Here is a 72089-nt window from a genome sequence, read left to right as displayed (position 1 = left end):
GTGAAATACTTAGTGTCTTTCCCAGAGACCAGGTTCTCTGCAGGGAGAAGCACCATGGGAACAAGAATTAGAATGAATTTTGATCCTGGTGGAGATTTGTAAAAGATATCTTCTCCAGGCAGTCTGGCCACTGGGAAGAGTCTCTTCATGCAAGGGTGAAGGCAGTTCCAAGGGTCAGTCTCTGATCCGTGGTTGCTGATGACCCTCTTTGTCATCCTGAGCTGAAGCTGCTGATCAAAGTTTTTGTTTTTATGCTCTTTGGTTGCTACTGCACAGAGCTTTGAAGTATCACAACTTGAAACACCACAGAGCTTTTCTGGGCCAGCCCGGATTACTTATGGGAAAGGGATCAAATAAAACCAATTTAGATACTGCAGTTAGCAATGCTGACATCATCACCAGTCCTTTCCTCTGTCAGCTTTGAATCTCTTTTGCTTTACTATTTGGAAATGGTATTAAATACTGATGAGGCAGTATATATTTCAAGCTTCCAAAGTCCTGTGAGTCATTGTTAGACAATCAAACCTTTTTTGGGGTACAGGTACCTGACATTAACTGCTCATGATATGATGCCTGGTCACATCCAGGAGGCTATTTCAATACTGCTATATTCCTGCTCTGGTTAGACTAAATGCAGTATATATTTTATTTCCTGCCCATAACTGGATCATTAAGTGAGTTTTTAGAGCTGTAGGAGACTTTGTGCATCTGAACAGAATCTTAATTGTTGGTGTGTTCTTCTTCAAAGCAAAGGGTGTCATGGCTTTAAGGTTCTGAATTCAAATCTTGTGGAAGCTGAGGTAATAGAGGTTCAGTGATTTGGATCCTCTTTCAGGTTCTCACCTGTAGTTTGTTCTTAATCAAAGTTGCATTTCTTGCACAGGAGAGAAATAGCTGATGATTACAGCAAGTTTACAGAAAAACGTAGTGGAAGGAGGCAAAATATCCTTCATGACTGACCCTTTATCCACAGTAAGGGTGCAGATGTCTGTTAGTGCACTTTGGTAAATCCATTCCACTTCCTAATCCTGTGCCACCTGCACAAGTTTGCAATAGGGTTAGCGTGCAGCAACTCTTGAGAATATCTGCTGGAAACACTTATTATCCTGCCTCTCACAGGTGCTTCTGTCTTCACTTGAAATATACTTTGAGGGCACAAACCCATCTTTTTAAAGATATGAGATGAAAATGGATGAAAACACATTAGCATGGAACAGATTCTCTAGCCCTTTTGTCAATTTTTTAATGAAGTATTAGATATCAAATTAAGAAATTACGGATTTTAAATGCAAAACTATGTCTTTGGATTATTGCTGCCGGATGTTCTGATTTCTTGAAAATTAACAGTAGGATAAATGATCATTGTATTTCTTAGATCATACCACATCTGATTTGCTGCTCTGTGCATATCCCTGGAAGGCTGTAGGAGAATAAGTTCAGTCCAGGTTCATTCACATTTTACCTTCTATTTAGTTAAAGAATTCAAGATTTTGTTTAGCTTTTTCCTGCTCAGCCATACTTTAGATTGTGAAGAACATTTTTCTTTACGTCTATAAAACTGACTTTTGTTGGTGATTTCTCTAAGGACTGTTACACTACCTTCTATGGCAATCTCTTAGTAGAAAGAGAACATCAATAAAAATATGCTATTGAAACCTTTTTGTTAAGATAATAAGACAATTTTATTAAAAAAATACCTGTCCCAAGGAAGATTTTAATCAAGATAACAAACAGCATGAAAAAAAAGAGGCTTTTTTGAACTAAGTGCAAATTTTATCTGTAACTAGTTTTGAATACTTTGGGAATATGTTGCTTCAGAAATCACCTCATTCCTTCAGTTGGAGTGACTGTGTTTTTTAGGTATGCCTGAAAAGACCAAAAGCCATTTTGGATGTGGAGAGCAGGAGTGCAGAGATCATCACGCCCATCAGCACCAGGTTCTTCTTGTTTTATGTTACAGCTATGTAATGTTTAAATAAAAATAAATTAGGTGTTAAGTAGAAAGTATTCCTGCCCTAGTGTGAATAACAACATACTCCTGGCATGACAATACAGCAGTTGTTAGCTCTGTGCTGGAGATGATCTCATAGTTGGTTTAATCAAAAATCTAATCTATGCTGTTCAGAGGGCCATAGCTTTGGAAATTCAATCTTTTATCATTTTGCCAAGAATTTTCTTTGGTGTCCTTTGGGTCACATTGCAAGGCTCATTTTGTTGTGCTAGGGTTTTCTGAGTGAGAAATCACACAGAGTTTTTGTTGTGGGGCCTCAGAAGGCTTTTCTCACGGAGACTGGGATGCGTTAGGGAAATGAGTGAACTAGTGTCATATCATACATGCCTGCTTTGTCCACTGGCTGTCTATGCGTTTTGATAGATGAGATGAAAATTGTATTTATTTGATTTGAATACTATTGCTTTTCTTTAAAGAGTTAACAAGTCCTCAGTAGATCTTATTCTTTATTATTTTTTTTTAATGTTGGAAAACCACTTAGGAATCCGCAAAGTCAAAAGCTTGCTCGTAAAAATCTCTAGCTCCTTAACTCGAGTACTTGTAGGTTGTAAATGCTGTTGTTTTTAGAACAACTGCTGTTAATGAGCAGGCTTTTCCAATCAGCTTTGAATGGAATATTGAAACATGAAAGATAAACTGTAGTTACATCAGTTTTATTAATTCTTATATTTTTTTTTTATGCTGCACTTTTGGAGAAATTTTCTGTTTCCTTTGTTTTCTAAGAAGCAGATTATATTCTACTAAAAAAGGCTGTTACTGCAGTATAGAAGAAACCCCTTTTAGATGAGAATGGAAAGATGCCTGAGGTGTTTGATGTGGGAACCTCTGTCATACTGTGTTATCTGGCAATAAGAATGGAAAGTTTGTGAGATCCAGCAGCTACTACCAAAGAAATTCGAGAGGCAGGAAAGAAAGAATCCTGACCACTGCCAGATGCAGTCTTGGAATCTAACGTGTATTGCAGGAATTAAAAACATCCACAGGTGTTGTAGAAAATCCCCTCATTTGAATCCAAATCTTATTTGCATTGTGTTCAGCAGCAAAACTGCAACATAACAGGTTTTGAAGGGACCTTATCAGAGCCTTGTTACATAGCGTGTGAAGATGAATCCTCTTCCTTAAACCAGTTTTCATGCATTTCTGTGTGACCTCAAACCTTCTCATGTAACTATGAAACAGCAAAGAGATATTTATTGTGCAAATGCTAACGTAAGGCAACTGTAAAAGTAATCTGTATGAAATGTTTTATTTTGCTGGGTGATGCAGTTCAGTTTGGTGTTACAAGAGTCACAGAGCAATTCAGCAGATTCATGGCTTCCCTGAGAACTGTGATGACAAACCCTTGCACTGCTTCGCTCTCATTCCAGCGGCTGGGCCTGTGTCCAATACTTGATAACCAAGTTATCCCACAAAGTGATACAAAACTGCTTCTTATTTAGTGCAAGAGGACATTCTTCTGTAAATTAGTAGAAGTTAAAGGTCCACAGGTTCTTGATCCAACCAGACACTTACTGGTTTCTTATCTCTGAGCATGCAGCCTGGGCAAGCCACACACTCCCTTGCAGCCCCATTGACATCCCTGGGATTCAGCACTGGTGCGTATCTCCAAAGTTTATTGGTGCTTTCAGGGGGTGTAAATTAAAACCAGCCATTCAAACAAGCTGTGCTCAATTCCAGTTTCATGAGCCACATCTCGTCTTTATTCCCTGTGAGTGTTTCTTCCTGTGTGTTGCCTGTATCTCCTGATAGCGATGAACTGTAATTCACTTTGAGAGAGTTGGGAGTATAATTTCATCTCTTGGGCATACTATTTCCCTTGAATGCCATGCTAGGAATGTATTAATATCTCTTTTATATACCAGAGGAATGTGGAATATGCATACTGGCAGTATGTTTGGAGCCCAGGGGAGGGCAAGTGAGGAGAGAAGCTGGGCTGATGGAAATGCTGTTCCCTGCGGGAGGTAGGAGTGGTGGAATTTGCTGTGCCACGCTTTCGTACTGAGCCTCTTCTCTGTTTTGCTAGTAGCATCCCTACGCAATGTTACATCAGCTGTTCCCAGCCCTTCACCAACACCACCCTCTTTGGTGTGACCTTGGGTCAACCCTGGGCGAAATGCAAGGAAATGGATGATGCAGTTTCTTCCTGAGCTTACACGACATAACAACAAGCGTGAAAACAAGGAGGCAAGAAAGACAACACAGATATGTTTCATGCCTTTTTATTTCTTTAATTTTAGCTGTCATTTATGCGTTCACATTTGTGTTTCTCTGGTATTGCTTGAAGCTCCATGGGTTGTTACAAGTTCTCACTAATTAAGAAGATGATATATTTTTCTGGCAATTTTTTTAGGCTCCTTGCTTTGTGTGTCTAACTGAGGGTAGACTTTATCTAGCTGTATGTTCTCTCACGTGCTTTATATTTATGCTCAATAAAAAAAAGCATATTAATATGCCTTTTGCACTCTTTTATTCACAACCCTGGGTAGATGTTGGTTTTTTTTTTTTAAACAGGAGTATTTCTCAACATTATCAGTGCTATTATGAAAACTAATTGTTGTCTTCATTGTCCTTCTAGCCCTTTTCCACTCAGAGCATTTATTTAATTCACTGAATAAAGTTATAAATCAAGCCATTAGTAAAAATACTGGAAATACCTAACTGAGGACAGGTTCCTTGGCTACATCTATACACACACACACATATATATACACATATATATGTGTGTGCATATATCCAGTTAGTGAGCCATTAATAAGAACTCCTTGAATACAGTGTTTCCTCTAGTCTGTCTCCCCTGGTGGCTTATGAAAATCTCAAGGAAGACAGTATTAAAAGACTTGCTCTGCTCAAACTGTATGACATCTACTGCATCTCCACTAGGCATGGATGCTGTTACAGGAGAGAAGATGGGTTTATGTGACGTGTACTTATGTCTAACTTAATCTGTATCTGTAAAATACTAACATTTACATTTAGTAGAATTACACCCTTCCTTTCTCGAGCTTAAACCTTCTGCTTCAAACTTGCTGTCTCACAGTAGTTATTTTAGCTCTCAGTGCTTTCTTTTCATTCCTGTTGAAGTATTGTGATGAGGTAATGCTCTATCTTTCCTGTTTCTGTGTTGTGGTGTTTGTTTGTTTGGTAGGAATTGAATTTGTCACATAGAATTTAAATCTGTACTCGTGATACTTGATCTTGTTGGAAATTATGCCTGTTATTTTTTGAATGTTTTTATCAGTAATAATCAGTAATAATTCAGAGCCTGAAGTCCTTGCTAACATAGGCAAAATCCCACTGGGGTTTTTGGGAATTTTCCCTTCAAAAATGAACAAGCAATTACTGTCAGGATTTCTGTCTTCAGACAGTAGCTGAATGGGCATTTGGACAGAGTGCTATTCAGGTTGCCAATCCCAAGTTTCTCTCCCCACCCAAGTTAGAGAACTGTCTGCAATTACTGCTCCATAAAGGGCTGTGGGATGCTGAACACTCAAAAATCCCATTAATTTGAGAGGGAATTGTTGATCTTGCCCTTTCTCTGGATGAGGCTGTATATGTTTCTAGCTAGATTGCTCCAGAGACCTGGCAGTGAGTCTGGAGGGCATTTTCCTAGGTTGTTACTCAAACTTCTGCATGAAAATATGCAGAATATTCCCAAAGGACAAAATGTTGTTGGTAACATGACACACCCTCCCACCCACCCCAGAGAATAATGTCTATTAAACCCTTTTTAATTAGTTATGGTATTATAGATCCTGAACAGTGCATACTCACAAAACTGTTGTGAAGCCACTGTCCTGTCCCATTTCTCCCAAAGAGGCCTTTGATGCTCTTGGTCCTGTTCCGTGGCTCACCAGTGCTATTCAAGTCATTATTTAGGCTTTGCAAAACCTGCCCTCAGGCTCTCAGCTTCTTTGAACATGCCTCAGCTTTTCCAGTCTCTGAGTCCTTTCTTCATACTCTGTACCATGGAAGACTGTTGTGAAACACATTTTCTGCATTCTTACCCCTTCGAGGGCTTCCATATTGAAATGTTCTCCAAACAGCTACATTTGAGATCTGAAAGCTCTGATTTTATAGACTTGAGGGGAAAACCAAGTAGGACCTTAAAGGGGATCATCTGCAGAGTTTTTTGAACAGCAGGCTTTTGGAATGGTTTAGTAAAAAATAAGATTTTCAGTTAAATATTTGTTTTAAATGAAGACTATGCCTCTTGCAACAATTGCAATAACTCAGTGAAAAATAGTCTGTTTCCATTGTCATCTTACTGTGGGCTTTTAGAAAAATACATTGAAGATATTTTTTCTGGAAAACTGACATTCTGAACAGCTTCTAGTTACTTGATTAGCCCTAGTATTGAGGTGTTGGCAAGAGTCAGAAGAGGAGAGTGGCATTTTAGAGAAGAAAAAAGTTGGGTAGCTGAAACTTTTTTATAATTTTAGTGGGAAAGGAGGTGAGGCAATGGATGGTTAGGAAGAAGAGCTTGCAATTTGACTTGTTTCAGCCACAGAAGGCTGAAATGAGAGGGAGCTGTCTTCAGCTGGAATGCTTGTTAGAAAGGCAAGGATTTAGCTTAACTGAAACAAAGAATTGAGGACTCAGTTAGCTCTTCAGTAGTAAAATTAAAGTATGTTTCATGTTTATACTTAGTGTTTATTTTCTTCTTGACATTTCCCTCCCTTCACAAAACAAAACGAAATACAGTGGATGAAAGCAGAATTTACCTTAAAATCTGATTTGATGGATCTTCTGAATGAAAAGCATTTGGGTTGCTGGTCCCTTTCTCTCTACATTTGTAGCAGTACAGGATGCATGAGTATAAATGTCAGGCAGCTGGGAGATGTTTGTTTTTAGAGAACTGGAAGCTCTTTGAAACCTGCAGGAGTAGATATGTTTCTGAAGTTTTATTTCATTGTTTAGCTTTCTGTCATCCAGAAGTGCAGTGTTTACTTAAACGTTATACAAGCTCAGTGTTGTAAATTAACAAGTACTGTTGTAAATTAGGAGTCTTGGCTTTAAACTGCTGGACTTAATATTATAATTGAAAACATCTCTACAAACACTCAGCTGTTGAGTCCTAACTTTATAGAAATACCTTGGTTTCAGAATGTGACATTCCCAGGCAGGTCTGAAAGTATGCTGAACTAAACCTGAGGCGTACATTTGAATTTTTTTGACCAAATGAAATCTGCCACGCAAATCTGAGAAATCAATGCAATCTAGGCTTTGATGCCCTCTTCTTGTGGCTGAGCTCCTGTATAGCTCTGGTGTGTCTTGTTATTAAATGTGTGCACAGTCCCAAGAATTAGATTTTAATCTACATGGTTTAATTAAGAGTTTCTGAAGGAAAGTTTGTCACATCGGCCTTCATGTTTCAGGTCATGTTTCTCCATCATGCTGCATGTAAACACAGTCACATTAAGACATGGAAGCTCAGAGCAAGACAGAGGAAAATGTTCAAGGTAAGGTAGCTCTAACTCTAAATAAGAGTTAAGCAGTCCCAGAGAGATGTGTTTTGCAGTTGAAATGTGATGGAATAAAAGGAACACAAATGAGTCAGGACATTAACACTGTTTCAAAGAGTACAACTGTGGGAAGAATCAAATAGGTAAGAAAAGACAAAGCAAAGCTGGGAATGTCTTCATAGGTAGGAGAGACTTCAATGTGTACTCTTCATGCTGTGATCTCTGTTCTGACTTCCCTTTAAAAAAGAATGTATACATTTTATCCATATGTGATGGAACTATTTATTTAAGAGGGTAGCAGAGCATGAACAATGAGAGTGGAAATGATTGAGCAGTAACAGGATAAACATTTACCAGACGGAGATCTTACTTCCAAATAGGCCGTGTGTGTTCTGAAAAAAAAAAAAAAGATTTCACACAATCACAGAGTTGTTAGGAAGGGATCTCTGGATATCATCTAGTCTAACCCCCTGCCAAGGCAGGGTCACCTAGAGCAGGTGTATGGTGGCTTTAACAGTTTGGAGGGTGAAGGTGACACAGGAACATGTCCAGGTGGGTTTTGAATGTCTCCAGAGAGGGACTCCACGACCTCCCTTGGGTAGCCTGTTCCAGTGCTTTGCCATACTCAATGTAAAGAAGTTTGTCCTCACATTGCGGTGAGCATTTTAGTTTATGGCCACTGCTCTTCATCCTGTCACTGTGAACCACCAAAAAGAGTCTGGCACCATCCTCTTGGCACCTGCCCTTGAGATATTTATAAGCACTGATAAGATCCCCTCTCAGTCTTCTCTTCTACAGACTAAACAGGCCCAGCTCCCACAGTCTCTCCTCATAAGAGAGATGCTCCAGACCCCAGATCTCTTTGTGGACCTCCACTGGACCTGGTCCAGGAGCTCCTTGCCTCCCTTGTACTCAGGAGCCCAGAAGTGGACTCAGCACTCCAAATGTGCCTCACCAGGGCTGAGTAGAGGAGAAGGATCACCTCCGTCAACCTGCTGGCCACACTCTTCCCAATGCACCCCAGGACAGCATTGGCCCTCCTGGCCAGAAGGGCACTGCTGGCTCATTTCCAGTGAGAGATATAAGTGAGAGGTTTCTTCAAATGATGCTGCCTCAGGGATGGTTTTCCTTGTCTCAGGTATTAAACATGAGGCATCACTTGAAATGTAGAACGTTTCAGAGAGCAAAAACCAGTCTTTCTTGTTTCCCTCCCCATGATGCTAGAGTGTGGGACTTTGAGGTTGCTGCATTTTGGGAAGCAATTGTAGGAAGGGAACATGCCATGTGTTGCTTTATTTGGTTAAAGTGATGGCTCATGCCTTTTGCCTCCAGTTCCTGAAGGGATGACCTCCCACAGTTGTGTACATCCCTGCATAAGCTGGGGTAAGCTCTGGGCAAAATTGTTGGTATTGCAAGTGTTGCAATACCCCAAATCATGAGACAAATACTCAGTTTTCATTACTTTTCTGGTATTTGAAATTACAGGGGCAGCTGCTGTCCTGTTTTTCTGTTTGTATGTTAAAACCTCACCAGTTTACCTAAATGTAGGCTGAAACATGCCACGTGATGTCCCTGCTGGTATTCTTCCTCGCTGTGAGCAAAGATGGCATGTTCCCCAGCTGTCTCCTGCTTCCCTCACTACAAGAGCACTCAACTCCCATCCTATACCTTGGAGCAGGATGTGGCTGAGGCTAAAACCACCAAGGGTGATCTTGCAGCTTGGAATTTCACCATGGCTGTTGTGTCCATCTTCTAAGTACAGCAGCAGAAAAACATTCAATTCAGCAATTGCTTTTGTTAAGACCTGATTTTAAATGCTGAACACTGCTGCTGTGAACTCAGCTTCATGTCATTGCAATGATGTACCATGATTTGGTTAAGCACCAGGCCTGAGTTCACGAAGCATTTGGACAAGGCATTTAGAAACATGTTGTGATTTTTGGGGCTGTGCTGTGCACTGTTGGACTCTATGATCCTTGTGGGTCCCCTCCAACTCAGGAAATTCTGTGATTCTATAATAACTGCTCTCTTCGTTGGCTTTTGCTGAGAGGTTTTTTGTGTCACATGTGTATTCAGGAGACTAAAACACTCTGTGTGAGCTGCCATACACTATTTTTCAATTTTTCATGGCAAATAAAATGCTTGTTAAACCACAAGTGCCTTCATTAGGATGAAGTTACATGTGGCAATACAAGGCAGTATTTACATGAGTTTTTCATGTGAGTGAATATATTGGTAGCTTTATTCCAATAACAAATAAAGTCAAGACCTCTCAAGTGTTAGCCATAAACATAAAACCAGACTTTTTACATCAGGTTGCAGAGGTTTCAGAGTTAAATTCTTGCAAGTCAAAAGGGAAAAGCATTTTAAAGAATATTAGAAGAAACCTGCACCTTTTTTCAAGCCTCTGTTTAAGTATGCTTCTTACTAAAAGAGATTATGTAATTCTTGGCCTCATTAGATGTCTAGTCAAGCAATTTTAATTTAGCAGCCAATTGAAAAAAAAAATTATTGTGCTTTCTGTTGGCAAATTATAGCACTCAGGTATGGTCAGTTCCAGCAGTTCTAGTCTAACACATCTTAAGAAATGAACTTAAACCCTATTTTCTTCCACTTCTTTATTTTTTTTTCTTTTTATTTTTTTTTTGTTTGTACATGCAACTGTGCGTGGCAGCTGACATAGCAAAGCATGTAATCAGGTGTAGTCAAAATTGCTACCAGGGTGAGGAACCATCATTTCTTACAGCTAGAGATATGATTTTTCATCTTGATTTTTTCCTAAGCAGTGCTAAACATCTTCACAGCCCTCCCAGCTCTGCTTTCAGTGGTATTAATGGGACTTGATTTATCAATGGAAACAAGCATTAATCTGGCTGAGAGCCTGTGATCACAGCCAGCCTTCCCTGTACCATCCATTGCTTGGCCTTCTGACTTCAGCAATTTCTTCTACTCCCGTGCTGGCCCCCAGAACTGCAGATGCTGCTGTCATGTGGCCTAAAATAACCCTTTTTCTGCTGTCATTTGTGTAAGATTGTTTTTGTAAACATTCCTAACTGTTCGTGTAAAATTATTTTCTGCTCCTGGTTTTTCACATGGTCCTATGGAAAGCTGAACCAGCTCAGCTGAAAGATGGCATGGGAAGAAGGGAAGTATGAGGAAGGAGTTTCCTAAACGGGCTCTGATGCTATCAGTTGAAAAGCTGGAACTGGAGCTTCAGTGTATAGGTCTATAGCATGTTGGCTTAGCTGGCAAAACCAATTTCCTTGTTCCTGCTTTGCCCCACCAGCATTCAGTGGCTTGTCCTATCTCATGTGCCCCCTGAGCTAACTTCCTAGGGTTAGTAATGACCTTGCTACTGTGCTTCTAGACTTTAATAAAGAACATGTAAAACATGAAATTGGTCTGCATTCTTATGAGTTTTTATGTGTGAATTCTTTGTCTTAAATGAGACTTTTCTAAGTATAGGTATTGAAGGGTAGAAGTACCTGAGCTTGCTGGATATTGTATCTGGTGATCATCCATCCAGCTCTGTTTATTTTACATATCAATGATTTTACATAAGAAACTATGAAACAAATGCAAGCTTTGTGTGCACTAAGGACAGCAGCAGACTGGACCTCAGCTATAAGAAGTAGTCCAACCATTGCTGCATGGAGCCCTCTGGGAACTCATTTATCCTGCAATGCTGCACGAAATTTGCACTCTTTTGCCTACATCCTATGCTTTGCTTGTACTACAGGACTAAATATTGACCTTCTTAATTTCCTCTCTTTGTCAGACTTTGTTTATGGCTCAGAAGCAGCACATGGAGGGTGGAGAAGCTCACATTTTTTCCTGCTTGTATTAGCCATTGGGTCTAGATCAAGAAATATGTGATCAACATTTATTAAACATGATCAATTGCAGACATGTAAGTTCATGTCACTTCCACTAACATTTTTCCATTTAAGCTCTTAATTCTCCCTCTTGTGACCTCAAAATGGGAATTTATCCCAATCTGCTAGCATTTGAACATTTCTGACATTATAGACAGAGATTTGTGGGTGTCCAGGGTCTAGAAGATCTCAAGCCAGACCAGCAGATCCCAGATCCTTTAATGTGAACTTCAGGGACTGTTTTTACAAAAAGAAACATTAATTTCTGTGAAAGCTGACTGTATTTTCAGGGTTACAGGCTAAAATGTGTGCCTGTACTGAGCTGTGTAACAAGCAGAGCATGTGGAAACTCCCACTGAAAAAGCCAGAGCAGGGAGACCTCTGCTCCAGTACCGTGATTATTTTATAAGAACCTGAATCGTATTATGCCTGGTTATTTGTTAAATTTGCATTCAAATTTGAGTTCAAAGCTGAAACTGTGGCCAGACTAAAGTCACCTGGAGTTTTGCCTTTGACTTCAAAGGGCCACACTTTTTATCCGGTTCTACAATTGCTGAGTGATTTGAAGGAGCTCTTTTTCAGCTCCTCTGCAGAGACAGGTCTATTTGATGTACAGCTCTCTGCCATGGCAGCAAAATCCTTTTTCTATGAGGTTTCTGTGCTCCTCTCACTTATTCCTTCTCCTGAAGTTATAAATCTCTGTTTAGGGCACCAAAATCCTTCTCTGAAACAGCTGGTACTGATTTCAAGGATGCTCCAGGTAAAGAAGAAACATCAGCGGAACAATATAATTCCTGTTGGCAGGCATTTTCCCCATAATATTAAAAAAGAAGAAATGGATCTTTTCTCTCTGTCATGCTTATTTCTTAGAAAAAAAAGCATGCAAGAAATATCAAGTCCGTCCCCAAAGCAGTGACCAGAGACACTTGCCATCATGCTCCATCCTGTCCTGGGAAATGTAGGACAGGTAGAACTGCAGAAAATGGTGGTGGGAAGGGGTGCAGGATTTCCCTGTGGAGTGATATTGATGGATAGGATAGTGGGTTTTAAAAGTCACCTACAGTAACTCTTAGAACAATGCTGTCCCACTGCAGTCCTCATGGCTGAAATACCTAACTATGCTAATAGGCAGGATACTTAACAACTTTCGTTCTTCCTTCCTCCCCATCCCAAAACTGTTATGGAGGCCCTGGCTGTTCTCTTACCTCAAATAATGTTTGACAGTTCAGTAACAAGACAAAAGACAACCTTCTTTTTTTTTTTTCTTTTTTAAATCCAGATAATTTAATACAATAAAGAAGCAAAGACATCAAAGCAAAGAAACCATATACATTGTACAAAGCGTTGCAAATCTGTTCTCTTTTCAGAATTTTGACATGTGCTATGTACTGTGGTTACAGCTATTAAGAAAATACAGACATCTTTCCGTGCAGTCCTCTTGCTATTTAAAACAATAATGTGAAATCTGTTTTGATGCTGCACAGAGACACACACAGCTTTATTACTGGCTTTAGTGAAGGTGGGTACAATACGTTGGCCTTGAACTTCATTAGAGCAAGAGCGTGGCAGTTCAGTCGGAATGAGAGACATGCATTAGATTTATGACACAGTGCAAGCTTTGTGTATGCAGACTGCTTTCTTGTTCCGTCTTCAGAGCTCTGCTTAACTTCTTTTGAAGCACGTTTCATTATCCTTTATTGCCTGGGAGGGTGTTTTCAGAGACTTTCCTGCCCTACACCATAAGACTTAGGCAGGAATGCTATTGGGACATAACATGGAAATGCACAGGATCTGCTCTTATGATCTCTCATATCTAGAGATCACCACCTGTAAGTCTGTGCCAGCATCATCTCTAATCAGCACAACAGTTCCTGAAACAGTTGGTAGAGAGGACAAATGTTCTAACATTGCTCACAATTTTTCAGAAAATGTCTCTTTTATGGACCAGGTGATGTCCATAAGACCCCCAAGCTCCTATTTACCTTCAAGCAGTTAAATTATACACAGACTTGAACACAGGGAGTAACATAATTTAGTCCTCTTGGGAGGAGAGGATGAGCTGTAAGTTATGTCTTCTATTGGGATTCCAAATACAACTGCCTGGCTTGTTTATTTTAGAAGTTGAGACTGAGTTATCTTAGTTACCAAGTTGATTACGCTTAATAGGCTCAGGTTGTTTTAATTATCATCCCCATAAGTGTTTTACAACAGTGGGGAGATGGTTCTAGAAGATTACTAAACATTGAATTAATGAGAAGGGGTGGGGTTTGAGGTTTCAGATGGGGAGGGCTGAATGGTAGTTGCTGTGCTGTATTATTTAGCAGTTTATAAATTAATTGTTTTGCCATATTATGTTGCCTGTCTGCAGGTTTAGGTGAACTTTTAAGTGTGAAAATAACATTTTCAAACAAATTTAATAGGCAGGCAGTGTAAAATTCCAAAATCCCGCTTCTTGCTTAGGTAGGAAGGTGAGACAACAAGACTGATATTAAAAATAAATAGGTATTTTTGAAAATGATGTGGGCAAGCACCAGGTCAAGGCTCCCTCGAGAAGCTTTCCAAGTGCCTGGGTTATCTCAGGACCATGAGCTTTCTAGTTTAGTAGGGATATATGGTAGATAGGAAAATTTAACAGACCATTTTCAATACAGGAGAGAAGTTCTTTCCTATCAAGTATAAACGTAGTTGTACTTCCCCCTGAACACGTTCTGATCTCTACTTCTGGGTGAAAGCTTTGGAAATAAACATTCATCTCTTATGAAGGCTTCTAATGTGAACAGTAAAACTTTGTGGGTTTTTTTCCCTTTGGTTATGAACCATGATGGGCTACACAAAGAAAGGAGACCATATTTGGTGAGGATCAGACTTTGTTTCTAGCAAATTTTATTAATATAAATAATGTGTCTTATTGCTATAAAGTATTGGCTAAAACGACAGGCTAGACATTGACTAAAGAGATAGGCATCCATCAACAACAAAACTGTGAACCAGACCAAGGAAATATAAGCAAAGGAATGGGGTTGTTTTCGTCTTGAATCTTTAGATGGATTCCTGAGATTATTTAGTGCTCTTTTAGTTGCTTAAGTTCCCATTGAACTTGGATTTGTCTTGATCTAGTCCATTCCAGACATTGTTACTTAATCTTTTACATATTCCAAGATGTTGCTTGGATTACTAACCAGACTTTTTTTATGCTGTCAGCCATAATTTCCCCTGGAATAGCTGCCTTGCTGCATCCAGATAAACATCTTCATATGAATAATATTTATTGTTGCCCAACATGGAGAAATTCCAGCTCCTACTCCAGTTGGAATGACAAGATTTTCAGACAGCAGTAGTAACTTCTAAGTAAACTCTTACATAGAGGATATAGACTCATATGAAAATCATATTTATAATCTGCAGATATTCCCGGTGGAAGGGGGATTTTAGGACTGATGAATCTCTTTAGTTTGGTGAGCCCATAATGTCAGGCTGAAATACATTCAAGTCACCTGCTAAGTGCACTGCTGAACCTAACACAGCTGAAGGAGGACTTCTTGGAAATGTATGGCTAACAAGTTAATAGCTGGAAAATATGCCATAGTCTAACAATTAGAAAATATATTTGCTATGCTGCTTTTTGGTATGGAACTGGTAACATGGCAAAGGAGGGAGTGACAGTTACATGTGTTGCATAACTGAATACAACAGTTTCTCATTTGTCACAAGAAAAATTCAATTAACATTTCAAAAAGGCATTTTATACTTTTCAGATGAGACTGGGATTCCAAATGTAATATATAATCTGTAAGTCAGAAGTTCATTTTCCTGATACGTTATGTCATTTTTGAGCATATCTAGAGAAATAGGATTTATACTAAACTTTCCTCCCTCTTTTTATTTGTTGCTTCTTTTGGAATAACTGTACTGCAATTTTTATTAATTATGGAGAATAATAATCATTATCATAAAACAGGAACCCCATGTTCTGTGCATCTCTAATTTGTATCATGTGAATAGGATACTTCATTATTACCATTGGCAGTAGCAACAGCAGTTCTTATTCTTTTTATATGAATCAGGCTTTATTAGCATCAGGCCAAATATTATGGATTATGACAGAGTAAGACTCTTTAAGCATGTGGGTAATGATGCATTGCAGGGGCACAAATGAGCAAAAAAGAAACTGCGGTAAACTTTGGGTAACCCCGTGTTTTAATGCAATCCTATAGAGTTTCAAGCACATGTTAAACTTTGCTCATGTGAATGGTGAAGCTGCTGGCCAAGAGTTGAATTATCTATCTAGAACAAGAGCATGGCTTTAAAGGGGAGCTGCCAGTCTGTGGCATAGGAGGCACATGTGACCTGTGAAATATCTCCATGTATCTAAGGAGAGCCCCCTGAAGGAAGTCACTGAGTATCCTCCAGTCAAGTGTTAGCATGGGACAAACCTGCTTGCTGCAAGCACAATTTCCTCAACACCAGCAGGGCTCCACTTCCAAATAGCTACTGCTTAAATGGAGAAAGACGAGCCCTCCTAAAAGGACATGATGCAGAAGATCCTTGCCCAGGTCCCCATGCTAGAAGACATTCAGAGACATGTGTTGGTCCAGTTCACTCAGTGGTGTGTAAGGAGGGAGAGGTTCTTTCCAAAACAGGGAAGAGCATGTCCAAACCGTGATGGTACTGTGTATATTACTACATTTCTTAAAGCTTCTGGGCATTTATTTATTGGGTTGGAAATCTCTTTTTTCCCCCAAAGAAATATGAAAACTCTTATGAAAATGTTCTTGATACACTGTGTCTTTGATACTTAGCTGAAGCAACAGGGCCTCAGTAACTTCCAAGTCTAGTTTTGCTTTAAATGCTGCTCACTGGACTAGGTATTTCTATTCCCTAATTCAGAACATTTCGTTTCCTGGACTCAGAAAAAAGGAACTCTCAGAAAACAGAAAACTAGAAGATTCAGAAGGCTTGAGCATGAAACACAAGGAATACCACTGAGAGGAAAATAGCACATGGTAGTGCAAAGAAGCGTCTCTTAAATGAGGTGACCACTCTCCACCTACAGAGATGCAGTTGTTATGTAGCTCACTAGAGGGCATGTGGCCGTGCTTTATAATCCTGAAGACAAAGAAATTCTTATTAAATTGGGAGGGGGAGGGTGGGGGGAGAAAAAAAATGTATGAACCAGATATAGCTGCATTGCAAACAGAATATGTTAGAATTGCACCCACTTATTTCAATTGCTCATTGGAGTACATGGTTTGGAAAAGAAGTTTATATTAGCCTTGCAGTATGCATATAAGGGCTTTTCTTTACCAGGGAATGGAAGCAGAGGTATGTTCTGCAATTTACTCTGAATTCATTTTATCCTATTCTTTTTTCCTACTGTTTTTTCCTGCTGTTTCTCTGGGAGAAAAATGTAGATACCATAATGATCCCTTCTTATGGAAGCTGCCAGAATAAGCAACTGAGATATTTGCCATAAGGATTTCAGGATATCTAGCATTTCTATTTGTAACCACTTAATCTTGTACACATGTTAAAGGAAATCAATTTTTAAAAACAATTATTTTAGATTTAAGTTTTCTTTAGGCAATAGAAACTAGAGGACCTGGTTATTTTTAATATGCCCCTACCTCGGAGCTTTAAAATATAGAGGCATTTGGGTCAGTTGTTTTCATTTGCTGTATAAACAACCCCTAAATCTCCTGAATTTCCTAAGTATTTCCAGTTGTTTTCAATTTTGGGGGTAAAAAAAGGCATAATCCAAATAAGTCTAGCAAAACCAGTTTCCCCCTCATTTTTCTGTTGTGTCTTGTATTAAGCCTGAGTGCAAAGCATTTTGTCCTTTACAAGTGTAGTGAGTTTGCATCTGCTGAAGTAAGTGGACACAGGTATAGCACCTTTCAGTTAAGTATGGATGCAGAATGAAATACAGCAGAGGACATTGCTTTGGGACTCCTGGGCCAAATTCTGGGCTTCTTCACTCAGCTTTTGTTTTAGCTCAAACTCTTACTAGTACAAACAGAACTTCATTGAGCAGTGGCCTGTGTTTTTCCAAAACATTGTTCCTCATCATATGCTGACTCTTAAGACCTATATCTAAAAAGGAGCAAACAAAGAAAAAAAGTCCAGCAATTCTTTAGGACTAGGCAGTGAAGAGCATTGCAGAGGGACTCTATTGTTTGCTGAGGTTCTTTGTTGCATCTCCCATCTATGTCTAAAGAGGCATGTGGTGAAATGTTTGTGTGGTCCATGAGTGGCTGCTGGAACCTGTCAGCTCCCCTCTGAAATTCAATTCAGTTGAAACACAGCTGCTAATTTTTTCTCCCTGACCCATGTCACTTATCATGGCACTGCTCTCTGTTTTTCATTTGTGTGCTCTGGGTACCAGTGTCTGGTCAGCATCCAGCCCCACCTAGGCTTCCAAAGCTCTTTAATTTGCCTTCTACCTCTGATGTATGCACTGTTATTTTTCTGAGCTCACTCCTCTGCTCAGCCACTGCATCACCCCGGATCTGCCTTCGCACAGCTCACATGGCTTTTGTCTCCTGCACTGTTACTGTAGCCTTTTTGAAGTGATAGCTCTGAGTTTCATGGGAAAAAACCATAGTGCATCTGAACAGAGAATGTTTAAAACAGAAGGGAGAAAAAAAGCTAAAAATTAGAATACATTACCTTCCTTTATCATTCCTTGAGGTTCTCTTTTGCAACAGTGCCTACAGAAAGAGCTTGAAAGATGCTATGGCCGAGTCAGAGGAGAGTAGATCACACTGTGGCTTTAATTATAGTGTATAAAGATGTACAGCATAAACATATGAAAACCAGATATCAGTGGCTATGTATTCCTCTCATCATATGCCATTTTGATTGGTCTCCTGTTTGGGCCACAACCTGTGGTGACCCCTGGACTGCAGGCTGGTGGCTTTGAAACAGTGAGTGTGAGGGTCACACTGGTGCTGGTAGCAACTGAGATGGAGCAGCTTTTAGGGCAAAGCACAGAGCCTCTTGGCTAGCAGGGCAGGTTCATGTGCTTTCTGCTGCAGCCAGCACCAGCCAGCCAGCTCACAAATAGCTCTTATTGCTCAATGAAGCACTGCCCTATGCTCACCTTGTCACATCTACCATCTGGAGAAGGGATGTGAAGCTGGGAGGTGGCTTGGCAACAGCAACATCAAATAAAAATCTGCTCTGGGAGATGGGGCAGTGGTGGCAGAGCCTCTGCAGAGCATATTTGTCATGTAACAAAAGTCCCTGGGTACATGAGTCTCCATCTCATCTGCATTAAGACAGAAAACAGCTGGGGTGAAGCTGAGGCACTTCAAAATTGCATGTAGAATCAGCTAGTTACACTAATGAAGGGCTGATACCAACCATCTCCCGACATTACATTCTGACTCTGAGAATACAACAAACCTGATGCTGTTCAGCCGTAACTAAGAAAAAAGGAGTAAAAAATAAGAGCAGTCTCTTTGCTGAAGAAAATAAATTTGATGTATCAAAGTAGCAACAAAATTTTTTTTTCCTACATTGTTTCCCTTACTAAAGAGCCCCATTCTGCATCTGCCATGAAGATTTGGATGGTGGGTTGAGATCACACTGAAAGTCAGGGTGGCCTAGATCACAAAAGTTGCATTTCACAGAACATTTGCTATTGATATGTTGGGAAAGTGTCAGACTTGTGGGAGGACTGGAGAGTATTTGCATGATACATTAATAAGAAACAGTTTAGTATACTAGATTACTAAAGCATGGTTAATTTTGAAGCCAAAGCCCACACATTCTTAACTTTGTTTCCCAGCTGAAGAGCCAGTGTGCTCTCATGTATTGTACAGTAACCGGAGTGTTATTCTTTGAAAGCGAAGCCAGTGTTTAGAAAATCCCAAACTGAGCTAACAGCACAGCATATAGGCATCACACAGGATGTTATTTTAAGTTGTAATGGAGAAATGTCAGTACACTAAGTATCTGTGTTTGCAGCATGTGTGTTTTGAAAAAGCAGGTTACATACATTCTTGCTTTACAAGTCTTGTGAAACTGAGATAGTTGCATTTGTCTTGGGAAGTTCAGTACCTGACAAACTGATGGGAGGTCTGCTCAACAGTTCCTAGAGTCTTTAAAAGATGTAGGGACATATGCACCAGTTTTGATGGGGATCTGCTTTTTGAGATGCATTCCTCCTCCCAGGAGCATTTTGAAACAAAATTTTTTGAACAGCAGTTTAACTGAGTTTAACCGAGTTTGCTGTACAACATCAAGTTTGCTGTACAACATCTGTACTTGTCTTCTGGAAGCATTACTCATCTTTCCCACCTTGAGAAAAGCTGCTGTGATTAGCTGGTCACCTGTAAATTCAATGTTTAGGACCTGAGAGGTAATAATGTTAAAGTCAGAGAGAGACTGCATGTGAGTAAGATTTTAATCATCTTGATTGTTTTTTTATTATTATTTTTTGGGAGGGATTTTTCTCTCTTTGATAACAAATGCATGGTTGCAGACAGTGGTTTTTGCTGATGCAGCAGAGCTCCACCACCCAGACACTTCGTGCTGAGCTCTTGCCTTACAGTTAATGTCATTGTTACTCTTGAGTTGTAAATGGTGTCCTCTCAAAAGTGCCTTAGATTCTCACTCCTTTTGTTTGGTTTTTTATACCCCTTTCTGAAAAATACCTAGCTCTGAGAGTAGCCATCTGGATGGCTTTGCTGGTTTGTTGCTGACTATGTGGGTTGTGTGTGATAGCAAATGAAAAGAACAGTCTCTTAGCCATTAATTAATAAATAGTACTATGCGATTTAGAAGGGTATTTCCATAGAGAAGCTCCCCACTCCTACCCTGGAGATACTGATTTGATGGTCATCTGTAAACTGGTGGGGACAGAGATAACCAAAAAACATAGTAAAACCATATGCATGTTAAAAAAATTAATAAAACAGATAGATATATCAGTAAACCCAAATTATTATTTCTTTGATTATTCACAGAATCCCTGTGAAGAACCTTCTCTTGCTCAGTTTTAGATAAAGTATTATGATTTTATCCCAGTAGTGTTCTTGTGATGTATGGAGGCATGGATATGAAAGAGTTTTTCAGTAAACCTATACAGAATTTAAATATTTATGTCAGAATTGATGCTTTGCTTTAATAGGACCTATAAATAGAAGTTAGCACTTTCTGTTTCTTTATTCATCATTCCCCTTATTTCAATATTGTGGGCTACTTACTGTTGTTTTGTGAAAAATTCCTCACCAAGAAAGGCTAAGATTTTGCATGTATCAGCACCATATTGTTTTTCATTTGGTATGTAAAACTGGGAAGATTGCATAACCCAGGCATAAAGTACAGGGTAGAAGTGAGATATTCTTTCTCACTAGCAATCAGAGCCAAGTCTAGGTAGATACATAGAAGTAAAAAATTGAAAATTTTGAAAATATAAGTGAAACATCCAAAATTGTTCAGACTGGTGAAGAAAACCAGAGTCAATGTATTCAGCTGCAGGTTTGAAACCCTGGGGATGCCGTCTGCAGTGCCGTGTCCATCTCTGGGGTCCCCACCACAGGAAGGATATGGTTGGAGTGAGTCCAAAGGAGGGGCCACCAAATTGATCAGAGGAATGGAGCACTCTCCTGTGAGGAAAGAATGAGAGAATTGGGATTGTTCAGCTCAAACCAGTCTGTGATTCTGTGATTCTATGTAAACTCTTCTCACCCCCCATAAGTTGTACCTAGATTATTATCCAGTTTACTTTTTCATGTTGACTGTCTTAATATTTATTCCATTTCTGTAATAGATTTTGCTCTCTTCCTAATAATTTGAATTCCATTGCTTTAATAATTTAATAATTCATTTTTCATTACTGATACATTATACAAAATTGAGATGGCTAGTAGCACCTTTTGTTACAGTCAATCTTTTTGTGGGGATTCCAAAGCTATTGTTATTGAACTGGGCAATATGAATGATTTTAGTACCTTCTGTTTTAGGACACAAGTTTATATTTTAGACTATGAACTAATGTTTCAAACCTCTAGGGAAGAATAAAGGATCAAGTCTGGGCTGAAAGAATCAGAAACATGAAATGAGAATCATTCTAAAACCTAACATTTCCATGTTTCCATTAATTTATTATGTTTTGTTCTGAAAAAAAAAAAAAAGGAAAGTCAAATTCAAAGACCAAAGTCCACATGGCTTTCTACACACAAACTAGCATTTCATCTAGATTATACATGTAAATAAAGTTGCAGCTTGCTCCTAAGACATAAAAAGCAAAGGTCAGATGATGGAAATAAAGGGAAAAACATGTAAGTCTGTTTATTCTGCATTTCTTGGCAGCTAATATATTCAGTATTCTGGTACTTGTTATGTAGAAAAATAGAGCTGCCTATTGTGGATAACAGGAAAAAAGGCAAAGGACCAGTTCTGTTCCTCTTGTAACTCCATCAGTGTCAATGTACTTAAACCAGGAGTTCATTTAGCAGGGGTCTCTGAGTCACCAGTTGAGGTTCAAGTGCTAACTTCTTCTAAGACCCAGAAAAGTTATGCTGAGTAAGGCTGGCAAAAATGTTCAATTAACTCTTTCAGCTGGAAAACTCTGGGACAAAGCAGGCCCTGGAGCACAGTGACAGAAGGAGCCAAGCCTTGGGAAGGAAGCTAAGGCTGAGGTTTACATAGTCATTGTCTTTGAATTGCCAAAGGCCGGAGTGAGGCTGGCTTACCAAATGCCAGAATGGGAGTAAATTTAGATGCTCACAGGATTATTTGTGCTTTGAGCAATGAAGCAAGGCCCCTTCTATCAAACTGAGTGGCACACCAAACAGGAGAGCCTCCCTTTTCTTCCCCTTTCTCACCTTTATTTTTCATTTTCTTACACCAAGAGAAAAATGGGGAAACAACTGCAGCCAGGGAGCTGAATATAAATATACATTGGCAAGAGTAAAACTGCCACACATTGTTCTGACCTTCACAGGTCTGAGCTTCACAGTTGCTCTCCATAACCTGTGCATTAACCCAGGAATGAAGCCTGCCTAGTTCACTAAATGGCTATCCTAATTTTACCTTCTTCAAAGGTTGTAGGGAGAAAAAAAAAAAGCTTTTTAAAAAATATTTATCTCTTAATCTTTTAGTTATTTTCTTAAATTGCTTTCTGTAAATTGAACGGTCATACAGAGCAGGAAGCCACCTCCCTTTTTTACAAAGCAGAGGCTCTGCTGTTACTCCGAGAGTGGGATATTTATTACAGCCTCTGATACACCGTCCTAGCTCCAAAACCATTTATTTAAGGTAGGTTTGAAAGCCAAAGGATATGAACAAAAATATTTTTATATTTGGTCTTTAATACAATCTTCAGCTGTGACTGCATTTATCAGAGAACATGAAATAAATGTAATTAAACAACAATCAGTTTTTTCAATCCTTATTATAGCTAAGGTTGCACAATGGTTTCCATTCTAACCCTTTTCAACCTCATAATTTTCTACTGCTTTCATGCTAGAGAAGGGAATTTTCCTTACGGTTGTTTTTCTTTGGAAAGTCTGAGTAACTTGGCTCAATATTGCCAAAAATATTGCAAAGAAAATGGGTGTATGTAGGCTTGCTAATTATAGATATTTTTCTTGTTTTAACAACTCTTCAACATATGCAGCTGGGGGAGGGAGAGAGGCTGAAATTTCATCTAGTTCCATATCAAGCCAGCCGTCTTTCTGGGCTACTGTGGATTCATGTTTTGGTTTGTGAGTTGTGATCCTCTGGAAAACCACGTGCTGAGCGTTCCCAGCGTAGCTTTCATACATCCTCCACACGGCGCTTGGTGCTGGGGAGAGCTCTGGTGGGGCCAGCAGCATTCCTGCTCACACACACGGCAGGAAGACAGGGAAATACTGCCTGGCCATTGCTGCTCCTCTTGCTCTGCACATGTGGCCGGCCCCTGTCAGCTCTTGTCAGGGAGATTGGGGGGTTTCGCTTGTAGTCTACCAGGTGTGGGACCTGCACCTTCATTGTGTTTCGCTGAAACTTTCCTTTTGGAAAGTACTTCTTTGTCTGATCAGTGCTAAGATACATACGGATTTGGGACTGTGGTCAGGTGATGTTTATTTCACTGACATGGTGAAGGTGTTTTAGAGAAAATAATGAAATGGCTTGAAATAATTTAAGATGACCTATTATTGCATTGGCTTTTGAAGCAATGTTTATCAATGGTTATTGATTCTGACGGGCTGGGAGTGCTCCCCTTTGTTTTGTCATCCTTCCAAGAAGTTGGTTATTCCCGCTCCAAAGGGTTAATTGTTGTCAGAGAGGCTGATTGAAATCCTGGACTATGAGCAACCAAGCTAGTCACAGCACAGTGTTGTGAATAAACTCTGACACCATCCTGGACTGTTTTAATCAGGAAAATGAGTTATTTATGAGGAATAACTGTAACATTCAGTACTCATCTTTTTCAAAAAGTATCAGCAGGAGAAAAAATATAAATAAGGATTTCAAAACAGTTTTATTGCATCATTTGCCTTCCTGGTCACAAGGAGCATGGCGTTAGGAATTAGACCCAAAAATACAGAAATCAAAGGATGTGCTATTTCTCCTCCTGTTTCCGTGCCCGGGGTTGCACGCTGTGAGCCTGCCTCTCTCCAGGCTGCGGTTGTGCCTCCTGCTCGGGCTGCAGCTGGAGCCACCCGTCGTGACTCAGCCGGGTCAGGCGGCAATTACACCAGTGGCTGTGCTTGCTGACAGTTTTGGGGCGAGGGGAACCTTTGGAGAGGAAGAGGTGAGCTGGGACTGCTTGATGTGGCCGGGCACGACGTCAGCGGGGGGATGCTCTGCAGCCGGCATCAAGCCCCTGCCAGGAGTGTTGCGGTGGCAGCGCAGAGAGTGCTGGCTGGCCTGCTCTGCGTGCTGGGAGTGCCACCGCTGCCAGCACCTCCCTGCGCCGCCCCTGCAGGGCACCGACAGCGTGTCCCACCACACAGAGTCGTAGGGGATGAAGGCAGAGGAGGAGGAGGAGTTTTACTTGTCTGGCAGTCTGTCCCAGCACCTGCAGCAGGGTCTCCACGGCACTCTTGGGTCGCAGGGTTATGCTGCGGCTTTCACACACCATCTGTCGAGAGGGAAAGAGAAGGAGGAGCAGGGGGACAGTTCCTGGGGCAGGAGTCCCACCTATGGACTTCAGTGCAACAAGGCATGAGCGCTAATGAGGGGATTCGCTGATGGTAATATAGAAGTATTACCTGTGAAGGAGGGATTTGTGGAGGCCATGGGCTGCATTACCGTGGATTCCTGGATACCTGTGTCAGGGCTTCAGGCTCCAGCTTGTCCTCTGAGTGCTTTGCTGGGGCCACAGTCCCAGGCATGAGACATTCAGTGTCAATGCTGGAGTGAGGGCATCCCCTTGCCCTTGGTCCCCATTCTACCACCAGTGTCTGCACACTCTTGCCCTTCTACTGCTATGCAAAGCCTTTCCTGTTGGGAGGGTTTGGTTGTGAGATAAAAATAAAAATGGCAAAGAAAGGGCATCAATGAACCCAAAAGTCGTCCCCAAGGAGAGAGGGACGACAGAGGTGAAAGGAGGAGATCCTTAAATGTACTTTTTTTTAAAAAAAAAAATATTGTTGAGCTTATTGTAGCCTTAGCAAAAACTAAGTTATTGTTTGATGGTCCTGATTGAATTTTTTATTTAGAAATTAAATAAAATGGCCCCAGGAGCAATGCTAAGAGAGATTTGGCCATATCCAAATTGTTAAAGCTTATGTGAGGGGCAATGGAAATTCAGTGCAGCTGGTAAACCCGAAAAATAATAACAAAAAACAATACACCTCTGTGTAATAGAATGCCTTTCATATGACAAGTATTCCTAAATGCTTTATATAGAATTAAAAACAGATTTAATTTGAAGAACAGGTAATTTTGTTTGTTTAAGGGAAAGAAAAACATAGGACATTAAACTGAACTAAAGCTGGTGTAAATCAAAAAATGTTCAACTAAAGTCACGTGGCTTAAAATATAGATACTGTAAAATACTCAGGATTGTAATGTGGCCCATAGTATTTTACATTTACAGTGTGTAATTTGGACCCTTTGGAGGAGGTCAGGTAAAGGATCTCCTCACTACATCCTATTTCCCTTTTGTCTTTAAATTGAATATATTCATTTCTTGTGTTCCTTCATTTCTTGCTTTTGTCTCAACTTCTGCTAAATTCTGCTCATTCCAAATATTTCCTCTTTTAAAACTTTCATAGTCAAAGGAGGGGGAAGCAAGAGGAAAAAAGTTACTTGTCTCTTCCATGTCTTTCCTGACACACTCCCCCACCCCACGCCCCGCCAAATCCTATTCTCCTCCCAAGAAAAATGAAAAAAGGCCTCCAATTAATTTAATGGAACTCCCTGGCAAAGAAAAATAAAGAGACAGTAGAAAAGGAATTAAAATATTGATATTTTTCAAAGAAAATACCCCAAATTTAAATAAATTTTATGCATTTTTTTGTCAAGAATAAATGGTAGAACTGGAAAAATTCTATAAAACCTTTGTTTGCTTAAGGCCACTCAATTTTCTCATTAAATTTATAAACAAATTTAATTAAAAGAAACACCAAAGCATTTTTGAAATAGAAGTGTGTGTTTGAACCATTTAAACCTCCAACATTTGCTCAGGGTATGAATACCTAGTTTAGAAATTAAGAGAATCTCTGTGGTGTGTCTTCTCTGCATAGGTGCAAATTAGACAAATGAAAAAAACCCTATGTTTCTTACAGAAAGCATGCTAATTTAGCTCCAAAGAGATACAAATGCACATTTTTGTATTGAAATAAATATGCCTTTTATCATGAAAGGAGAACTGACCACTTGTGGCCCATTGATGTAGTTCTCAGTGTTTGCACTGGAGGTCTCACTAGCGTTTAATGAACGTGGCTCTCTTGGCTGTCAAGCTTCTGTGCCCGGGTTGTAATCAGCACAGCCCCTCCTTCTGCCTACTGGAATTCTTCAGGAAGAAATAGCAGTTAATGTGGAACATATCCTGAGTTGAGGGTAAGTCCCACCTCTGTAGGATCCCAGGAAAATTTGTGGTTATGTATGCAATGTTGAGGAGCAGGTTCAGTCCCTGCAGGATGGTACTTGATGAGAGATTTCTCGTGACCTTCCCACATGTGATGTAGCACATTGACTGTGGTTTTTTGGAGTAGTGCTACTTCCATTATTCTCTATGGTCACCTGCAAAGTGTCCTTTTGGGCACAATGTGCTGTATTGCTCTGGGACGTTCGACTAAACACACACAAAGTATGTGGGCCTTAGCTTTTCCAGGACAGGCATCCAAACTTAGTGGAGAGCTTAGAGGTAAACTGTGTTTCTGTGTGGTCTGTAGTGTGACAACCTCTGCTTCGTGCGCTCCATGCACTTGGCCACAGTTTTTTGTGGCTGGTTCTCTGGTAGGGGAGCCCCATGGAGAAACAGGATGTGCATTTTAATATTTTAGAAGTTCTTGATGTTTCTCAAAACCTTGACTGTAATGTCACAGTCATAATGAAAAGCAGAGATGCTTCTTGATTTTTTTGCCTCCATACTGTCTATTTAAGTGGATATTGTGAAACAGACTCTGAGGTACATCAGGGTTTGCTGCAATGAGGGCCATAGGAAATGTACACCTCCATTTGTAAGTCCGTATTTGACCAGTTTGAGGTAGAAAAGGCATGGGTTGAATGCTAGTTAGAAGTTGGGGGGGGGGGGGGGGGAGGGAACAAAACAAAAAAACTCCCATCAAACTACCTAATAGTTTGTTTCTCTACAAGTATACCTATCTATCATGCTTTTGTTAAAGGGAGAAAAATAAAAGCTCCTCCCCAACACAGATTTAGTGTCCTGCCCATCTACTTCTGCTTTCTGTGGTCTTGACTATCCTGTTGGTATCGCTGCCCTGCAGTGAAGTGGGTTGTTGCTTCCTCTGGAGGGAAATGTCTCTCAGGGTAATAAAGCAAAACCTGTTTCTGTTTCCCCAGAGATGCTGTGAAATATCTTCCCTTCAGAGCAATGAGTCACAAGATAGGTCTTGCCCTGTTGGAAAGTTACCCATTTCTATTCCCACTATATTTAAATTAATGCCTGGAAACTTAGTTGAATACAACTGACTGAGGAACTTCATACTTCACTGAATCTGGTCTGATTGACAAAATGAATTTGGGGTACCTCTTCTGAGATAGCTGAAAAGTTTTGATCATTCCTCCCCAGTTTTCTTCAAATTTCTAGACGTTATGAATATACAGGATCTTTTTTATTTACATCTAAGGACTGGTAATGTGGCTTGCATTTTACATTTATTAACGTAAGTAAAAATTTTAATAAGGTATTAATAGACATACATATAATTAATTTAGAGTCTTCTTACTATCTGATCCTTTAAGTGCTGTGTGCCTCTTTTAGTACCACACATGTCCATTTATTTCAAGAAGAGCTGTATGATATTTGCATGAGGTCATCGTATTGTGTTTTTATTGTCATGAATTTTCTTTGCATGTCTCATCAAATTATTTTGTTCGCTTTGTCATCTTCCCTTATTCCAAGAAACTCTGGTGGATAATACTCTACCACTGACTTAAAAACTTGTCTTCCTTCCTGGGTAAGAGAAACACAGGTGAGATAACAACTTTCCATGACATTACGTATTAGAGCTTTTCCTGTGAGCACGGATAGCTGTTTGCTTTTGGGTTTAGCAGGGCTGAGGCACCATGAGGGCTGGGTGTCAAAAGCCAAGTCAAAAACAATCAAAGAACACTGGCTTAAATCTCTTTCCTGTGAAACTGCAAATTGCTTTCTGGTTTCTTGGAAACGTTTCCATAAAAATGTCTTCAAGCATTACCAAGGATGAAGTCAGAAAGGTAATTTTAGTTTATTTAAGGCTGCACAAAGATAGAAAAAAAAAGGAAATGCTGTGAAGAAGGCAAACTTGGGGATTTTTTTTCATTCTTCGCTCTTTGCCAAGCTGAGTACAGAAAAAAAATCAAATTTTAATTCTGAACCTTTTTGAAATTGAGTGCAATAAAATTTCTTCCAGTTTCAAACCCAGTAAACATGAACTCATTTGAAGCCTGAGTCAGAACAAGTGCCATACTCTTTAGCAAAGAGTTTAGAAGTCCGTCTTGGGGCTGACATGTCATTTCAATTGTTACTTAAGAAAAAAAATAGTAGTGATCCCCTAAAGTAAGAGATCGTTTGATAAGGAAGATAAAAAAACCAAAAGCTGCCACAGGAGATGGGTTTAAATCCTCTCAAACAATTCTAAGGTTTGAGCTGTGGAAAAAGACACAAATGACTCCACTCTTCACAAAATGCTCTGTTTGATATAATACAGCCCATAACGTTTTGACACATTGCTAGCAGTCACATGACACTAGCTAGACAACATTTGAAATACCTTATCCAAGGTGGTGTGATTCCTGGAGCATTCCTGCAGAGAGCTCCCACGTCCTCAGGAGGGCTTCTGCTCACTGTGCGGGAGCAGCAACACGGGAGGCCAAAACAGTGCCTGGCTCCTTTCTGGTTTTTCTTGCCTTGGCAGCTGCCGTTTGCACGGCAATTGATTTAGAATAAATGACATTTCAAGTGCACATTTCTTCTTCCACCCCTTCTAGTGTGCAAAAGGGGTAGAGTAACAGGAAACGATTGATAGATTAGAGGAAGGACCCTTCAGAAGAGGGGAAAAGCATGAAAATTCTCTTCACTGTTCCCAGACAAGGTAATGTTCATACAAGAACACGTGGGACAGCAAGAACGCTGCTCCCCTCACCATCTTTTGTTCCCTCCGCCCCACTTCACATGTCCAGGAGAAAGACACGGGCTTGTAGCTTCTTCACTGCAGTAACCAAGAGCCTCATGGTGATGTTCTCTGCTTTGTTCTAGATCTTTTGCGGGGAAAAGTTAAGAGCTGTACAGTTCTGTTAAATTTATGCTCTGTGTCCCTGTTTACCTTCCTTTTTCTGAAACGCACCGTTTTGGTGCTGCAGCAAGGTGATGCCTTGGCTGGTGTGGGCGTAGTTCGTAGCACTTGGGGATTTTGTGACAATCGGAGTGTGCTTATGCCAAAGAAAGAAGGAGGAGACAAAGTAAATATCTTCCGTTGACGGTGTCTCTGTGGCACTGAAAAGGGTCAGGTGCGGGAGCAGTGCAGCACAGCCTTCTAGGCTGGACATGCCCTTATTTCGGGCAGCGGACTCCGCTGGCTCCGGCACCAGGTTTGGCAGGATTCACCTGCCGGCCCCACGCCCTCCCAGCTCTGCGGGAATGACGGGTTTTGCGCGTCCTGGCGTTTCGGGGAGCTGGAGCACCCCGACACACGTCCCAGTGTGGCAGCCCGGTGCCGAGGAGGGGGCACGGCGGGCCTGAGCCTCCGAGCGGGGCTGGGCAAGGCAGGAGCCGCAGCCGGGAGCGGGGCACGCCCGGCCCGGGCTGACCCCGCCGGAGAGAGGGGGAACCCCCCAGGCGGGGGGGAAGGGGGGACGGAGGGGATGGAAGTCGCTGCGCGGCGTGTCCCGCCCGGGGAGGGAGGCTGCGGAGGGGCACCCGCTGCTGTAATAATAAGGGGGCCAGCGGGAGACTGCGAGACCACCGAGTGCGAGGGGCAGCAGCGCAGGAAGCCCGAAGGGGGCTCTGCCTCCCCTGCCGGGTCCCGGCGCTCCCGCCGCGGGTGGGGCCGGTCCCGGGGCTCTCCCGCCGCCGGATGCCCAGAACCCTTCACCCCGCACCGGCCGGGCTGCAGGAGGAGGAGGAGAGGAGGAGGAGGAGGAAGAGTAGGAGGAGACGGGGCGCTTTCACTCCTGCTGACTGCAGAGGCTGAGGCAAGAGACAGAAAAAGGAGGAGGGGAATAAAAAGTAAAGAGGGGGGAGAGAGAGTGAAAGAAAACTAAGCCCAGCTTTTGCCGGTGCTGCTTGGATTGGATCTGGTTTGAGTTTCCTCTCTGCTGGCTTGAGGAGCAAGAGAAGGAGGAGTGGGGGGAAGTAACTCGCTCACTCTTCCTCTGAAGCTTTAGCAAACGTGCTGGTGCCTGCGCTGGCGGGGAGCTGCCCGGGTGCAGTTTCCTCGCAGCTTATTGCTCTCAGTTTCTAAAGAACTGCCTGGACTTCTCGAGGACCTGGAGGAAAAAGACATCACAGACCTGACTGTTGCTCAGTGCCTATAGACTTGACACTTTTTTTTTTTCTTTTCCTAGGGGATTCTTTTTTAAAATTATTTTTCTCCCGTGTCTCTCAAAACAGCAGTTCCTTGAGTGGCTTTGAAATCCGTTGCTTCCGTAACAACTTCAGGAGATATTTTTAAAAACTTTCCCCCCACTCCTGTTTTCATTGCCAAAAAAAAAAAAAAAGGAGAAAAAAAAATAATCCTTTTGGGGGAGGGGAGATGATCGTGCTGATGTGGAATAAGTGCTCCTGCTGTCTCCTCTTACTAGCCGCGGTCCTGATTGTGGAGAGCTCCCAGCTAGACAGCTCCAGCTCCAAGGTGAACTCCATCAAGTCCACCCTGATGGGGGAGGCTCCAACTCAGGCAACCAACAGATCTACAGGCATCCACCAGGGACTGATGCTTGCTAGCAGTAAGAAGGGCAAAATGCTAGAGCAGATGGGAAAACCTCCCAAGCACTATCACCGGCAAGGAGAGGTAGGACATCACTTCATTGCTCGAGTGTCTGTCCATCTGTGTACTGTATGTAAATAATTGCTAGTCTTTCCCCCACATTGTTTCCAGAGCTTTAATGTGCTAAATTAATGAATTTACTACATTGGGCTTTCCTGGGACAATATCATCTCATAATTGGTGTTAAGAACTGTGCAAGTGGGAGTTGGGAGGTTTAAACCATTCATTTCTCTCTAATGGTTAATAACTGATGGAAGAAAGAGCAATCTAAAAAACTGTCATCTTCAGCATTTCTTTGTTTGACTCCTTCAAAAGGCTGCCAGAAGCAAAGGAAGAAATTTCTTGTTGACTCTCAAGACAATAAATGAGTTGAATTTGAATAGGTGAGGAAAATTTGAACGTGAAGTAAAACTTCACAGCAGTGAAACAAACTTGGTTTTAGAAATCACACCTGGCTAGTTCATCTTTGGTATCTTGATCCTTGGTGAGAATAAAAAAGCATGATATGCTAGTGGTATAGTTTAAGGTATAGTCATTTGTTTAGTAAGACAGAAAACAAATTCTAGGTTTCTTGTACACAATATGCTTGTCCACAATATAGTGGTTGTGGAAATTTTATTTGGTTATGAGACTTTGAATGTAAAGAAGAGAGAAAAGGTTATAGAAAAAAAAAGATTATGGGGGGGGAAAAAAAAAGACCCTGACTTGCTTGTGCAGTCTTCTTTCCTCTCTACACTGCCTGGAAACTGAAAGTCTGGTAGAAAATAATCTTCATTCAACTATCTTTGTGCTAAGGTATAAAGCAACATTTTAAGCCATCAGTCCTGTACTTCCCTCTCAAGTCTTAACTTGGATGGTATGAATGTTGCAGGTTGTGATGTGGAAGGAGGTAGACTTCTTCAGAAAATACAGATTTTATTGGGTCTTATTAGTATCTCTAAATGCAGCTGCTTTTCATAAGCAAGAGTGTAGCAGCAACAGAGCTGCCAACATTCAGCACTAAAAAGGCAAAATGCTCAATGCCTGAAGGGTCTGTACTTGCTTAAATTTTCCTTATAGCAGCAGAGAAGCTGAAAATTCAAGTAATCCACTGAATTTGCCAAAGTGTTTCACATCAGCTTCCTAATAATTGAATGTTATCATTTGGTTTTGTGTGCAGGCTTAATAACAGTAGTGGTAGTTTTATTTTTTTGTGTGTGAGAAATTTGTTTTTAAACTCCTCCAAGCTTTCTTTCCCTAGCCACTCAACTGTTTTATAATTTACCCAGAATTTGGTTGCCTCTCCTTACCTCTAAGCAAAGTTTAGCAAGAGATGCTGTGATGATGTTTCGTATTACTAAAGTACTGTGCTCTTTTCTAGTTCACGTTGTACTAATTACTCTGTTGAATCACCTTGAGGAGATACATATGTTCTCCTTGGATTTTCTTTTGTTTTCAATGTGTTCACAAAATGTCAAAATACAGGTCCTATTTTCCCACTGAGTGTTAGCAGTCTCGTGAGTTTTGTGAGTCTGTGCTGCACAGCCTTTGCCTTTTGGGGAGGTCTTGCCACCTTCCGCTGTGTACAGCATCCTCAGTGCTTCAATGTGCATTCAGTGCAATGTTGACAAGAATTGATTGTAATTCACCCAGTTCCTGAAAAACAATTTGTGCTGCCCACCGGTTGTATTTGCAAGATTTACCCCTAACTTGCCAGCCTGGACTGGGATTTTCTGGGCATTTTTAGTTACTGGCTTGAACTCACAAGGCACACTTCAAGTGAAAGACAGCACTGTAAGTATCTGTAGTGGTAGAAGAGACGTCATGCATGTTAAGATTTCATGTTTGTAGCATAAGCAAAGACCCCCAGAGAATTGGTGGCTGTGACTCCCAGGGAGCGAAACCTGACCTCCCATCAAGGGCTGTCAGCACTGAATTTACCCTCTCTCCCTGACATTCTGTCCCCAGATCCTGTGTGGCCTCACACAGATTTATGTGAAAATGACACAGATTTGCTCCCAATAATTCTAGATGCTACTTTTGGCCATCTGCCTGAAGCAACGCAGTTAACTCAGAATTGCAATAAAAAGAAGAAAAGAATGGAAAAGACAAGGAAAACAAAATGAAAGAGAGGAAAAGAGAGGAAAATAAAAGAGAAGAGAAAAAAGAGAAGAAAGGAAAAGAGAGGGAAGAGAGGAGAAGAAATGAAAAGGAAAGAAAAGAGAGGAAAGAAAGAGAAGGAAAGGAAAGGAAAGGAAAGGAAAGGAAAGGAAAGGAAAGGAAAGGAAAGGAAAGGAAAGGAAAGGAAAGGAAAGGAAAGGAAAGGAAAGGAAAGGAAAGGAAAGGAAAGGAAAGGAAAGGAAAAAGAAAAGAAAAGAAAAGAAAAGAAAAGAAAAGAAAAGAAAAGAAAAAAGAAAAGAAAAAAGAAAAGAAAAGAGAAAAGAGAAAAAGGAGTATCTTTTGTGAAAATGTTTTCTCTTTGGTGATACTTCCAGCTGTAGGGCTGGTAAGCCGCTGCATTTTTTAACAGTGGTGTCACGCATATCAACCATTTGACATGACATTTTCATAATCTTTTTTAAAGTACTCTCTTATTATGTTAGGGCTTAATTTGTTTAGATTATGGGACTTTGCACTGAGGTTTACCATGCCACTTGCAAAACAGCAGGCCTATGCTTTTCTTTCTAAAACAATCTGTTGAATTAGTGGAATTTGTAATGTCTCAAAAGTAAGTGTCTTTTGTACCTTGGCAACATTAGATGGTGAGTTGAGTGTCTTGTTTACCACTAGGAAATAGTTTTAGTAAGGACCAAGGATGTGCAAGTTAAAGAAAAATTAATAGAATTTTGCTGTTGTGATGGCTCTGAGCTGTGCTTTCAGCTCTGCACATACACGTGGTGGAAATCACCAAAACTGATGAAAGGACCATCAGCCTACAACCTATTTGCTTTCCAATTATGTTAATTCTCGGGACTAGGAACAACTTGGGAGTGTTTAATCAGCAATAAATCAACTGATACAATAGTTCATGGCTTATCTGAAGTGTTGATGTTTTTCAGCTGGTAGTTACAGTGCTTCTGCCCAGAAAGGGAAGATCCAGCGCTCTCTCATCAGGCAAAGTTCCAGTTCAAATTAATGAAAATACTCACATGAGCAAAGCAAGCTGATCCAGCTTGCAGAGAGACTGGCAGGGCAAATGTGGATTTTAGTAAGACTTAACATTTTTATGTCTTTCTGAGGAATATTATTTATTTTCTGTTCTTATTCCCTTTACTGCCTTGGATCAGCAGAGAATGAGAGGCACTGATGTGTTAAATCAGTGAGATTTCATTCTCTTCACTGTTCTTTACTGTCATTCCTCCTTTTCCTTTTCTGTAAACTGTTAATGTTTCCTCAATTTCCCAGAGAATCAGAAAGTATCTACAGCATTTGCACAAGGGAAAAATATGCTCAGAAATAGTACTGTACTGTGCATGCTAATCTAGGTTACTTTGGGGGGTCAGGATTATATACTGTCAGCTATTTATTTTCTTTCAAAACTTGATTTAGAGAAATGCTTCTAGGGACATCCAACACGTCAGTTCTCTGACCTCTTTGTGAGAGTGTTCCGGATATATTCCCTCTCTAGATAGATATGATACAGTGAATAGGGTCATAATTGACAGTGAAGATAGATTAATTTTTCTGTGTGTTAGCTATAGCTTCCACTGTGATTGGGCAAACTCTCCCATGTGAGTGCTTTAGCTCAACTACAGAGATGCAACTGGAAAGGAAAAATAGAACATATTGTACGGTGGTTGAAAAGCATAGCCATTCCGCAGATTCCCGGTTGATGACTTTGTAGCCTCTTTAATTCACTTCACCATCTTTTGGACTTTTTGCCTCTGGGCTGTAGTGCCCTCTATCCTCTGAGACTTGTCCCCTTTATCAATGTTGGGGTTTGCATGCCTTCACACTCAACCACCTTTAAAGATCTGGTGAGCTGTGACTTTATTTCCAGCTGTTTTCCTTCTTTAATCCATGGGTGCTATTATCTTCTCCCCTTCTCACCTCCTGGCTACAAGCCGTTTTTTCAGCTCATTCCCCAGCAAGATGTGTCTCTCATTCCCTTTGTCCCTTTGCTGGTCCATAGCTGTTTGGGTCTGTGCTTCCCATTGAGACAGTCCCTTCCCCATGCACATGCTCGGAGCAGTGGCAATGAGGGGAAGAACTGGGACATCCAGGAGAGGGAACTGGAACATCCATGGGGCTGACTAAGACATAATGATGTCTGGAAAAGGGAGAGAGGAGTGGAAATCCGGGACAAGTTTTGGTGCAGCAGAGACACAACAGACAGCTATCAGATAAGCCTTAGTATTCCAAACGCACTTGGTTTAATGTTAAAGACGTGTTTATTTTTTTTAAACTCTATTGCAGCTTGAGCTAAGTTTGAGACCACAGAAACCAAACCAAAGAGGCATTTATTCAAATGACTAATTTGATACTGATCTCATACCTATTAACACACGGACATACATGCGTTTCTTGGACAGGACATAGTTACCCACAAGGATTTGCTAGAAAATGTTTGGATGATGCTTTGTAGCGAGTAAAACAGCATGAGATGTAGTAATTGAATGCAGCGCCCTGACAATGTTACAATAAAATGTACCAAAGACACCAAAAATGTAACCACATATCTTAAATAGCTGGCAACCAAGACAGTAAAAAATTATTTCTTCATGGGATTAAAAATAAATTAATTAAAATAACTAGAAATTACATCCAGCAATAGCTGCCTTTTGTTCTTTTTTTTTAAATTTAAAAAAAATACAGAATTGCTAAATCTGCAGAGGTCACCAGAGAACTAATTCTTTGCTCTTGCCATTTGGTGTTAGAAATCTGGGTGACATACTGGTTTACTGGCAGCAGTCTTGCTAAATAACCTACTGGCTTCTCTCTTAATTGCAAAAAATGGAATGCAGAGTATTATCTCCTTCCTGGGTCATCCTTGGTGTCCCCTTCAAATTGTTATTATTAACTGACTTCATAATATAGAGCAAAAGCTCCTATAAAGTAGCTTTACTACAAGTATTTCCTATTAGCTTTGCAACAATGCCTAGAAAATTTCTGGAACTTCATATGCTGCTGGGTGTGCAAGTACTTGGAAAGAGTCAGTTTTTGTATGGAAAATCTGTCAGAGCTTAATGACAACATGGAAGATGATGAAGCATGATTAAATTTTCCCCTCAGAAAAGTAAGTCTGATTAACTCATTATGTTTGATTAACTGATGCTTTGCAGATGCAAATATAGCACAAGTTTAATTTTGATCTTAATTATCTCAACACCGGATGTATCTTGCAAGCACTTCGTATCTCATGGCTTGTCAGTAGAGCCTTTGGTCCTTTTACACTTGTACTTACAAATGCCTCACCCTGGAAATGTAGTTCAGGAGGAATTTAACTCTGCAAAGGAGGAGCACCATGAAGCTTCTGCTTCTGTTTGTTTTTCCAGCACTGCTTTCTTCTCCAGGTTTTGTATCTCTGCTGATTTTTTTAAGTATATCCAAACAAGTTTTGTACATATGTAAAAATGTTAATTTGGAGAACACCTTCAAAGCAGAGAACTTTCCCTCCTGCATGTGCTCACCAAAGTCCCTACCGAGTTCATGCTACTGCCCACGTGCACACACTGGTTGTGGCCAGCAGGAATCAGGGTGTGGTGGAACACACTCAGAGCCAGCAGCCCCTGCTTGGCCCATCATTGCCACGGGGCTTGTCACCATGTCCTGTCTGATGCTGTGGAGCTTTGTGTTGGTTTTGGCACCACAGTCATGAAACATTTATGATGGGTTTGAGGAGCTGAAGTTTGTATGACACCACAGACATGGTGGAGAAAGCTAGAAGCCACTGTTCTGCTTTTCCTGCATTGGTAAAACTCCAAGTGTATTAAGAATTTTATATTTACTCTTTTTTTTAGTGAACTGACGATGATTCTATTTAAACCTCTGTCTTTTACTGCTGTGTTCTAGGCTGTGTTTCTGGTACTTTTAGGTTGAAACCTATAGCAAGCTTCTATGAGCTTCATATCCATGGATATGAAAGGCAATACAAAAGCCAGGAAGATCAGAAGGTTTGTTTTCCTACTCTTTTAAAATTATGTTTTCCTGCAAAAATTTTTATTTTCATTAGAGACCATGAACCTTCATCTCTTCTCTATTCATCAAGTATAGGATGTACAATGGCAGTGTGTGTCCCCAAACCATCGCTTTTCTTTAGTGTAATTTTTTTCCTTTTTTGGTTGAAGGTCAAATTTATTCTAAAGGAAATTTTAGTGAACATCAAGCAATTTTCAAATTATAATGAAATGTGAAAATAGATGGATTTATGATACTTCCAAGCTAATTGCAGAATCCTTTGCTCTAGAATGGGCTACAGAAAGTAGTGTTAGAGTAGAGAGAGAGACACGGCTTAAAAGGATACATATGTTCATACTAAAGGACAGCATAATACTAAATCACAGCAATCTTCAAATAAAATAATGAGGTTTGTTCATCTTAGTTACAGTTTTCTTGGGATCAACCTTAAATCCATCTATGATTTATACATTTGTGTCCACACAAACAGAACTTGAGTTATGAAAATAAATGGATACAAACACACAATGGGAACATGGAGTTCACTCATTCAGCAGCTATGTTGTTCTTTCTAACGGAAAGAGCAGAGCAATGCTATGAAAAAGAAAAAAAAATGCTTAAAAGTTGTTGGGTTTTCCCCCCTCAAAGCACATAAGCACACAGTTCAGCCCCTTGGGACTTTCTTAAAGCTAAGCTTTGATATGATTGAATTTTCATATGCATAGTAATGAATCTTTGAGACATGCATGTTGCACATGTGTAGTGCAAATGGCACTGGTTTAGCATTTTTAGCAGTAAGCAAAGGCAGACTGCTCTGCACATGCTTGGGAATGAGGTGTTGCTTCACTCTGCAAGCCCTCTGCCTCATTCTCTGTGCATCATGTAAGTGTGAACCAGGCTGTGCATGCTTTTAAAAGCATATTTATCGGTCCAGTGAATGAGAGGACAGGGTTCAGTTCTACGTGTTTTGGCAGCTTGCCTTGAGAAAAGCAGTGCCTTGCTGTCAGCATGATCTCCTCTCTGCAATCTGAAATTACTATATTGGAGATCTCTTAAAGGAACTGCGAACACAATACATTTATGTTGCAGTAGGAAACTTCTATTATTGGAATCTCATTCTTAACTAGAATGACATTAGGGAAAGTAATGCATCTGATGGGGGAAGATCTCCTTTATTTTTCCTTTTGCACAGAGCAAGGTAGCTTCCAGAATTGTTCGGTTGTTGGTTTGGTTTTTGGTTTTTTTGCTATATGTTCCAACAGAAAATGGTGCACCCCTTCTTGACAGTCTGAAAAGATACTAAACTGGACGTTCTGCTGTGGCCTGACTTGTCAGGGTTAGTATATACTGCAGGGTACTTGCCATATTTCCTTGTTTATTTTCTTTTGGCTTGAAAATGAGAGTGCAGAGCCCTCCCACCCAGTTTGTTGTGGACACAGGATGCTGTTTTCTACCTTAAAAAATAAAAGTTTGTGCTTCTCTCTATCTTTTTGGCTTTTAGGTTGCCCACACAGAGACTGAGCTATGATTCTTTTACTCTCCATTTGGTAGGAATACTGGGTGGGTCCTTTCTTTCTTTTTCAAACATCATCTCCCCGTCGTTCTTCAGGAGGGCAGGAAGGAGACAGGAGATAGCAAATGGTCATGTTTTACCAGACCTGCCATTCTTAAATTTCAGTTTATCATCCACTCAGGTAGCAATAATGGTGACTCACATAACCAACAACTATGTGTGAGCTGAACACTATGGGGTTGCCTAGGGAGACTGAAAGTTGTTCCTTCAGACCTGTTCAGTTGCTGTTACTCCCAACAAAATTAAATTTCCATTTGTATATTATTCACATCCAATTCCTGTGGTGGGGGGGAGAGTGGGTGTAGGGCAGAAATGAAGAATGGAAATTTTGGGAACCAAGGAAGGACCATGAAAACAGGAGGTTGCCATCCTCTCTCCACACTTTCTCCATGTGGAGCCAAATGTTGATGCTGCTTCGTGTCATCTTACAGGTAGAGAGGAAAACTGCCTAGGCTTAAAATTCTGCTTTATAATTTGGTGGTAGTACTAAACTGCTTAGCTGCAAAAAGTGTTTTTTAATTGTTTAAATAAATACAGAGTTTTTAAAATGCTCTTTAGGAATGCTTGTAAACTTCTGTGCTTGGATTTGTCCCCATTGCTATCTTCCAGACATCCCACTCCTCGCCAGGAAAATGGCTTTTTAACAAGAAGAATCCTCTGGAAATTACTTTCTGAGGGGGTCCTGGCCACAGCAGCTGCAACAAATTGCCACTGAACTTCAGTCCCAATTGTTTTTTATTGCTAAAAGGATAAGTGACCAAGTGAATACTTGTATTATAGCTTCACGACAGTTTATTAAGTATCAAATTGTAGTGTGTGACGTTGTCTAACCAGAAGATTAAGGTTTTCTCTGCGGAGAAAATTTTCTCTCAGACTTTGTACCAATGCTTAAGCTGCAAGAGGGTGGGAAAGTCCTGCCAATCCCAAACTGTTCTGTGGTTAGGCTGGCTTAGGATTTTCCTCTGCTGGGGCTGGTCAGTGATGTCAGCACAAGCAGAGCTATAACGGCACGAGGCAGTCAAGAAGTCACAGCACCGCAATCCATTGCATATCGATCCCTGCTGAGGAAACAAGTCCACGGGGGGCATTTCCTGAGCAAGAGGATTTTGAGTAGCAGCACAGCTTCAGCATAGCTCAGATTATGCTAACTGGGAAGCATTTTTGGCACAATTTTCCAAATAAGCAACACAGAGCCCAGGAACGTCAATAAAGGATGGAGCAAAACCTTGAGATGGTATAGGAGGTGTGCTTATGTCCTTGAGCAGGATTTGCCACCTGGAAAGGTGGTGCAGGTCTGCTTGTCTTCCTCTCAGCCTCTCTGCTCTAACTTTGAGGATCCTTCCTTCCCCAGACATGCTGGCCTCACTCTCACTGCTGTAGGTTTGGGACTTGGGTTTGGTTTTGGCCATTACATTTGCAAGGATGAAGCCTTTTCTTAAGCACTATCCTCTTAAGTTATCAGTGAAGAATAGATAAGAGAATCTTTATTTCAGGCACACATGTGCACTGCAGGTGTGAAGGGAACTCTTAAACTGTTTATGAGTGCACAAAGCCCCATGAACAAAGAGGGCAGAAAAGAATGTTGTCATTTTAAGGAAAAATATGTTTTAAGGCCCTGTTAAAAAATAAAGCAAAAACAGAGCAGCAAATGGGCTGCAGATTGTCTGTAAGAGGGATTAGAACTCCGAAAATCTCTGATTTTTCTAAACAGGCTTGTGCCACAGGCTGAGTTAGCCAAGATGCCATTCAACAATAGAGGGGGTATCTGCTGTCAGGCTCTTGTCTCAGAGAGTTACCCACAAGGTCCTCTTCCAATAGGAACACACAGGCGAGTAGGATAGCACTGCCTTAACTCTGTTTTAAAGGTTTTAGATGACTACAAGTCAATGCATACATTGTAAAAACAGGTGTGATAGTGGGGTGTGTGTTCCAGATCTGCGGTGCCCTTGTCACTCTTAGGTTTGGTGGGATTGGAGTCTATTTTACAGTTAAAGGGTCAGAAGAGAAGGGCAAGGATGGCTGAAATGAGAGAAAACACTAGTTTATTTAACAGTCATGTGATGATATCTTAATTTGTTTGGAACAGCTTTCAGGTACACTGAGGGTAACATCCATAATGGTGGTGACAATACAGTACCCAAACAAAATTGGTGTAACTCACTCCCCTCCAGCACTGTTTTCCAGCAGATGCATCTAATAAACTTGGCCACAGACACAAGTTCATGCTGCCCAGAAACACTACACTTCAGCTCCTTGCTCTGCAAAACGTGCTGCTTTATTGCCCTTCTTATCTAAGAGGTGCCACACAGTTCTGCACAGAAAGCCATCTCAGAGGTTTGGCCTTTTTTATAGATAGGATGAACCTGAAAGGTATTTATGTACCTAATTCCCTGAATGTTTCCAGTGGGAATTATGTTTTTCATGCCTTTGGGCGGTGGGGGTCATGGTTTTTCCATTCACAAGAGAAATTCAGAGGAAATAGTCTGTCTGAGGCTCAGTGTGATGAATGCTCAGGGACAAGGACTACTCTTCTCTTTCATCACCTATATAAGGTAGTCCAAATTTGGTCATCAGAATAATTTGCTACAATTATTATTACAGAAAGGTTAAATCAGAATAATTTATGCTGTTCCCTCAATGATGAAATAATTATATAAAAGATCAGTGATAGATCTGATCTAATGTAGCAGACACAGTTACTCTGGACCTTCTCTCTGGATTCCAATCTTCATCCAGAGTAACTTTTTTCTTAAACCAGCATCTTTTCTTTTTTCTCTGTAAAACTGGACCAGGATGCCGAGATGTTGCAAGGAGAGCTGTAGAGCTTGTCTTTAATGAGCCCCTTCCTGACCCACCCTATGTAAAGCAGTTGACACATCATGTGTTGTGCAGCTGGGACGGCTACCCTGGCACATGTCTCTGATATATGAAGGTATTGACTTTGGCCTTTTGGAAGCCCCGGTCCCATGCTGTTCTCCAGAGTCATGTTTAAGTCATTTCCCAGATACTGTGGATATAGGGGCGGTAGGAGCAAAAGCTGAAGTGGAATTCATGAGTTCAGATTTAGCTGATTCTGTGAAAACAGATTGCACAACACAGACTGACAGTTTCTGGATTAGATTTTCTCTCTTTCCTTGGTTTGACCCCCAGTGCTCCTCTGTCAGCTGGTCAATATTTGGTTCTGAAGCTGTAGAGTTTGTGCGTTTGTGTGTGTGTGTGAGTGGTTTTTTAGTTCGAGCTTTTTCGGGGGTAGTCTTTGTGCTTGTACACTTTGACCATTGTTAGTAAGATGGTCACTGCTTTAACTTTTGATCCCCTTCTGTCCTAAATGACCCTATTGTCAGGACATTAATTTAAAGAGTAGCTACTACAGGACATTTTGTGAACATTTGCTTCTTCTGAAGTTCATTTTAACAATGTTTCACCTGAATATTTTTCAGAACAAAAAAGTCTCTAAGGCTCTTCTGTCCTGACAACATGTGTAAGGCTGAGGCTTCCTTCTTCCTCCCAGCCTACCTCACAAAACCCTCTCTCAAATACACAACCTTAATCATACCTGTAAGTGCAATCTCAAAGTTCATCTTTCAAAACAGCATTTTTTTACCAGACTAATAAGACATCAAAATCAAATTACACCATTTTTGCTCTTCAAATATTTGTGCCAATGGAGGTATAGCTCAAGTACAAAAACTTCAAAGAATCTGAATTGCCAAGGGATGACCCATTTCGTAACTGATTAGAATAACTGATAATTGATCAAAAATAAGCAGGACTAAACTGCTACATTTCACTATACAGGGAGGCTATAGGCAAAGCTTCACATAAACCTTTCAGGACTGATGCTGTTCAACTTATTGACAAACGTTCTGGAAAATGGGGAACTAATGAGGCACAGTAATTTTTACAAAATTTAGTCACAACAGTAAGAACTTAAGTGGACTGCAGAGTTGCAGTAAATGCCAGTATGCTGACCACCTAAGAGATAAATCCCATGGGTAAAATTCCATTTCTAATAGTGTAAAGCAATATATATGGCAAAAATGTGATGGCAGTTGAGCACGTACAGTGATAACTTGTAATTTAGAGTGAATTTAGCTATCTTCAATGGTGAAGCAACAGCAGAGAGACAAAAATTAAATACTAAAAAAAATATAAAAAGATGATTCCACTTGGAAGTGGAATATCAGGAAGTGAAAAAACAAAACCAGGGTATTTTTAAACTGGTTCAGATTTCATGGTGCTGGATAACTGTTAAAAGATATAAAAAGCAGTCAGGATTAAACGGAGAAGGAGGATGGCATGATCATCATAACAGCAGAACTGCTTAAACACAGGAGACACTAAATAGAATGCAAAGACCCGGTTTGGAAAAGGAATGCCCATGGGAGAACAGGACGGAGAGAGATAAAGTAATGAAGAGTCAGGAGAAGGTGACTGGGGAGCAATCGCTCAGTGTTTGCTGTAGAAGAGCCAAGAGCAGACTGTGTGAAATTATCAGACAGCCAGGAACTACTTTTTCATGTTGTGGAGCTCATTGCCACATGATGCTGTGGGAGCCATATGGAACTGCTCAAATGGAGAGGAGACAGACACAGAGATGAGAGATTGCACTGGTAGGTACTGAACTTTGAGCTTCAAATCTGTCTAAGTGACTGTTGGCTAGAGCTGGGAGAATGCATCTGGGAGAAGTCCTTCTGGACTTGCCTAGGATATTATTCCTTTGAGTATTTGCATCTAGCCTGACCACTTTGCTCTGATACATTACAGCAACTTTTATGGGTTTTTTTGTCAACATAAATATCAATAAAAATTTGTATTTTATCAGTATCATAAGTAGCCCAGCTTGTTACCTCATTTTATCAGGAAACTTAAGCATATCTGGTTCAATGTAAGCATTTGTGTTGCTTAATGTAGTTCTGTTAAGATGTGCATATACAAATATTAGGCAAAAACTTCACTACTGAGCTGAACCTGATCCTTGGGTCTATGACAGTGGGCACTGATTTTCATATCGTCTCCAATGCCCATGGACATCAGTGCTAATACTCCCATGAATCCCAGTGTGGCTGTGTTATCCATATTTTTAGTCAAAATGTTAAATAGTCCAAAGAGATTGCTGCAGCAAATGGAAAACATGACTACCATGAAAAGGAAATGGAAAAAAGAAGAGGCAAAGAGGTTTAGAACAGATTTACAAGGAATGTAGCATACACAAGTCATGGGAGACTTTTCAAAGATTTTTGCTGCAATTTAGTCAGCTACAGAAGTAAATACTTTCCAAAAAGGGTAAGATTTTCACGTCACTCATTACTCAGAATGAAGATTTTTGGGTTTGGGGAGAGCCTTTTGCTTTTCTTTCTAATTTCCGTAAGAATTTTGCTAATGGGTAAATTTTTCCCTTGCGAAATATCATTGTACACAGGGCTAAATATCTTCAAACTTTTCAAAAGTCAAGGTTTCCGAAGTTGTTACAGTTTTGATGGAAACTACTCTGAAGCCGGGGAAATACAGGGTTGGTTGGCTCTGTCGATAAATAGGTACAAAAAGCTGAGGACAAAGAGCAACTCAGGATTACAGTCAAACAACCTAGTAATCTCCTGTTTTATCTTTGAAGTCAATTTGACCAGAGATTTTAGGAGCCTAAATAGAAGTCACAGTGTTATAAGTGCTGGTATGTGTCTGTGTGTCTGTCTTTCTCTGCTTTCACCAGATCCTTCTCTGCACCAGGCAAAAGTTGGAGTTCACAAAATATTGTGTTCCCTCTGCTGTTTTCCCCTTGCAGCAGTCTCTGATTACCATCTCTGACTTAATGAGTATTGATAGAATTAAAAAAAAAATTTAAAACCCTCCTTTGATCTCCTCTTCCACCTGCAAACTCCAAAACTGTTAAAAGTCGTGGTTAACACATGTTTAAATACTTTGGCATTCAGACTCGATTCCAACCATCCAGGTCCAGTAAAAAACTTGGCAGAGCTGCTGCCTCTCCACTGTGCTTGAGAGCAAGATGTGACATCTTGTGACCAGTTGATTGATGTGAAGGCACTTGTCACATTTATGGCTAATGCAGTACATGATTCTTGGTAGAATCAACCAAGTCCAGTCTGCTCTGCTCTTTTCTCTAAAGCAGATGTGGAAAGGAGCTTGCTGTCCTGAACTTGTCTGCTTGCTAAAATCTCTGATGCCTTTTCTGCTGGTGGAAAAAATCCCAACTAATGGTGTGTATTTGTTCATTCTGCTGTTTTTGTGCATATAGTATATTAGCTATCTGAGCACAGTGTTTTTAATGGCTGTGTGAAATAGTATTTACAAGGGCCACAAATGCTTTGTTGGTTGGACTTCAAGCATAAGGTTTGGTTGGCTCAGTCATCAGTCATGCTAAATTTCTATGGCATTGATTCCAAAAACCTGTCATTTAAAATGAATTTCCCTATCATGTAAAATGTTCCTCTTTGAAACAAATATATGATATTTTAAAGAACTCAAAACATTTGGAAGATGATAACATAGATGACCAATCAAAACATTTACACAATGGGGAGTATTTTTAGAGAAGAGAAACACAGAAGAAATTAAATGTCATAAAGTTTAATAGGAAGTGCACAGGTTGAAGATGATCCTGCTTAAATCAATATGCCTTTAAACAGTATTTTCTAAACTTGCCTTGGAATATTTTTTTTTAAAGGTGCATACCTAACATATTTTCTACTTTTGGAACTACATTTTTTTGACAAAATATTCTGCTTCCAAAACACCTGGTAGGATCAGAACTTAGAGAGTGCTTTTAGTGCTTAAGAGAAAACAGACAAAATTTTAATGGAAATTTCATAACTTCCTTGAGACTGTTCCATTTTCACATAAAAATTCTTGGAATAAAAGCTGTTTTTTTCTTTTTAATTGTTCAATGTAATAAAAAGGTGTCATTTTCACAATTGGTACAGGTTCAAAGCAGAACAATATCCTAATATATTGCAGATAGGAAGAATATTTGTTTTGGGAACCTGCATTTGCTCTTGAATCAGCAGGTTACTGCTGCATTCATTTTCTGTACTTCTCAGCTTTCATGCTCTCTTATCCATCTCTTTCTGATATTATATTAAACTCTTGAGTGTATAGAAATTTAGGTTCCCAGGACTCTGAATTAGACTAGAACTCAATTAATCTGACAGACTTTTGAAACTGGGTCTGTAATTCCCAGTTCATTTAGATACGTAATGATCATTTAATCTTCTGTCTGTATTTCTATTTGCTCACTCACTTTTTTATGCAGTAGAAGTCAGTCAATCTTCAGATCAGAAGCATATGGTACCCCTCCAGCAGAAAAACTTTTTCCACCAACATTTTGAAGAGAAATCTAAATAAATAACCCCTAAGGCTGAAAGCAGCCTATTCACGAAACAGTAATTCCACAAGAAAAAGAAATGTTCAGCAAAGTGATCTTTCATTTGAAAATTGGATCCAGACTCTACAAACCGAGAAGGGTGAGCAACTGTGTCATATGCAGTGCAATGCAGTTTGTCTGCAAAGGGTGCTGCCATGAGGTACTAATGTTCTGCTTATGGGGAAGTGCAGTCTGGGCAAAAGTTAAACAGTTTGTTTGTCAGCAAACTGTTGAAATCGTGGTGCCATGAACATTATCCCTCATGAATTATAAACAATGCATATGGACCATTCACCAGCTAGTTCAGAATGATGCAATTCAGGACAGATTCATCTTTCAACACTTTGTTTTGAAAATGTAGATTTCTGTTCTTTGAAGAAAGATGGTAAAACCATTATGTCTGGAAGGAAAAAAAAATTCCATGTTTATATTTTGGTCTAATATTGTAGTTTCTTGGTAAATTAATCATTGCTGCCTTTTTTTTCACAAGGATAAGAATTCACTTCTTCCATGGAGCTAAGTTTAGTAGTAGTAGTAGTATCTTATTGAGGATGGAGGGAGGAAAAGTAGTGTAAGGACTTAATGGCCAGTTGTCCTGTCAAAATGCAGTGTTATAACTCTGCTGCCTCTTCAAGCAGCTATGTGTATTTCAAATCCAAGGGTTCCTTTCTGAAAAGAAAAATCACCGTAAGCTATTAAAACTTTGAAAATCTCTTTTTTCCTGAGTTACACTGATTTTTTTCCACTTGCACAAGTGCTCTGAATTGAAAGAAAATTTCAGCAGTAAAATAGCTGTAAGTTTGTGATATTTATGTAAGAGCTACATCCATTATCTTTGTGCTCCAGTCTCAGGTGAATTTGTGCTTAAATTGATTTAGAAAGCAATCACTCAGAAAGGGATTTTAGGTGGCAACTAAAGCATTTCTACCTTTAAAACACTTCCAGAATTTTAGCCAAAGACATAATTTTGGGGTGGTATAGTAAAGAGCATGTCTATTGTTTCCCTACTGTAATACCACATCCTAATTTGATATTTTTTATATTATATGAGACTTATATATCTGTACATATGTGTGTATATACACTAAGACCATTTATGATATGTGGATTAAGCAGGAAGTTTATAATTTATTTTCTGGGGTTTTTTTTTACCGATACTCTTGTTGTTAGAACTGCTTTTGCCGTCTCTAGTATCAGGAAAAGGGAAAACATCATAAAAGAAGTTCAAGAAATTTTCGTAAATACCCAAACCCTTCAGTTCTTTTTAGGGAAAAAAAAAAAAAAAACCCTTAAAGAAATTAGATCTCTTGAAAACTAAATTATTTATGATTTTGAATTTAATTATTCAGTTTTATTCACTGCTCAAAGAATAGCAAATTTCCTTTTCTAAATAGTTTTGAAGGTAAGGTTGGAGTTTGGAATTAAAGTAAAATTATTATAAAAGAGGTTGCTTTAAAAAATGGTATAATGTGCTTTCATGTGTATTGTTTTCCAAAGTTTAAATTTAGTCAGTTCACAAACAGAATGAGAATTACTCTATCTCTTGGAGATTAAACCTTTCCTGGGATCAGGCTGTACACTTTTTCTGGTTCACTCATTACCAATAATAATAATAATTTTGTGATTGCCTTTTGGTCAAGAACTTTGCTGTTGATGCACATGCTAGAGGAGATTAAAATTATTTATCTGGATTAAGTTTAATAGGTGTGATAAATGAGGGGAAATGTTTACTGTGTTAAGAAAATTTAGAAAACAGCTGATTTTAGATGAATCTGATGGCACCATTTAACATATTCCTTACTTCAGCAACCTGATTTTGGGTGGAAAGACTAGTTAAGTCATTTGTAGAACAAAACTAGTTTCTTTGATTAAAGAAGCATTGTTGAAGCATAAACTAATTTCAACTTGAAGGGACTGCTTTGACTCAGGTCCCCCCCAAAAATAACCACAGTAATAATAAATGTAACATTGATCTCATATAGTTGTACAAGAAATCTGAATACTGTAGTACAACCTGACTAATTGGTACTGCTTGTCATATTCCTGTGGAAATTAGTGGGAAATTACCAATTTCCACCAATAGCAAAGCTGGCCTTGCAAATAACTTTATATTTTTTAAATTCCTATCACTTCAAACTACAGTGGCACAAAACAAACCTGCATTAATTCTTTCCTCTTATAAGTGTGCATCCTGGCATATCTGACATCTAGAAGTAGTTAGGAATTCGAGCCAGCCTTCTATGTCTGTTCTTGTAAAATTGTATGTCAGTTGAAACTGCCTTACAAATGTATGTTGTCTTTGTCTTACTCCTCAGCTTCAGTCACATTTTAAAACATGGCTATACTGCTTGTTTGCTTGTATAGAAAGATCTGTTAGCTGGTGTTTCTGTCTCATGTTTATCATGAAAACTCACTGGAAAACTCAGTTGGTTACATGGAATTATTTCTAAACCACTTCCTACTTGGTAAGGTAAGGATGGGATTGATAAAACAAAGAAATGTTCATTTGATGTGTGGTTTTGTGACTCACTGGATAAAACTGTTTATGCTGTGTGACTCCAGTAAGTTTTCAAACAATATCAAGGAGATATTTATTGGCACCGCTGTTTTTGTGGCACTGAGAGAAGAATAAATAAGTGTAAAGGAACAGCTGTTTGAAGTTCTTCTAGGAGAATTTAAATCCCATATTGTCCAACAATGTGAATGAGTCTGCATTTGAATGCTAAACCAGAAAGGTTTATAGTGCATATGGTACCTATTTGAATTTTTTAAACGTCTAATTTCTGCTGTGGAAATGGAGGCCAGCTTGAGTTATTTATTGTGGGATGCAGAAGGAAATCACGACCCTTTGCAGGGACATGTTAGAATCCCTGCACCATTCAGCCAGTTTTCTCCTGTCACACCTACTTAAATTTTCAAAGAGAAGCTTTAACGTATTGAGTGTGCTCTGGATCTTACTAGTTCCGAGCACTTATGACAGCTTTCAGAGATTGCTGGTGGCTCCCAGTAGATTGTAATTCTAGAAACAGGAGCCTGATGCTAAGCATCACCACCTGTTCTCCATTATTTTCCTTCAGAAGAAAACAATGCAAGTATAAGATTACATACTAATGGAACCCATTTTCACTAAATAGGTACATTTGGTCACATGTTATTTGGTGGCCCATAAAAGAAAAAGAAGGAAAATAGTAAGCTGTTTTCAAAAGGGAGAAGCAAATAAAACTTACAAGTTTCCTAACCAGGATAGCTAAACTGAATTCTTCCACAGCAGGTATACCAATATGCAATATGTAAGTACATACAGATTGCTTGTTGGAATGGCTGTGTTTTCAATTTGATTTTTTGACATATCCTAAAAGGCTTTGGACTTCATTCATCTCTTTGTAAATCCACTATAGAACTAGATTTGAACCTTTTTGGCATTTGCACTGAATTCCTATTGCTACTTTGCTTAAAACAATACAGGTCTCATCTCTAACCAAAGTTTCTCTACTGCCCCTCAGTAGAAAAAATTGTAAGCAGATATAGCACGGTTATAATGATACTTGCAAATTATGTGGTATCTGTTATATTCTGTTATCATTTTCCATACACCAGCATGGTCCCATGTTATATCTCTGCTATATGCTCCTGAGACATATATCTAGATAAGTGAAGGAATGTTTAAAATGAACTCATCACTGCTTTTATTACAGGTGTTAGCATGTGCATGTAGGCTGCACATTTTTCAAGCATGGAAGCATGTGTATGTCTCCCTCCCTCGGAATCCTGAGCACTCCAGCATTCACATAGAACCTGTGATGGCCTGGCCTGCTCGGGGTACTCACCAGTCCTGGACTGAGGTGCAGGCCAGCCTCTAAATTGTACCTATATATCTACTTCTTAGCACTTCTTGTTGCTGTTTTTCTTTTTGCTAATACCTTATTCCCAAGACCATTCTAAAAAAAGCAGCTTTTTTTAAAAAGAAGTTTTTTCCTGCTTGTGACACTTGGTGATTCTTCTCCAAGAGTCCATGTCAGACTGTTGGTAGCCTGTAAGTAGTTCTGCTTCTTGTAAACTCTTCAGTAAAAAGTGGTGGGTTTTTTGAGATGACATGCTTTTTGAGGCATTTTAGTTCCTGATTTTTGAAAACAAGGTTCAGCAGTTAATTGAATGGCAGCAAATGAAGGGTGACTTTACCCACTTCTTGCACCTTTGGAGAGATGAGGTGTTATTAGCAGTGTTTCTTTGCTGTGATCATGCTTGGGAGACAAACCCCTCAGTCAGTAACACCATCAGAATGAATGGGGCCGTGTGTGTAGGACGCTTTATAGCTACTTTAAGTCATTTCTGGAGTAGGTTTGGTGGCTGTATGAGGCAGCCTAAATGGAAGGACTGTCTCAGCTCTAATTACCAATGGAGAAAGACTTAGGATCCAGCCTTTGATCTGGTTGATTCTCTCAGATGTGTTTACTCTGTAGTATTGGACTGGAGTCTTAACTGAAGCTGAGGTTTTGCTCAGAGGAAGCAGAAGTAGATTTATGGAGTGCTCTATGGCTGCTTTTTCTGAATGAAGTACTGGTCTAATGACTTATTTTCATGGACTTGATTTGTCTTCAAATCAGATTATTTAAGCTTTGTAGGAGTTTCATTTCAGATGTACAAAATGGATTTTGGGGGACATTGTCAGACCATGACATTACTCAGTACACAGATGAGTGGATGTGGTGTTTCAGAAAAAACGACAGACGTGGTCTTGGCTTTTCTGTGCTCAAAACAAAGCATTTCTATGCCTCTTTTCAAAAGTTTGTCCAAGTTGCTCTAAGTAACTGGAAGTGAATTCTTCCAACTAACACAAAATCTACATTTCATAATTTTTCTCCTGGTATGTATTGATGACTTGCTCTTCAAATCTTTTCTCATGAGCTAAGTCTGTAATGAGTAAATCTATTGTGAAGCTTAGTAAAACCATGGGATCACTGTGAGGACTATTCATGTTAGGGAGAGATAGCAAGATCATGGCTTTTTAGCCTTTTGATTTACCAAATAACTTTAAACCTTCATTCTTGTTTTGGCTGGGAAAGCCCCTTTGTTGGCCAGACACAAAATTTCCATTTGTTTACATCAGGTTTTTTCTCACAGAGCAGATAACAGCAGTGATGGATTCAGCATCTAAAAGGTCCCTGGCAGGATGGGAGCCTGCACCCAGCCTGCTGAGCACTGTACAAATAGCTTTGCTGTTACTCATGCAGCTTGCTGATAAAAACAGTGATCTGGGAGAGTCATGGACAGAGTTCTGCCTAATGGAGTCTCATTTAAGCTGCGGTTTGCTGCTTTTCTTTTGAACTTCTCAAAAGTCCTTCTTGAGTTACACTTGATAGGAACAATAAGGATACTACTGCAAGTTCCTCAGCAAATCTGTAACACACAGAGCGTTTTTCCATTTAGATGTGTGTGTATTTACATGAAAGTTGGGTCTAAGATGGAGTCTCGTTTCCAGACCAGATGTACTTTGACTTGAAGACCTAAGATCATAAACTTTGATTTTTGGTGTATTGTAAACAACTGTGGCTTAGCCATCAGTAAAAAACAGCTGACACTGAAACGAAATGAGGAAAGAAAGTCAGCAAATGTTTGTATAAATAGCTGAAAGTGGTGCTGGGGAGGATCCAGGCATTTGTATTTTTCTCTTAGCATGCACTCCGTACTGGCCATCACTCTACAAATGGCTGGGTCTTAGTGCTGTGACAGATTTTCACTGCTGCTAGTGCTGATATTTGTCAGTGCCTTCCATCTCCCTTCACTGAGTTTTATAATGAAGGCTTAAAACTACAGCAGAGAAATAGGTCAGTGATTGCAAGGGTGTGTGTGTAGACCTTTGTCCTCTGTTTAAAGAAAAATGGGCTAACTGCACTAAGATGTGCTTCTTCCTTTATTTTGCCAGGTCTCGTGTTCAAGCATGGTAAGTCTTGTTAATACAAGATAAGGAAAAATAAGAAAATACTTGGAAAGGGATGTTTTGGAGCAGAATGATTATGTTCTCTCAGAACGTGTTAGAAAAATATCAAAGTAGCAATGTAGTTGTATTTTATGTTCAAGAAATATTCTGACTTATACAGAGGCCTAACTGATGGACAGTATACTTAGGACATGTTTTACTGAGGGACTTCTCAGTATCTGTGCTTATGCTCTTTCACACAGTCAGTCTATAGGCTTCAGCATGATTGCATTGGTTTAACTGAGGAAAATATTTTTTTGAATTGAATAAACCTGGCTAAATATACTTACATTAGATAATAACTATGTAAGTACGCTATGTGCTATCTAAGGCTTGAGCTAAGTATTGAGTAATTCATACACCCTATTGTTGCAGCTGAAGATAGCCTGACACCCTCAAACCAAGAATTTTGACTGGTCATTTATTTATAGTGATGCAAACGTATGTTTTTCCTTTATGACATAGTTTACCTCTCTAAAATATGTTATCTCCTGGTTTTTAACCCTTTAAGATAAGCAATGTCTTGCCTTCAGGCCAGGTCCTGAAAGGGACGTGCTTAAGGGAGGTTCTGTTGGTTAAAATGATAACAGTGCACCAAAACAATCAGTTCTGGGTTTTCAGGCAGCAAGTAGCAGCAAGACTGCACCCCAGGGACTCAGTTTAGAGAGCTCCTCTTAGTAGGCAAAGTGCTGATTGCTCCTATCTCATATGAACCTTTGAATTGTTTTCAATGAAAATCCACCAGATTTAGAAAACACTCTAACTTTTAAAGACTGATACTCAGTTACTTTATGATTTTCCTACTTGGGAAAAACTTCTTAGGACAATGGGAATTGTGCCCGTTTTGAGAATGAGTGGTCTGTGGGAAAGTGGTCGTTTTCTGTTTGGATTTTCTCCCTGTGTTTTTTCACAAAACATGCAAACACTCAGGTGAATTTAGTCACTTTGGTATGCAAAGAGCTGCCCGGTGGGTTTTGCAGCTCTTTCAGCAGAGCAGGTGTGTAACCACCACTGATGTAAGAGTTGGTTCAGTGCAGGTGGAGAGAGATCCTCAAGGCCAAGTGCTCGCCAGAGCTAAAGACATGGCCCACAGGGCACCTTGCCAAGCAGATGTGTTGTCTAGTTGTTTTAATTCCAATGTATTCGGAGGAGTCCTGTCTCCTGGAGAGTTAGAGGAACAGGAAACTGAAAGGGAATTGCTTGACTTGGGAAATACCCTTCTCATGACTAAGGAAAACCACCCAGTGTTCATTACTTTTCTGTGATGAAGTACTTTTAATTCATGTCAGTCTAGTCTGCTTTTCTGCCTCCTTGACATGTAATAGGAAAATAATCTGTTGCCCAAGAGATGAATCATGTTTTGTGTACAGTAAACTATTACAAATATATTATCAGAAGCATAAACATGTAAATAATGTCAAGCATCTGAGTAACTTCACTACTGCTAGTAAACTACCCAAGACTTAGTTACAAATATTTTTATCTGTCTAATTCAAATTCTTTTTTTTTTTCTCTGGCGTGTCATGTGAAGTATAGGAAAACAATAAATCCTATCTCCATATCTTCTAGGAAACACTCTAGCAGGAAACCTTCCTTTGTGATAATCACATAGCCATGGTCAATATTTGGTTTCAACATGAAGTTTAGGGAGAACTCTGAACATAGCCATGCTCTAAAAGATTTTTGCCAGTTGTTAAATAGACTAAGTTTGTCTGTAAAATATGCTTTACAAAATCGAGATGTTTCTATAAAGTATGCTTCCATGGCTATCACTCAAAAGTAGGACACATTTTTTCCTACTTGGCTGGTAAATGTGGTCATCTTGATTTGTGTCTCTTTATAAAGGAGATAATTGTTACAGTCACTATCACTTATATTTAGCATGTCTGAAAGGAAGGGTACAAATTCAGAAAAAAAGAAATAATCATGCAGTTAAATTAATTATTTCTGTACTGTGCACTTCTTATGTGGCCTTGGCACAGCAAGCCATTTAAACCCCACTACCTTGGGCCCATCTGCTTGAAAGAAAGAAGAAAGAAAATAGAAAAGGCAGACAAAACCAATGAAGTAAAACACTTAAAATCTTCTCTGCCCTTGTTGGTTTTGCTATGTAGGCTATCTAGCAGGTAAAGAACTGATCATGTAGAATTCTAAGGAAGCACAGGACCTAGACACTGCCTCTGGGCAAGGTTACAATGCCAACAAGAGGAACTCATATATAGATTGACTCTGTGTTTGCACTCCAGGGCACTTAAATGTGAAAAATGCCTGCTAACGAAGCACGCAGTACCCTAGGAAATTCAGCTCATGCAGAATAGAAGTTGTCAAGAAGGTGGTACAATATTACCATGGTTCCTGCTTCTTTGCCTTTCCTAACACGAATCAGATATGCACTGAAGTTTTCACTATAATAAAGATGCAAGAACTAAAAAGTAGTATCAGGTTGCTGCATCTGGCTTAGCTTTAGAAGTGGAAATGTAGTAACGGTAATGGGATAAACGAAAGGGCCACCCACTATAAAGTGTGGGTGACCAGTATAAGGAAAAAGCACCCCCCCCCCCCCCCCCTTTAATGCGTATTTATTCCAAAGGCTGTTACAAAGAAATTGTTCTCAGTCTGATGTAGTGCCAAACATAGGGGATTAAACTTTTTAATGACTTTTTGTTGACCAACATCCAAGACATCTAGGAACAAAGCAGAGATTCTGTAACTCCACATAAAGAATATTATTTTCAGACAAGAAGAGAGTGCTTGAAAACATAAGTTCAGAAGATAGGGTAAAAGGTAGCAGGGAAGATGATAAATGCAAGTCTCAGTGGCAGAACCATTTATTTTGAGAGAACAGATTTATAGCTAATTCCATGTTAAATGCCAGAATTCTAGGTAATTGCATGCTGACAATGACTAGAATAGGACAGTGTCCATTTTGGCTTGATTCAGAAATTGTGTAGGATTATTCTTTCTTTCTTTCTCTCCCCTCCCTTTTTTTTCCATTTCTATCAGATTAAGTCAGGCTTTTTTCCTACAAATTAGGTGTTTTCTGAAATCCTACCATTCTGTCTCTTTTGTGTCGTGGTCCCTAGCACTGAAGGAAGTCTTGCTTGAAAATGCAAAGGGGCCCATAAGATCGAGAAGAGGGTGTAGTCAGAGTACAGTGTCTGGAATGAAAGATAGTCCCCCAGTGACTATTCCAGACTGAAACCAAGAGCAGTCTCCACTAACTCAGGGACTCCAGACATAAATGTAGTCTGAAGCCACCCTGTTCTTGCCTCTTGGACTACATGTGCTCATTCTCTCTTCTGAGAATTGGGGGTCTGGGTTTGTTTGAATTAATAGTGAAGTCATTACACTATGTAAATATGTTAGTCTTCATCTGGTTTTACTCACAAGCTATTCTTGCCTTGCTGTGCTGTTCCCGTTTTCTTGTTTGTGCAAAATTAATCAGGAGCATTTTAAAAGAAAAGGGGGGAAAAGGGTGAATAGTGTTGAAACCTTGATTGCTACGTTATTTACCACAGGCTGAAGTTTGGTAGGCAGTTCCAACTTAATCATATAATAAGAGTACAATGGCATTTTTAATGAAGCTTTTAGGGATCCTTTCTCTTTCTCATCTTTGGCCTTCTTTGAGTAAACTGTGATAATTTGCCTTAATAGCCTAGTATTGCAAGTTTTCATTTTGCTCTTACTGAGGAGTCAGCTGAGCAGCAATATGAGTGTAAGCACTTCAGGGAGGTTGCCTGTGCCCTCAGGGGGCTGTGACCAAGTGTTTTCCCAGGACAGCTGATTATTTGCAGGTAGTCCCATTGCATAAGCACTGCTGGCTCCTCATCCAAGCACAACTGCTCCTAGAATGAGTCAGAATGAGGAGCTGCACTCTCATATTGTAATTCTTCCTGTTGCTATGAAAAGGAAAGCCCCAAGCTGCATTATTGACTTGTCCTGTTTCTCAGTCTCACTCATGCAGACCAATTGTAAAAACTGAAGAAATATTAACTTTTTTTGTTTTTTTTTATTTTTCCTTAAAACTCGTGGACTTCTGTGGCAATGCCTCTGAATCACCTGTGGTACAAGAGACTGGAAAGTGGGAGGTGGTGCACGTGCCCCAAAGTTGTTTGTTTGTTCTGACATTAAAGCTGGACTGATGGATTTTTGATGTCTGATTTCATTCTCTGTAGCTGCTTTGGCATTCTCAGTTCCCCTCGCAGTGGAGCAGTCACAGCCATCACATTGCAGAGGGCTCACGTAAAACAGGAAAAGAGGGAAGGTGTTTGGAATATCAGATGACAGTGGTGGTTTCTGATGCATAGAGAAAGAATTGGGGATTGAAAGAGGCATATGAGCCAGGTGTTCTCACATAAATGACCATAAGGGAAGGAGACAATAATACTGACATTTGGTAATGATGTTAGGTTGTGGTCAGCAGTCTTCTGCTGAGGTGGAGACTGCAGTTCATCCTTCTCAGACATATGGCATCTGGCTGTCTCTCCAGCTGCCACAAAATCATGTTTGCAGGGCTGTCCTTTTAAATATGAGAACCAGAGAAAGTGCATTTTGAAAAATGGTGTCTTAAATGCTTCGTATTCTGCAATGCAAAGTGTATTCTGTAAGGAATACCAAAAAGTCATTTCCAGGGTGAGGATTGCAGATGCTAAACAAATGTTTATAACCTGAAAACACTCTCCAGGCAGTGTAGCAGACAAAGAACAGTTTCTGCACTGACTTCAGTAAGACAGGTTTTCCCCCTTGTTTTTCTAGATTTTATGAATGTTTGAAAGCAAAGGCAGTTTACTCGCTTAGCAGGAATACTAGAGAAGGTACAGCTGTCATCTCATTATTCTTGCTTTGTATATATGCTTACAGAGATGGCTCCAAATTAAAGCTCCACCTTGAAAGCGTGCCATGATTTGTGGATGTTCAGACCCAGGTGTTAAACAGTAACTTGCTGCCAGTTCCCAGCAGTGTTATTCTACACCCAACCACATCATCTGTTTATTTCCCTTTGGTTTAGTGCCTGGTACTTCAGGAGCCATAGGGTCTGCTAGCTGTTTTCATCTGGGTAGTATTCTTAGTATTCCAACTGCTCATCCATCGCAGTAAACATATTTATCAAAAAGCCAGAAGAGTCTCATGCTGAAATGGATGATAAATAGCCAATTAGAGACAAAACTAAAAGGCAAAACCATCAGAAAAGGGGTGGGGAAAAGGCAGAGATAAAAGAGCAAGAACAGTCTGTTGAAAAGACTGGACATAGAACAAAGCACATGTTAACAAACCTTCATTTTTTGAGCAGCCTTTGGTGGTGCATTTGAAAATGATGTAAAATCAAGACCTGGAGGTTTCCTGTCACACTGATTTAGTACTACACTGTTGACTTCAAAGATTACCTAACATTGTTTTGATGCTCTGTTGTGATGCTGCTGCTGGTAGTTCACCAGACAATATGAATCATACACATTGTGAGACAGAGTCTGTAACATTTGGGGTCAAACTGACTGTTCCCCAAATTTTTGTACCTTCTATAGCCATGTCTTCTGTAAGGTCCCAGTTCTACAGAGCAGGAAGCTGCCTTCAAAATCAAGTAGAGTAGGTGGCTCATTATTTAGCTGATGCACTTGTAGTCTTTCAGATTACCTTCCTCCATATGTCCTTCTGAAGCCAAGGCCAGCTTTAAACAGACACTACGCCCTCCCAGTAGGACACAAAATGTAGGTAGTTCTGTAACAGGTGTAGAATTATGAACTGTAGAATAACAGGTTGGAATGATCTAGATAGTCTAGATCTAAAATGCTTGTTGAAATCCATGATGTGGGCTGGGAGATCCATAGGGTAACAGTGTGAGTGAGATCTCATTCAGGAAAAATCTTTGGAGGTTATTTTTCTATCTGCACTGGGAGAGTCACCGCTCACACTGACGAGTGCTGTGTGAAATAGGGCAACACAGCTCCCCTGTTCATTTGGAGGTGTTTGTCTCCACCAGACGCAGCTACACACTCCCCCTAAGCACAGCTCCATGCACAACTGTCTAGGGCTTGCAGAACAGGATGTTGTTTTCCATGGCATTATTGTTTGGTCAAGGAAAACTTATGAGACTGCCCCTGTGAGTCCTGCCTGTTGGTACAGAGGGACCTCAGTGAGGTTTGTTTCCTGGTTAAGATCAGAATTTTCTTTGGCTCTAGGAAATCATGAGGGCTGAACTACTGCATGCTGTCGAAATGTTCTTCCCCTGGTGGTCTAGCAGTGGATTGAGAATTCCTTTGAAACATGAATATTTATTGTTTAATAATGCAGGCTTCTGGGACCATTATCCACACAGTTTGAAGGAAGGATCTTTGGAAGCTGCAGTACATGTATCCATGATGTAGCACTCTGTGAATCAGACCTCATGTTAGAGCAGTGTTGTTTTAAATTGAAGAGTTAAAAATAAATTATCTCTAAAAGAAAGTGCCTATGATTAGAGGCTGAAGATGGTGCTTTTCTCTTTAGGTCTGGCAGAGAAATGGGTCAGAGATATATTATTTTAATGAGAAGGAGGTTTGGTGAGAAAAATTGAATCATTAAACTTGCTATGGCAACCGAAAGAAGTAAATCTGTTTCATTGCAACTACTGTAAGTTTTTCTTTCAGGAACGGTCTGTGCCACAGCAGTCACTGAGAATTGAGTTTCTGGTTTCTCAGTCTGAGACAGGATCCATGTCTGGAGCTGTCTGAGAGCACAGCATGATTTCCTCTGTGGGATAAATTAACCATGGCTTTGTGCTTGCACACAGTGAGATCCCTCACTATCATCTATGCCTATGTTGAGCTAAGAATAGAAAAAAGCAACATCAGCAGTGCTGTGGGAAAACTACATCGCTCCAGATGACTGCTGATAAGCTCTTTTCTTGTTTGGGATTAACAATAAAATAGTAGTAAATAATGGTCATTTCTCATCCACATCTTAACCTACACATCTGCTTAGCAGCTAGGAGAAAGTTAGGCTGAAGTCTGTCAGAGGTGGATTTTTCTGGATACACCTGAGAAGCCATCAGTAAGTAGTTTAATTGCCTTGCAGGGAAAAAAAAGACAACCCACAAGGAGTAGGGAGTTTGCTTTGTTAGTTGGTTACTAAAAAGATTTGAATTCCCCTCTTACCCCCTCCATTCTGCTTTATCACATTCATGTGGTTCAGAATAAAGAGCTCTTATTTGCATTGTTACTAAGGTTTGTATCCTGTGAAATCATGTTAGGATTTCTCTCAGACTTCATAGAGAGGTTCTTCACTCTGTCTCCAAAGAGGCGAGTGGGACAAATCCCACATGTGATGTATTCATTTAGCTCTATAGGCCACATGTTGCATACAACTGTCCCACCAATGCTGGTCTGTTAAAAGCCAAAACAAATCTGAGATCCCAACTCAGAATCAGGCCCAACTGGGGAGCCAAACAATGACTTGCATTCTTTGTAGTTAGTCTTGACAGCGGGCTATTTGGTTAAAGCATATGTTTGCATTTCCTAATTTATTGGCATGCTTTTAATTTGGATTACTAATTCTTCAGAGAAAGAGAAAAGAAAAAGAAAACATGGCACCCCTGTGGCTATTTCATATGTTTGCTCCATGGGGATCAAGTCCTTGCTCTGAAAGATAGTTCTGTCCTGTCCAAAGCAGGATGGGAAGGAGAGACTCTCACCGTGATTGAGCCAGTTAGTTGCTTCATTGTGCCTGATGGCTTTGGAATATTAAGCAATATGCCCAAGACTAAAGGGCAAACAAGCTCTTTTGTTCATCTCTCAAGTGGAGGTTGGAAACTCTGTCCTCTTGCCTATAGTTCAGGACAGTTTTGATCATCTAGCCGGCATACTGGCTGCAGAGAGGCCAGCTTCCATGTCCTTCACAGTCATTATTTTAAAATTTACAGAAATATGATTAATTGAAATAGAGAAAATAACCTTTTTTCCTTAAGTAACAAGTGAGTAATAGAGTGAGTTGCAGTACCAATTCATTTGTGGTAAGCTGTCTCATGGGCACTGTGTGAATATAAAAGATTGTGTAGATGTGATGTAGAAGAGATTTTGGCAGCAGCAGAAGACATGTCTGTAGTATGTGGTAGCATAGCCACCATAGTGGCACGGGTACTTGCACAGGATATGAATAAATAGGGATAGTACGTACAAGACCGAGTAAGAGCCTAAATTTGTTTTCTAACATACGGGTACCTGGGAAGCAAGGCCATTCCTGGGATAATGTACGTGTCCATTTCCTTGTCTCACCTTTGCAATATAGCTACTGCCTCTTGGCCAAGTGAGAGAGGATGACAAAGGGCTGACCTGGTAGCTCTGGAGAGCTCTCACTTTCTGGCTGTACAACTGGTCGAGGCTTTTCTCCTCTTCTTCAGTTCAGTCCCCACTATCATCAGGGGATGATTGTGTGGACCAAATCCGGCAGAGTGTCCAGTACGGTAAGTGCAGTGATACTGTCATTTTTGTGATGCATGAGACTTCATCTGTCTTACTGAGTGCTGCTTGGCATCTGCAGTGAAAGGCTAATGGACAAATTCCATGCTGTTTCTTCTGCTGGGAGTGGTAGTAGCCATGGTTTTCTGCCAGGACTGACTCTGCACTTGGACTTTATGACGTGTTTAAAAAAAAAGTTAACTGCTTCTGGGGGAATCACTACTGATATCTGTTCCATCAGAACACATATTTAGGCACAGCTCCTCTCAGCGTTGAAGGTGGGTGTGAAGCCAGCGGTGTCTAGGACTGCTTGTGCTGGATAAGTGATGACACAGCCTAGGTAAATTTCACTGACATAGTTAGCTAGTATGGCGGGGAGTACTTCAGCATAAAAACAAATGAGACCTCATAATACGAACAAATGAGAGCCTGGTGACCAAGACCTGGCTGGGAATATTGTCTTCAACTATTTGCTGGAAGCCATGCTGAAATTCAAGACCTTATCTCCCAAAGCTCAGTAAAGTATATTTGCCATCAGTCTCCCCACCCTTCAGCACATTACAGCATCTGTCTTACTCTTCCCCTGGAGTGTTTCTCCATTACTTTTTATAGTGCCAGACAGAGAGACTCAAACTGTTTGACTTCTTAGCACAGCAGTCTCACCACTTAGTATTGCTACAGCTTGCAGTGAAACTCTGTGGTGCCTATAAAATACATGTGATAGCAAATGACTCCAGAAAAAATATCAAGAAAATGTCATTGCACCGAGAAGAGGGGCTAAGAGGTCCTCTGTCAAAAGGGGAAGACAAAGGTAAACACAAACCTCACTGCTCCATGGTTCTCAAATCATGGGAACGACATTACCCACTTAGTCACAAAATCTAGACAGTCAGTTCCTTACTCAGCCTTCCTGGGAAGTCAATAAAAAAAGGAAGATCTTCAGTAGCCTGGAAGGACTTGTTCAACTATAAAAATCCCTAACTTTTCTCCTCTATTGTCTGCATAATTTCCCTTGAGTACTTCTATCATGCACTCATGGAATTTTGAATATAAATTCAGGAAGGGAAGGAATATTCTCTCTCTTCAAGAGAAAAGTTCAACATTTCTGTGTTGTTGTGACCTTACTGGTAAAAGTTAGTCGTGGTGGACTGATGCAGGTGACATTTTGGCACAGCACAAGCAACACCCATTTCAATACCTAGCCTGAATCCTCCAACATTGCAAAAATCCCTTTGCTGTAAATTTTTGGACAAGCAATCAACAGTGTCTTTTATACAAGGATACAAAAATAATTGGAATGGCTGAGGAAAAAACATGTCAGTAAACAATGCTCCTAATCAGACAACACATTCTGAAAATGTGACTCATTATCACAGGCAAATCTAGTTTATGTCATCCTACGGGTGACTTGATTGCCTGTAACTGGGATAAAAAAATAAGATTGTTTAAATGCAGCTTCAGGGAGTGCTACATATTTTATCTCAGTTTCATCTGGTTTCCCATGATATCAAAGCTATGTTTAGTGGATAGAGATTTACAACCAGAAAATGATACGTATAGCTGAAGAATGTGAAGGGATGATGTGCCTTATAGAATTAGTTATCATTGCTGGGGAAGTAGAGCTGGTTTACAGCTTGCTTCTTCCCTCTGCATCTGGGACTGATCTGTGTCTTTGTGTTGTATATAGGAAATGTTCTCCACAATACTCTGAACGTAAAGACTCTGTACCAGGTGCTGTGGTGTAGGAGATTTTGAAAACCTTAACTTATGCATAGACAATAGTTAACATGCACATTTTTACAAGTGTGTTTTCTTTACCCTGTATTTTAAGAAAGAAACATGCCTAGATTGACTCAACTGACAACAAAGGAATAATTATGGATGCATTTCCCTCCTGCTAGCAAAGGCTATGTACACAATATATTATTTTGTTTTATTTTTCTCTTTTAATAATGAATGCTACTCAGCAATAGAAATTACTTTCCTGAGAGCAAGAATTATTCCAATGAATGTCTAGTGACTAGGAAACAGACACAAGGCTATATAGGCATTTTTGTTTCAAGGTCCCTGTGATTGATAGCCAGGCTATAAATGCGTGGTGGTTTTGGCAGATTGAAACAGTTGATGGCATCAGGCATTTGCAAGATGGTTTTATATATGACTGGTTCACTGGACTTGCTAGGTGTTGTCTGAGCTACATGTAACAGAATTTTTTTTTTATGTGCTGCGTTCATTTGCCTAAGGTAGGTTAGTTTTGGCTTATTGTAATTCAAAAGTATTATTTTTATTTAGGAATGGGCTCTAGATTAGGAAGAAAGGCTGGGTTGTGTTGATTTCCCTAGCAGTTTTTGAAGTTGTCTTCTATTACTCTTACCATTCTCAAGGACAGAGCTTAGAACTGACAATTAGATGCATATCTTGAAATATCTTTTCCATGTCACTCAGCTTAAAAGTCAAAAGTAAAGCAATCACTAGATAGGGTATCTGAGAGCATTCATTAGCACCATTCAGGATCAGGGAACTCTTTTTTTTTGAAAAGCTATTTGAGGAACCAAAATAAAACTGCAAGTAGGCTTCTTGCTGACAAGTTGCAGGTGTATACCACATGCCCATATTGGAAAAAAGATGTGGTTATGAAGGTCTTGATGACAGACAAGGGTCTAAAATGCCTTCATCTCCAGGTTTTAGCCAGTCCATCTGTTTTTTATTTGCATTTTCTCCAGCTAGCAGAGTTAATATTATCTAAACCCAGTATAACCATGCACAAGTCTATATAAAATCATTTTTTTTTGCATTGGAAGATCCTTAGGTTAGTAAGGTATCATTTAAATCAGGGACGTCTTACTTTTACGGTAACTGTATAATAAATTTTAAGTCAGTTTTATTTATTTATTTGTGGAAAAATGAGGGAAAGGAGTGATGAGATTGAGGGAAAAGCACTTTAGCTCTGCTTCGCAAGAATAAGTAGAATCGCTTATGCCTTAAGAGTACCAAAAAGATGAGTGTTTGCATTTTTCTGTTATTAGTACTCCTAGCTTACAAGATCTGTCCTTCTTTGATGTTCATCCTCTTGAGGAAATGTTCACTCTTAAGGCTAAAAGACTTCCACATCCTTCAGATTACTCCAAACAGCTGCACCCTGGAAAAATTCTCAAAGCCACATATTCAGAGGGCAGAAGTAATGAGACAACAGCACTTGGGAAATATCCAGCCAGCACTTCTGGTACTGTGAAGTAAATTTTGACAAAGAAAACAACTCATGAAGTAACATGAAAAACGGCTTAGTTTCCCCTCCGACTACTGACATTAGAGAAATTTGTTTGGTTTATTAGAAGACCTCTTGTTTCTTATGTGATTCTCAACAGAATGGTATGAAGATAGATAAATAAGAGTTTCTCCATATAAAGGAACAATTTTCAAAGTGAATTGTCAAAGGCCTCGCAGTTTTTCTTTTCTGAGAGCAATATAAGTCTTGATTTAAAATATGATTACAGAAAAGTAATCATTCTACACTGCAATGATGATGTTGACCTTTTTGTTTGGGGTGAACAATTTATTGAAAAATCATTTTGAAAAGCAGCAGTTTTATTTCTTTGAAATACTGGAGAAAATTAATTGAGGAAGTGTACACATAATTTTCCAGGAAGTGCACAGAATTTATTGTCACCTATTTTATCTCAACAAATTCCTCAAGTATAATTTTGAGGAATGGGGAAAAAAAAATCTGTAATTAATTTAATAGGCAGTAAAATTAGATTCAGAAAGATAGCATAGTTGTAGCTGTGTGGGAGTCAGCAGAAAGCATCCTGGAATGTGGCAGTTATGTGTTATTATGTCTCCTTCAAGCAGCTTGTCTTTTCCTTTTGTAGGAACAAACTTTATCGGAGAATGCAGTGCTTTTGCATCCTTTTTTAAAAAGGCTGTTTTCCTGTGAGTTAATGCTGGCTCTGATGAATATAGAAGAATTGTATACCCATGTATCTGCTTGCAGGGAATTATATGTGCAAGATATTTTGTGCTCTATAATATATTCCATGCTGCATACCATAGGGTGTTGTTTAGCAGGTGGCAAGTTTAAGGAGTATTCTAAGACAGTAAGTGAACTAAAGATTATCAAAGTGAAATGGTGACCAGTGATATTTGTTCACTTCCAAGGAGTCCCACTGGTGTGGGCCAGGGACAAGTGGTGCAGTTGCAAAGACATTTGAATGACTGCAATGCAGATAGTCACTGTGACGACACTAAGCTTATTATCAACCAGTGTGTTTGACAGCTGTCAAAGGAAAAATGTCTCCTTGGAGTTTCAAATGAAATGTTGCCTATTGGAGGGTGTGTTTCAGTATTTTTACGGCTTTCATGACCCTGTTGATTCTTCATTGTGGAGTTTTAAGCTCTTGTCTATGAATCCGATCCCTGAATCCACAAAAATATGAGATCTCTTGTGCCCACATACATTTGAGATAAGGAAAGATTAAATTACGAGTGAGCAGGTTGTATCTCTCTTATTCTTTAAGCAATGGCCAGCAGTTGTGTGAGCTTAAAAATTGCTCTATGGCTGCAGTGGAGCCTCCTTAGGTGCATCTCCTAGCCCCATGAATTGTTACCTCAGGTATCGTTTTATTTTGGAGGTTTTGGTGATAGTTTGTTTTCTTGTTTTTTTGTTTGCTTGTTTTGTTGGGTGTTTTTAATGGGCTGCATCCATTCCTTGTACAAAAGAGTGCCTCACTGTAAACCTTTCTGTTCCCCACTAGGCCTATCCTTGTACTAACGACAAGGAATGCGAGGTTGGGCGGTACTGCCACAGCCCTCACCAAGCCACGTCTGCATGCATGATGTGCCGGAGAAAGAAGAAGCGCTGCCACCGGGATGGGATGTGCTGTCCCGGGAACCGCTGCAACAACGGTATGGCTGCCAGCTCTGGGCTTTTCTGCAGAAAATCAGCCTTTTGACATCATCTGTTTCTGTGTGTGTGCCCAGCAAGTGTTTTTTCCTGGGTGATGGGACTTCTATTTCTAAACCAAGAAAATTTAATCGTCTACTTCATGCCAATCTGCCTAATTTTCTTGAATAGTATTTCTATGTTTAGGGGTCAGGTACTACCAGTCTTTTTTTATATTTTGTGGTGGGAAAACACAAAAATACTGCTGCTGCTGCCTAAAATTACAGCTCTATATTCAATGTGGTTTGATCCACTGGAAGACTGCACAGAAGTCATATTTTAAGGAAGCAAAGGAGACTTCATGAATCCTGAATCTACTCTGGCTGGGGAGGGTTATAACTATACTGTTTGCATTCCCATACTTTCCTCTGGAGGCTGGAGAGACATGTCTGTAAGGAGGTCTCCAGGGGCTCAGACCAGAAAGCCAGAGTGATAGAGAGAGCATCTGACAGTGAGTGAAGCAGAGCTGTTGTGAAGCTAAGTGCCAGGAACCAGAAGTGAACGTGTGATTGGAGCTGAGCGTCACTGAGGTCAAACCCCAGTGCTTTCATCATCCTGACCTGGTCAGTGCATGTCTCTCAGCTGCTTTTCCTCTTATGCAGATCTTTGAGTGACTGTCTTTTCCTTGCAGGTATTTGCATTCCAGTAACTGAAAGCATCCTTACTCCTCACATCCCTGCTCTAGAAGGGCCACGCAACAAGAAGAATGGTCATTATGCAAGCAAGGATTTGGGATGGCACAACCTGGGGAGGCCCCGATCCAAGCTGTCACACATAAAAGGTAAGATCACACTTGGGCTGGACTGCTCTGTTCCTTCATGTCATGAATCATATTATTGCTGTTCAGATACAGTGGTGGAAACCAGAAATAGGCAGTAATTTCACAGGGAGTGAATGTCTATTGTGAGAATTCACAGCATGACTCAGAAAGTGATGTAATGTCAACCGACATTCCTGTGATTGAAACAGCATCTGCTTTCTTCTCTGTATCAGATGTGGTCTGACAATCATGTTATCAGTTGTGCAAGACTGAAGACATCCTCCTCTTGTAATAGCCATGTAATTGAACACTTGTAATTGTGCTTACAATCCTGTAGCAGAATTTCTCCTAAGTCTTGTGTTTACATACTTCAAATAGCCACAGGTGGAAATATCACCTCTCCTTTTTCTGAGTTTCATTTGCATAAGTCTGCACTGAATCTGTACTTTCATGTTTTCCCATGAGATAAAATAATTTGGTTGCTCTTTTTAGGACATGAAGGAGATCCCTGCCTACGGTCATCAGACTGTATTGAGGGACACTGCTGTGCTCGCCATTTCTGGACCAAAATTTGCAAGCCTGTGTTGCATCAGGGGGAGGTGTGCACCAAACAGCGCAAGAAAGGGTCCCATGGACTGGAGATTTTCCAACGATGTGACTGTGCCAAGGGTTTGTCTTGCAAAGTATGGAAAGATGCAACCTCCTCTTCTAAATCAAGACTTCATGTGTGCCAGAAAATCTGAACAAGGATTGGGAAATAGTAAAAGTGACTGTGGCTTTATGTGTTTGATGCATTATGGCATGGTGGAAAAAGGGGACTGCAAATGAAAGTGGAATGGCTAAAGTAACAGTTAGAGTAGGAGTAGAAGTCATGCCAAATGCATTTCTTTTTGAGCTGGTGGTAAACACAAGTGTAGCTGGGGTTCACCTACCGCCCAGTTCTCCTGTAAATAATTCTACAGTTTGTGGGAAATGCTAGTATGCAAGCAAGTAGAGTGGAAATGAATGTCACCTTACCTTGCTGTGTTGTCCCATGATGTTTCAGGGGTTCAGTGTTAGGGCTACAGTGGGTCTCCAGCGTGGTAAGGATTTGCCACAGAAATTGTATACATTGTACTCCTATAGGAAGCAGTACATGCCAGGAAGACTCATCTGTCAACACATTATTGGCCACATTGCAGGTGTAAGAAATGAAATAAAGTTACTGTGAATGTCCACACGCCCTTGTTATTCAGGGCTGACACTTCAGCAAAGAAAGCACTCCTGCAGGACAAGAGTGCTATGTTTTGCAGGCCCTTATGAAGAAGGTGAAAACTGGCTATCTCAAAATTTCAAAATAGCAGCAGTTTATCTAAGAGGAGGCATTTAAAGAGGTTTTGTTTCCTATACATGGGTAAATTGAAATGCTTTATGTAGTTCAATGTCATAGTAAGGCACTTAATCACTTGTATTTGCCTCGTTTACTGCTAATATACATTGGGTAGAACAGATGAAGCAAGTATGTGTGCATGCTGAATCCAGAATTATATACAGGCAGTTCCTCATTAGTCCTAAATATACTCTCCTTGCCTAAGCGTTCTTGCATTATAGACAGTTCCAAAAGAAATAGCAGAGTGTTGAAGTGCTTAATATGAAAAGCTTTGAAGTTGCTTCTCTGTTGCTGTAATAATAGAGGATATAGACATTTGTTGAGGTGTTTCGAGCAAAATGCTACAAGCTCAAATTTTTACATTTTATGGGACTCTGCAGCAGTATAATGGATTTGTTCTCAAGACAGCAAAGAAAAAGGAGTTGGATCTTTTGAGCACCTCGTCTTCTGCAGAAGAGGATGTAAGAAGATGGTATGATCACAAATGACTTGTTAAACATCATGTGATGCCACAGCATACCAGCCTTCAGCACATATTTGGCCTGAAATTGAAGTCCTCTCACTCTGGAGTGTTCTGCCAGCAATGATGGAAATACACAGACTGTGGAAACAGCTGCCAACCCTTCATTGTTTGTGTCCTGGTTAAAAAAAGGACAACCTCTGTTCCCTGACTTGTCTCCTAGGTCTTTTCAAACCTTTAAAATTTTACTTGTTTGCAAATATTCTTTTGTATAAACTTTGGTAAAGAGACTGATATTACTTTAAAGAAGTCTGATTCTATAACTGACCTACTGCTAAGTTGTAATTACCCATTTATAATTACCCATTTTCATGTTCTGTAATACAAGAGACTTTTCTGTTTATTCAGTTCTGAACAACATGGGCAGACCAGTATGTAGTTTAACTCTGAAGACCATGCCACCATTACCTGACACCTTTTTCCACCAATGGGATGCTTTAAAGCTTTAGCTTAGCTACACCACTTGACTCAGCCTTCCTAATTAGAGCACAGACCTCAGCTACATTGCCCTTATGTTTTGCAAAAGTCTGAAGATAGAGTATTTCACACACCTCTTTCCCTACTGGAGTTAGTTTTTATTGACCTAGAGGGACTGCTCAGAGACAGGAGCTTCTGTTTTATAATAGTCTGAGTTCTATCTTGGAGTCCTATCATCACAACTCTGCTTACTCCAGTGTTTTCCAAAGTCACTGGAACAGGAATAAGGCTCAGAAATTTCAAGATACTAAAAAAGTCCAGGAACCAATTTTGCAAGTTTTATTTACACTGACACAGCACATGCTCAGCAGAGGAACTCAAGTGGTCTCATTGTCACTATATAAAAGAAATTGATACCCAGCATGAGGAGGGTGGTTGCAGAAATGGGGTCTCAGCAATTTTTAGCTCTTCTTATCATTGGCCTACCCACCATCTTGCTCTTGCAAAACACAGTTACTTGGGATAATTTATTTACAGGAAATGTTTAATGAGATGTATTTTCTTATAGAGATATTTCTTACACAAAGCTTTGTAGCAAAATATATTTGCAGCCTGTTGACTTTAATGTAGAAAAATGTATAATAAGATTAAATATATTAAATTTCCTTTCACATTTCTCCCCAAATATTTTATCCATATTCTTTTCCTTACCTGCTGCTTAAGAAGAATAGTTTTTTTTTCAGAAAGCCATGCAAATCAATTGAAAAAAAATTGTGTATCTTAGCTATGCAAGTAAATACATCTGATTCTACTTGTGTCTCTTTGTAGGTTGACTTTTGGTAAAAAACATGAAGGTCATCTTAAAATCCCCATACATCATTTCTAAAAGCTGCTTTAATTGACAACTACCTGTATGCTTCTCTTGGGTCAGTTTACACCTAAACACTCAAGAATACATTTTGAAAATAATGCACCTGATTGTGTAATGTAAGATCAGCCAGGTTAAATAGGAAAGGTGTCCAGACACAGTTCCTGGGCAGTGATACATACCAGAGGGACATACCAGATGGATAAGGGTGGTATTCAAATTACATAGCGTTTTGTGAGAGCCTACAGCATGCAAATACACTCCTGCAAAATCTATAACTAGCAATTCTGAAATGGCAAGTTACAGCATTCAGCTCTAATACCATGAAAGAATCCATGTGACACAACTGAGAATACTGTTAATAAAACCAGCCAAGTTTTGATCCCAGGAAAACTCCTGCAGAGCACAATAAATATTGCAAAATTATGGCTGTGGTTATTGAGCAATGGTCTTGATATCCCTGTTACTTGTTTCTGGTAACCCTTTGCTCCAACAGATGTCATTTGGAGGACGGAATGGTCTCCAAGTCACACGAGTGATGGTATAAAATGAAAAGGTTTAGCTACTGTCATTTGCAATATTTGGTTGGTGGGTCTTTGAAAATTCCAACACTTTTAACATCAACATAATAAAGTTGTGAGCATTTTGAGAGCCCAATGACTTCAACAGAGGCTGCCAAAGCCTTCAGAGATTTAATCTGGGAACAAAAACAATAGGCACAGGCAGTTCCTTGCACACCACAAATACTGAGCCACATAGCTGAACCGAGTATCATGCAAGCAGTTTCGTAAGACTGAACTTTGGTTGTTTAGAAGCCAGTCAGTCAATGTTTTGTGGAAATATACATCAGTTTGAGAATAAAAGAACAGCTAAATCTGGGGATAATTGCTCTCACTCACTGTGTCACTCATCACGGGAATTAAGAATGACTTTGGTTCAGTAACATTTCAGAAATCTGCTGTCATGACACAAGTACACAAGATGTTATTGCTGAACAATTCAAGTAATTTTCCTATTAGCCTAGAATAGCCTCAGCAGTGCAACAGCTCTTTGGAAATACTTATTAACTTTCCTAAAACTAATGGATTTTTACTCTATAACAACGTATATTTGATTTACAGTATAAATGTGGGTGTATATCTATTACTGTATTATTTGCTTAGTCTCATGTTGTTTGCAACCTATAGTATTTATGATTTTAAACATTTTTTAATGAAAACAATTAAAATAGATTTATCTGCTTACTTCTATAACACTTTCAGCAACATACATCCAGCACCTGACACCTAAGCCAAAATTCACCAGAATTTAAGCCATCTTTTGCATATTCTGACTTTCCAGCTCATTGTCTAAGCAACAGCAAAAAAGCCCTCACCAAACACCATCTTAGGCAGAGGCTGAGAAGAGACATTCCTAAACTATTCCTTGTCACCAGCCTTCTCTGCTTTCACTTTAGAGCTCTGCATCATCACCCCCACTAGCAAAAGTAAGAGCTATCAAAATTTGTATTTTTCACCCCTTCCAGTTTCCTTTCCTTCTAGGAAAGCCATTTAAGAAAGAGATCCTGAAGGCCAAAACCAGTGGAAACTCACATAAAAGAGGCTCTAAGATCAGGCTTTTAGGAGCTTTGAGATCTATCCTCTAATTTTCAAAGACTTAAGAGAATTATGTAATATTGAGACCACATTTGCAAAAAATAAAGAAACCTTGTTCTTTGGATTGTCAGTCATGTGTTCTGAAAATAGCTGCCCACAGTGGGGGAGAAAAACTCTTCCTCCTCATCCAGGCAGCCTTACCTGTAGTGCCTGACAAAGGGAAAGCAGTTGTTTTGGATTTCTTTTGCTCTGGGCACAGTGCACACAAAGGCATCATTAATTTTGTTTTTAAATCACATTAGTAATAAAGTTATGGTTTCTTACCTTGATCACCAGTCTGAGGTATGGTCTCTCTCCTTTGCTGCATGAGACAGGAGCAAAGAAACAGAGTTAGCTTCTGTGCTCCGTCATTTAAATCCTAGTGTTTCACTGACATAGAGACTTTCAGCTCAAGTGCCTTATCAGCAATACAGTTTTTCAGATGCTCACCACTACCAAAGAGTGTTTACAGTACAACACAGACCCTATATCTATTCTTACCATTTGTTTAGGTTCAACTTTACATGGCTTCTATCAGTTACTGAAAAGCCCCAGATGTCTGCTGCAGCCCCCCCCAACTGCTCTGCCAGCTTTACACAGCCCTGCTGGTGGCAGCAATGCAGGAGGTAAGGAGAAAGCACAGAAAAAGCTGGAGGTAGCAAGGGTGGGAGCCAGCCCAAAGCTTGAAACAGTGGGTACAGGGCACAAGCTGCCTCAAAACGTAGTTAAAAGCTATTTGCAAACACCATGACCATTAATGGTATCCCACACAGTAATTAAGAGCAGGGAAAGGGCAAATGCACTCTGTTCCTGAGCCACGACCCCACAACACTGACCCAAAGAGGGGAGGCATGTTTTAGTGACTCAGGTCCCTCAAAAGCTGAAGTGTTGAGCCTATTTCCCCTGGAAGTAGTATGCCTCTCACCTTGGTCCTCTGTGTATCCAAATCCTGGTTATTCCAGAGGTTTTGGATTCAGGCGTATTCTTTGGATAACACTGCTATAGCTCAGAGCCTGCCTGTGCCTAGGGATCCCACTGAACGTCTGTGCAGAAGGAAACAAGAGGCAAAAGCAGGAGATGGCTGCTCTTTACAGAACTCCAGCTGGTCCTGGAGCTGTTATTTTGACCACCACTGATGGGACTGACCCTGATGGATATATAGCACTGGATAGAGCTCGTTGCAAATTTG

The 72089-nt window shown here is 40.0% G+C and overlaps 1 protein-coding gene across 1 annotated transcript; it reads left to right on the top strand.

The window, feature by feature from the left end:
- The first annotated feature begins 30087 nt into the window (after positions 1–30087).
- Positions 30088–71190, top strand: DKK2 (dickkopf WNT signaling pathway inhibitor 2). The gene is made up of 4 exons (XM_048305140.1): positions 30088–30964; positions 65145–65295; positions 65964–66113; positions 66585–71190. Exons 1-4 carry the CDS (start codon positions 30707–30709, stop codon positions 66833–66835), a joined length of 810 nt encoding a protein of 269 aa, XP_048161097.1. The 5' UTR covers positions 30088–30706; the 3' UTR covers positions 66836–71190.
- The last annotated feature ends 899 nt before the right edge of the window (positions 71191–72089 follow it).

The sequence above is a fragment of the Corvus hawaiiensis genome, chromosome 5 (genome assembly GCF_020740725.1).
Source record: "Corvus hawaiiensis isolate bCorHaw1 chromosome 5, bCorHaw1.pri.cur, whole genome shotgun sequence".
Taxonomy (NCBI): domain Eukaryota; kingdom Metazoa; phylum Chordata; class Aves; order Passeriformes; family Corvidae; genus Corvus; species Corvus hawaiiensis.
This window is presented reverse-complemented; position numbering and strand designations above follow the sequence as displayed.

Bases quoted from the DNA above. Each gene is read 5' to 3' on its own strand.
- DKK2 (XM_048305140.1), top strand. From the start codon at position 30,707: ATGATCGTGCTGATGTGGAATAAGTGCTCCTGCTGTCTCCTCTTACTA. The intron at 30,965-65,144 runs GTAGGACATCAC...GTTCCCCACTAG, and splicing joins ACTATCACCGGCAAGGAGAG to GCCTATCCTTGTACTAACGA. The intron at 66,114-66,584 runs GTAAGATCACAC...TGCTCTTTTTAG, and splicing joins CAAGCTGTCACACATAAAAG to GACATGAAGGAGATCCCTGC.